Raw genomic sequence first — 69,556 nt, 5'->3', positions numbered from 1 at the left:
GCATGCCAATAATCTGTTGCAAAGGGCTGGAGCGCTCAGAGCCAATTAGCGCTCCTGTTAACCATTTAACTGCGGAAACAAAGCCAGTCCGCGGGATTCGAGACAGAAGACCGTGTGGACTCGTGTTCGTACAGATTTTTTCATAGATGCATTTTTCCTATACTTTAATAATAAATACTTTCGATAGACAAACTGGCCACTGAAACTCTGATCACAGCATGCAAAGGTGGGACAGCTATATCCTGCACACGTACACCACACAGTTTTAATAGAAGCTGGATGTGTTTCAGGATCAGTGCTGGCCTGTGGTGGAATGATAAAAGCCACCCACAGGAGGTGCATTTCCGATACGGATATCGGGTCCCTGTCACAGGAACAGCAAATCCATGCTGTCCATGGTGGGCTGGGAAGGGCCAGAGTGCTGCTCTGCCCAAGAACGGATGTGTCACTGCAACATCTCCCAGCCGTGCTGCTGTGGGTGGAAAAACACCCTAAGGTGGGTTAAGCTCTAGAAAAGCGACGGCAGAGTCTGTCTCCCTCTAAATGTGATGTCTCCACCATCCAGACAGCACTACCCTCCACCAGTCTTGTTTTTTCAACCCCTTAACCACATCAGAACAAGACAAAAAAAAAATTCATATGCTGCAGTATAACTTGTTATAAACCTTTAAAGCATGAGGCAGGCCAGTTCGTGGCTTGTTGTATGTCACTGAACAAGGCAGGGAAGAAGATGCACAGGGAATTCTCAGCCTCGATTTTTTTCTCTGGGGGCAAGTCTGAACATTGCCAGAGAGCACAGACAAATTAGTCCTAATGCACAGCCACAGTAACCTGCTCCCGCTTGACCCAACAGGTCAGTAAACCTATTTTTGTCTTCCTTTTTTATCCCATGACGTACTAGTGAATATTGGATCAGACTCCTAGGGATGCCAGGAGGACCAGCAGGGTTTTTACAGCTCATTGAAGTGCCCAGGGTGCCAAAAGCAGGCTCTGCACTGCAGCTCAGCAGCCGTGGCAAGAAGCAGACTTTACTTGCTTGGGAGGGGCCGCAGCAGCACTGCAGGTCTGCTCCCACCCCAGGCAAGCTCTGCAGTGCACGTGAAAGCCATATTCAAACATCACTACCTTCCCTCAGAGATGAAGTCAAATTTCCCTAGTCGCCATGGAGAAAGTCCAGTGCCCTTAAAAATTGCAGTTTGCCCCATCCAGTGCTGTACCAAGGCTGACACTGCAACACACCTCATTTTTAAGCTCTAGGAAGGATTCTGGCTAAAGTATAACTTTACATTCAAATTAAAAACATTGGGGACCAGGGGAGGAAACATATGGGTAAGAAACTAGCAGATTATTTAGGCACGAGCTGTGAGAGCACAGGCAATACAAAAGCTCTCTTGTTCCTGCTGCCTCCCACAGCTGCATTCACTAAATATATCCCGGGCTGAGAGCTGCATTTCTCCACCCCTTCCTCAGCCCAATGGCGTTTGCAGAAACACCACCCAGGTCCCTTCGGACAGGCAGTGAGGCAGCAGCGATGCCCTAGTTACAGACGGCGTGAAGAACACCAGTGACTAATCATGTCTGCAACAGGGTGAAATTGTTACGTCCACACCTTTTTTGGAGAGGGAGTCCATGCAGCTGATCTATATTTAACTTGAACCCTGGGTGGTTTGTTCTCTATAAGGATACACCCCATTTGTATGACAGAATCAGTTACTAGAAGTTATTCCCATCAGATAATTTCAGGAGTTTATGGAGAGGGGGGAAAAAAAAAAAAAAACCAGAAGAATAACCCCCTCTATTAAAAAAAAAAAAAAAAGAATTCACTGCATCCACCTCCTGGCAGACGTGGAGGAGAGCAATGGTCTTAAAAAAAAAAAAAAAAAAAAAAAAAACCAGAAGAATAACCACCTCTATTAAAAAAAAAAAAGAATTCACTGAATCCACCTCCTGGCAGATGTGGAGGAGAGCAATGGTCTTGGGGACTGGCTGTCCCCCAGAGAGTTTTAACCAGTTTTATCTTCCATCAAGTCTCTGTGGTCACTGATCATATATACATTTGGGGTGAGGGGAAGAGATATCATTGAATTTCCATAGGACTGAGGTGCTCCCCCCACAACCTCCATTCTGCTCCTCGCATTTCTGCCATCCACACTTTTCATCCTTTACCCTCAAGGACATATCCTTTGGCCTGGCACATCAGAACCTTGGTCCCAGCTGCAGCCTTGAGACACTGCTGCAGTCACAGCAACAGAGGGAAGAGCTGCCCCTTCTCATATACTGAATTCTACAGTAGATCAAACTGTGGCAATAAAAAAAAGTCATCATGGTGTCTTTCCTCACTTCCAAGCTGTGAACCAGCAGGGATTTTGACCCTCCTGGTCTCTGCTTCTTCTTTTCCTCACAGTTCTTCGTTTCTTCAACACCTCCAGTTCCACTAGCAGTGCAGCAAATTTGACAGAATCTGGTCAATTTTTCAAGCTTTCTCATTTTAAGAAGTCAGTGGGAGCACATTATCTTGCAATCAAACCTCACAGGAGGGAGAATTAAATATCTCATGCATGACCTTAATCCATAGGATTTTGCAGATAGTTTCTCTTGTAATCTCAATACCCGGAGTTTATTATGCATTCAAAACAGATCTGTAGCCCCAGAACATTTTGCAACAAAAGAAACTCAAATTCATTTTGATATAATTATGCAGTCACACCAGTCACATGCTTGCTGTGGAATAAATATAAATACTGGGCTTTTGGGAATAACTTGCAGACTTACAGTGTTAAAAAAAAAAAAAAAAACCAAAAAAACCCAAAAAACCAACACAAAAATGAAACTATCTATTACATATGGAAAAAAGATCAGGTTTAGATGTCAAATTTCGGCCAAGGAAAATGGCACGATTATGAAGTCTTTTATATATTTTTTTTCAATCTGCAAAACATAAAAGAAAGAACTGAAACTGATACTTAAGCCTCCCCATAAAGTAAGGACCTCATTTTCTAAAGTAGGCATATCATTCAAGGCATTTAAAAACCTTTGAAATCAGATAATTTATTCACAAAATGGCCACAGGTCCCTAAGCTTAAATTGCTGAAAGCTAGAAAAGTTAGAAAACTGTGCTCTGGGTTTTGTGTCTTTCTAGCACATTTTTTCTTTCTCTGCTTTTCTTGCCTTCCAGAAACGAAATGACCTCAAAGACTGTTCTAATTTTGTCGTTGGAAATTGCCGCTTTTAATTAGGGATGTTGCTGTTCAAGAGCCACACCCTGCTGCCCTGGTGGCGCTGGAAACACTGGGGACCCTGCTCTGATCTATGGTCTTCAGGATCCTATGGATTTTGGACCACACGTGGGAAGATACAGTCCCATCTCTGTGCTTTTAAAAAGGGAATACAAAATGTGAAAACAGATGTTAAACCTGAGCCCCAGAGAAGCCACAGGAGCGTGAGTTACCTTCAACAGCACTGCAATTCTAAAAGCAAACAAAGGCATAAGGGGTTGGGATGGAAGGTTTCATCCCTCAAAGAAAGCAGTGACTCACCCACATTCCTAACTGCACAAACAAGGGAGGCAAACCCTCCTCTGGCAGTGAGGATCCTCCACATTTTCCTGTGTGGAGCAAATCCCAAGCAAAGGCGGCTGTGGTGGTGTCTTAGAGCAGACACAGCACAGGACCCATGTATTTTGGAAAGGGACCCTCTTTTGCACACCTCTGTGTTTATATGCCTTCTTGAAAAAATAAAGAGTTCCCAAGTACTGCTTTTCACTTCTGAAAACACACTGAAAAGGAAAAGGGCTACTAGTAACAACTGGTTTTTAAGAGCCAAACCCATCTTTTCTTAGATACAGGGTTTTTTAATACTAAGAGGCAGTAGTTCACTTTAAAAAATCCAAACAAACAAACAAAAACCAATCCAAGGACAGAAAAAACAAGTCCAAAAGTTCACTGAGCAGAGAGCCAAGCAGTGTGTAACATGGATAAGGCGCTGATTCTTACCATCAAGTTATCCATATGGGAAATTTTGACCTAGGGATGTGGAAACTCACCCTCCCAAACGTCTGCTCAGTTGTTTCCATCAGACAAGGCACACTTCACTGGTGGAGGACCAGCATATTCCAGGTGATGGATGGCATGGAGCCAGGCTGCTAAACATGCTCTGCTCCACCCTTCCTGCATGGCTCTCCCAGAGGTGGGGAACACTGTGCAGGTCCCCAGATGGCCGGGGCATCAGTGGAGCTGCTGGGTGGTAGCAACAGAGCCCTCAGCAGCAGGGATGAGGAGGAGGTGGTGGAAAGGCTGGGTGTGAGGAAACAGGACCCAAAAGGGGCCCAGAAAGCACAGAACGTTGTTAATTTGTGAGAGAAACTGCAGGAAACCAACATCTCTTTACTGTGAACCTCAGACAGGCTGTGGTTAGGAGACAGGTGACGGGGCTGCAGGGCGGGCTATGCCTGTGCCCAGGAGAGATGCCTCAAAGCCACAATCCAAGTGGAGCTCCCCAAGGAGTGGGGCTGGCTAGGTGGTCCCCTGGGTAGCTGTGCCAGGGCTCTGTTGGGTGAGGTTTGTTCCTCTGTGCAATGCAGGATGCCAGAACGCCAGCACAAAATTCCCCTCCGGCTGCATACTCCATGAAGCAGAATTAAGGCTGATGCTCAGCGTGTTCCACTTTATACTTAATTTTTCAATTCTCAGGTTTCCAGTGGTAGACAGACACCCCAAAGTAATCTTCATTCATTCCTCCTGGGGAGTAACTCCTGAGGGTTCTTGGAGCTGCTGCAGAAGGAAAGTCGCAGCATTACTTAAGTGGGGAGCACATTTGTTTGTGTGACAACTACCACTGTAGCTTGTCTGCTGCTGCTGGGAGAGACCTTGGCAGCACGGGCAGCTAGCAGGAACACAGAACTCTTGTTAATGACAAGCATCAAGCCTCAAACAGATAAAACAAGCTATCCTAGAGCTGAAACCATGCTTGAGGCATGATGGAAACGCCTGTTGCACTGACGCTGCTGCCATACTTAAAGCTAAGCCCCAGCAAGCAGGGACAGCACACAGACCAGCTCCTCCTGCTGCTGCAGATTCTGCTGGCGGCATTTGAAATATTTTAGGCATTTCAGACTACTCTCCTGTCAGGACTCCAGAGCTTACATAAAAAAAAAATAACCTGTTTATCAAGTTGCAGAACAACAGCGATCCGTCTGGTTTATTAGATGGAAAGAACAAGAGCGGGGGAGGATTTTGCTAACAGTATTTCTACCTTGATTGACTGTTATCAGAGCAACAGAAAACAAACATCACGAGCTCATTACAAGATATTTCCTTGTGTAAAGGAAGAGAAACTGCCACAAGAGATGGACTCCATGTATATTATTATTATTATCATTATTATTATTATTACTACTACTACTGCTGCTACTGCTACTACTGAGCATTTTGGCTGGCTTGTGCTGTTTGGAAAGCCCAGTTCTGCTAGGCTGCTTGAGAAAAAGCAGCATTTGTCCCCAGCTTTCGGCATGAAAACACAACTCAAATCCCTTTTCGGGAACAAAGGTGCTTCCCAGGAGCCTGGCGCGCTGCCGGCATGCCGAGCGCGTAGCCAGGCAACGGCAGGCGGATTGGGGCTTGCGCCTCACCCGCGATGCTCCAGCCTCCACAAACAATTCTTGCCACGTAGACAGGACCGTGCAGGGTAATGGAAAATTACTGCAGGCTTTTTCTTAAAGGGCGAGCACCGCCGCTGGCGGAGAAGGCTGATCCGCATCGCGCTTGCCAGCGCGCCCCAGGGTCAGCCCGAGTTTCCTGCGGGGAGGCTGCCGCGCGTCCCCGCGCACCGGGGCATTGATACACTGAAATAGCATCGACATGCTATTCCAGCCGGCTGCGGGCATCGGGAGAGTAAAGCAGAGAGCTGAGCTGCGAGGGAAAGGAGGGAGCAGAGCAGCCGGAGCTGAACAACGCAGGGCTGCCGTTCTCGAACTGCTCTCTCCACGCGGCTCGAACACGGCAACCTTAGGGCGGTGCAGTTCGTACGGGCTGCGGGCTGATGCCAAAATAACCCTCCTGCTCTTGGCAGGAGCAGCGTTTTAACAACTGCCTTATACATTCCTGCAAGGCTGCAGGAAGAAAAAAAAAACAAAAAAAACCTTTAAAGAAAGAGCAAACTTTGGCAGTGGTTAAGCTCTCAGGACAACAGCAATAATGATTAAAAAGTATGGCCATGTTTACCTCTATTTCTGGTGTAAAAGAGAATTTAGTTAATAAGACAGCATTGTGCTTACCTAGCTTTTAATACCAAGCCAAAAAGCCACAAAAAATAGCTACGGAAGCACCCAACAGCCAGCTCGAGCCACTGCACCTCTGAAAACCAGAGATATGCAGACTTACTGGTTGGGCAGGGCAGGGTCTGCCCCCAGAGCACACAGGAGCTGCCCAGTAAGACGGCACAGCACCAAAAGATGCTCTTCCCAGAAGTCTTCAAAAGTAGCTCCTGCATCCCTTACAAGTTTCATTTTGTCTCCTGCAGGAGCAGACCACGCTGCCTGTTCTGGGGGTGCCTATAGGGAACTGTGTCCAGCCCACAGCAAAAATAGAAACGCAGACCTGCTGCTCTTGCGTTTCCTTTTTTGCCCACTGCATGCAGCTCCTAGTGGCCCTGGTGTGGCTCAGGATCACAGATGTTGCATGCCAGACTGGTTCTAGGTCAGCTCCTGCAGCAACAGTGCTTTTGTTCTTCCCTATCTTCATGTATTAATTTGCATGGTTTTTCTCAGATAAGCACTGGTTAAAGCCTCAACCCAAATCTTTTTTCACTCTGTTGTAGCCAGCAAATGAAAACAAAGCCCCTGCACCAAGTTAGGGGACTACTTTGTAATAGAAACTTCCTCTCCCTTAAATAGAAGCCTTTGTTGTGAAGCTGTTTTCATTGCAAGCTCCACAGGGAAAGTCATTATATTTAATAGAGGTTGACCTCATTTTGTAGTCCTCGATATTAAACCTTAGAAGAGGGACACATAATTAGAAGCAGCGAGTTCTCAATAAAGATACACAGTACTTGTTGCTGTTTCCTTCTTACCTAAGGATTAATTTAATATGGTTCGGAAAGAGTAACTTGAAACAGCTTTTGGCAGATAAGTGAACTCTAAGTAAAACGCAAAGATCTGGTTTCCAAGAAGCTTTTTACAAGCTGTACAGAGAAGTGAAATAAAACCCTCCAGCAGCACACGAGGCTTCCTGCAGAGCCTCCCTGGAACAGCTGCTGCAAACCTGCATTTCGGCGAAAGCTAATCTGGGTCGGAGGCTGGGGTTACATAAAGACATCTTGCATAGAGGCACAGAGGACCCGTGGTCAGGCATGGACCTGCCCCTGTGGCAGCCTCTGCTCGGCTGGAAGGAATCAAGGGAATTTTCTACTGCAGTTCCAAGGCTGTGCTCTGAGACAAAGAAAGCAAAAGGGGTTTCATCTCAGTCAACACAGACAAGGGAGGGAATGCAAAGATGCCCCAGCTTTGTTAGGTTTGCTAATGCAACCTGGGGTTTCCACACAGTGGACACTGTTGTCACTGCATAATGGGTAAACAAAACACTGGCCACCACTAAATAAACACATTTTCCACAGAAAGGGAGGGCAAGGCAGTGAATGATGTGCTGTGCTGCACCATGCCGGGGCCTCACTGAGCACAAGCCTGTGTTGGGGCTCTTCATCTTAACGTGGTTTGAGTTTAAAACAAAATCTCTTCACAGCCTGCTTTTCAAGTAACCCCATCACTTTTCCAAACTATAGAAGTTCACTTGAAATACACATTTTCAATTCATTTTCCCAGCTCTTGTGATAGTCCCACTGCTCTCCCACCTCCTGAGTGTCCCTTGCATTCCCAGTGTTCCGAGTCCTGCTGGTGAAGTGTCACCTCCCCGCTGAAACACTCATTATGTAAAAAGGACAATTTCTCGTAGAAAGGCCCAGGCTCCCCTTGCATTCCCAGTGTTCCGAGTCCTGCTGGTGAAGTGTCACCTCCCCGCATTATGTAAAAAGGACAATTTCTCGTTGAAAGGCCCAGGCTCTATTAAGTTTCCCTTTACATTCTGTGGTGTGAATGAGTGTGTCTGCTTCAGCAACCCTGAGAACTTCCTGATTTCTGCACAGTTCTCCCCTCTGCAAACAGCTGACTGCTTTAACTCAGTTTTGGACTTGCTTTCCTGAAAAATCAAATAAATGGTGGTGTCCCTAGCTGAAGGACTTTCACATGGTGTTAAACAGCAGATTCTTTTTCGTAGCCCAGCTCTCCTGGGTCGGTGCTGTGTGGAGCAGGGTGGTTGCTGCCCACACCTGCAGTGGGTTTGCTGTGCCCTGTGGTTTGTAGCACAACATGCATTCCAACAGGAGTAAAGAGAAAGGCAGCTCCTCCTAAAACATCACCAGAAACTCTCCAAAGCCCACAGCACGGTGGCTTAAAGCACCTAGCCTTTGTTCCTCCTCCCTGGGAACAGATTCCCACTCCACACAAGAAAAAGGGGTCATTGTCATGAAAAATATGTGAGGAAGCCAAGGGTGGGACCACAGCGGCCTGGGACAGTCCTCGATGGGAGGGTTCTGGGGCTGGGAGGACATTTGGTAGCTAACAGCTCTCCTTGGGGACAGAAGGACACAGCATAGATAAGACACCTTTACACCCTGCTTGGCCTCCACCCTCAGCAGGGCCAGGGCTGTTCCAGCTTGGCTGGTTTTTCCTCCCTCCTATTTTCGATGTGGAGTGTTATTAAATCACACCCAACAATTCCCACCACACCTCAAGCAATTAACCCTATCCCATGGCAGTGCAGGCTGGAGAAAGCCCTGGACAATGTCTTGGGACTCCCATAAAGCTGAGAGCAATTTTGCCACCCGTTCAGTGTGAAGAAGGTTGGGCTTTCTGCGTTTATTTTTGGAGCAGTAAGTTATTTTCAAAGAGCCTTTCTGTCAGGCTGAGCTGGGTGTGAGCTGCCAAGTGAGCTCCTCCAGCTCTGTGGGCACCATTAGCAGGGCTGCCCTGTGCTGAAGTGATGTCAGCACTTCCATTACAGCATCTTTCCCCTGCTCCAGCCCCCTTATAAGTGGACAAAAAAATCCCCTTTTGGCAGAAACACTCGAGCCAACAAGGAAAACAGTCACCACTTTAACCTGATCCTTGCTAAACTTATCTGGCTGGGCGGAGAAAGCAGGGGTTTAAAATACATTTTCTCCCTCCCACGCCTAAATCATGAATTTTAAAATCCAGCTGTATTGCACTCAAATTACTCAAGGGGAGTTTTTTTTAGGTTGGGTTTTTTTTTTTTCGTAACTTACCCGTGATAAATGGAGAAGTGATCCTTTCCCTCCTCCACCTCTTTGCAAGCCAAACACTTGATTAAAAGTTTCCATTGTCAGTGCTACTAATGAAGACCACAGTTAATAGTCATTTTAATTGGGCGCAAATCCATTGTAGTGTTAAGGGAAAAGACTGATGTCCTTCTCATCACCCTTGGTGACACACAGCCACCCAGGGTGCTGGGGCAGGAATTAATTTAGCTGAGGACTCACCAGGAGCTTCCAGCCAGCTCAGCCCAGGCTGAAACCACCAACAGCAGAGCAGGGGCATTCTGGGTTGGGACACAGCAGATGGGGCTGGAGGGAAGCAGGAGTGCTCATGGAACATGATTTTCAATAGCTGGCTTCCAGATCAGCTGCTGCTCAAGGACAAAGCAGCCCCTTCTCTTGTGGAAACACTTGCTATCAAGTGGCTGTACTGTCAGTTAGATTGATGGATTCATCCAGGCTCAAACTCCATCTTTTTCCTTTTTCCTTGACTTTTCAGCTGGATCAGTTCCATGAGCACTAGAGCCAGCACACAGCGTACAGATGGGGGACTGAGGCAGAGGAGTGCAAGATGCCTGTGGCCAGCAGTACCAAGGACTTGGGGAAGTTTGTCTCTCTGAACCCAGCACACAGCATGTGCACCATGAAGTCAGCAGGCAAAGAGGAAGAACCCATAGCCTGCTCTGCATTGCCAGCCCAGATCTTAGAGGAACTGCAGGAAGATGACCTGTAAGAAGAAGCCTACCAACTCTTTCACTCTTAGAAAGAAGTTACCCCACTTCTGGTTTCAGTATTTACACATTTTCTAAACTCAGCATGTATTCCTGGGTTACCCCAAAAAAAGGCAAAGCCTGGAAACAGCTCAGGCTCCAGCCAACAGAAGCTTGTTCTGGTGTGACGACATCTGCAGCTCCAGACCTGCTGAGGATGTTTGGGAGGTGCAGAAGTAGAGGTTCTGTGGAGTCAGGTGAGACAGCAGCCAGCCCAGCCCTGCCATCCTGCTTTCCTGGGAGGGGAATGCTGTGCTGCACGTTCTGCCAGTGCCTGCTAAAACACTCCAAGCTTCAATGCCACATCAACTGCCCCTGAAAGACATGTTTTAGAACTGAAGAGAAGTTTCTGTATGTCTCCTGAAAACTCTTTCTCCCACTTGACCTCCAGACAGTCAGGGTAGGAAGCCTGTGAGCGTGGCCATCTGCCATCCTGCTCAGAGGCAGCTGTCTTTCAGCCCGCTCATTAGCGTGCATGTCATCACATCACACACTCTGCTTGCTGTGGGGAGGGATTCTAGTAATACAGGACACAGACTTACAGGAAATGAGGCTTTACTTCCTGCTCTTGGAGAAGAATCATGTCCCATTTGTCTGATTAATTCTGGAGGAACACGCTAACGGGTGCACATTCCACACCAGGACACGCATAATGCCAAACCAGCACCCCTGAGAACACTTGAAAGGGGAAACTGGTATTTTGGCTGCTGTGCTCCATCTCAAGCCCCCAGCAGGCTGGGTCAAACATCGGTACCCCAGTCTTACCCTGCTGTCAGCATGGCTGTGCTGGTGAATGGCAGCACCAGGGCTTGTCCTTTTCCACCCAGGAACTGCGGGTTTTCCCTGTGCCACCCGCTGCAGTGCATGGGGCATTTGGCAGAGCTTTGCTATGACTTGCACCTGGCTAAAATTCCAGCTCCCCAGGGAAGAATGACACATTATCCCAAGTAAACAAAAACCCTTTAATGGAAAAATGAATGTCAATACCAAAGGTGGCTGAGAGATTAAAATAGTGCTCAGAGGATACTGGCTTTCCCTGGGGACTTTGATTTCACCTCTGATGCTGTGGTTTGGCTCAGCACTGGAATTTATTCCTGTTAAATATGTACCTAATGAGACCAGTGACCTCCTGGAAGAGTTGCATCAGTTTTCATCCCAGCTGTTCCAGTTAGAGTTTCCATTAAAGAACTGGTTAATATGTGGCCCACTGGTCCCATTTCCTTCTTCTAGCTGGGTCTGGGACTGCTCCAGCTCCTAAACCTTTACTTGCTGCTGGCTGGGAGATTTGCACAGGCAGGTCCACAACTCAGTCCTGTTGTCACTGTGAAATGCTGAGGTCCCCTGTGTGCCTCTTGGAAGTAACTTTGAAATACAGAGAGATTAAATCAGTCCTGAAATGCCATTTCTCTGCCATGAACTTTGTGCCCAAAGCTGAGAGGTGAATATTGCTCTGCTACGCTGAGAAACAAAACAAACCCAGTGGTTTTCCAAATCTGTTTATGAGATTGAAATGTAAGTCATGGCTTTAAGGTATGTATTGCAGGCTTTCTTCTTTAAACACATAAATATTTTATCAGTGAATATTCTGTTTCAGCAGTCAGGCATGAGCTCACTCCAAAGGCTGTTGCAATTGTGAGTTGTTGCAATTTTGAGTTAAGCAGTCATTTGAATTGTGCAATTTCCTAGTGTTTGAGAATATCCCAACATGGAAGAAACAGCAGAAAATGAAAAATGTTTTCTTAATCAAATCGATACCAGAAGACTTAAATCCCTCCTGTTCTGAGCCAAGGATAAGGATTTTTTTCAAGGCGTTTCTTCTTAAAAGGAGAAAAAAGAAGATCTGCTTGTCTGGCAATGTTTTCTGTCCAGCACCAACCACAACAGGGTACAAACATCTGGTATATAGGGAGAGGTCAGACCTGAAACCCAGCCAAACCCAACACAGAGTGTGAAAAGGAAACACATCTTTGTCGTGTACTGCTTTGTCCACAGCAGTAAATTGGAAACGAGACTTTCCTATTGAGAAGAAAAAAAATTTCAAAAACAGAAAAAAACCACAAGAAAAATAAAGTAACGAAAGGGCTGCTAAAATCTGTCTTATTCAGTGTGTTAACAGCCAGGAGGATTGAACTACATCAGATATTTAAATTAAATATTCAGGATGAAATAAAGCAAAAAATATGAGAAAATACAACTAAGCTCCCACAGATCCATGTGGGGATCCCAGAGGACAAAGGTAGGAGAGCCTTATTTTACCACCCAGCAGGGGCAGCATGAAGTCCTTAAATCTGGGGCCTGCTACATCAAACCGTAATCTATTTTAACACCCCTAAATCAAACCCTAATCCACTGTAATGACCCTAAATGAAACTCTAATCCACTTTAACACCCTGCCAGTTGCACGGCATTGCCCTTATCAGTGACTGGAGCTAAATCCCAGCCACACCCACACTCATTCCCAGCAAAGCACAGCCCGGGGGCCTCAGGGAGCGCATTGAGGGTGATGGAAGGTACCTCTGGAGTGGCTGGGGAGCAGCTCTGCCAGAAGGGCTGGGGGATGCTGCTGGGTGTGGGACTGGACGTGAGAGGCTGGCCATGGCCTGGCCATGTGCGTTGATAGCCCAGAGAGCCAAACACAGCCTGGTCTGCATCCAGAGGAGCGTGGGCAGCAGGGGAGGGAGGGGATCCTGCCCCTCTCTGCAAACCCCACCTGCAGAGCTGCCTCCAGCGCTGGGGGCCCAGCACAGGAGGGAATGGAGCTGCTGGGGCAAGGCCAGAGGAGGCAATTCAGATGCTGACAGGGCTGAAGTACCTCTGCTCTGGGGACAGGGAGAGAGAGTTGGGATGTTCAGCCTGGAGGAGCTTCAGGGAGATCTTAGAGCCCCTTCCAGCACCTAAAGGGGTTCACAGCAAAGATGGGAACCAACCTTTCACAGGGCCTGTCGGGATAGGACAAGGAAGAATGGTTTCCAACTGTAGGAAGGTCGATTTACATTAGATATAAGGAAGGGGAATTTTTATAACGAGGGTGGAGAAACAGGCATAGAGGTGGTCCTTGCCCCATCCCTGGAAACATTAAAGGCAGGCTGGATGGGGGTTTGAGCAACGTGATGTAGTGGAAGGTGTCCCAGCACATGAAAGGTTCCTTCCAACGCAAACCATCCGTGATTCTATGGTTCGGAGCAGGGCCAGCTCCACGGGAGCCGCGGCATTCCCGGGATGCGGCGCCTCGCTCTCCCGTCCCGCTGGAAACCGCCTGCTGCTGCCCCCGCGCGGCGGGACCGGCCCCGGTGGGCATTCCCTTCCCTTCCCTTCCCTTCCCTTCCCTTCCCATCCCATCCCATCAGAAGGACAGCAATACTTTCATCTGATCTAGTTTTTTATTTTTAATTGGAATTTCAGTACCACTGTGGCTCTGTCTTGCACAGCTTTTAGCATTCTGTAAACTTCTTGAAATAAGGGAAAATCTCCCCCGGGGAACCGGGCACCCCTGCTCCCCTCCGGGACCGGCGGGGCCAGGGCAGAGCCCAGTGCGGGGGGCTGAGCCTGCCTGAGAGCTGTGCCTCTAAGCTCAAGGGTGTAAGGAGCTATCTGTCCAGCTATATGTCCAGCTATCTATTTCCTGCCTCCCTGACCACCAGAGCAGGATGTCAGGCGTTGTCTTGCACAGCTTTTAGCATTCTGTAAACTTCTTGAAATAAGGGAAAATCTCCCACCTGCAGCTCCTTAAGGTGACAAGTGTGCTTTTCCAACACCAAGCTCCTCCAAAAGCTTGTGTGTGTGTGTTATTTCTTCTTGGACCAAATGAAAGCACACCCCACATGGAAGCTCTTTTAACTATTAGATTTATAGAGCATCACTAGATATATAACCCCAAATCACTGCAGTTAAACAGCCTGTGAAATTCCTGCAAGCATATGAGAGAACACATGAGGACAAAATGGTGAGCACAGCTTTTCCCTGGCATTTTTAATGCCTGAAGCAAGCGTTGGTTGCCCAGCAGTTGGTGCAGAGAGAGCTCCCTCTCCTGCTGAAAATTCTCTTTAGCCCCTATCCACCCGTGGGAGACGTACTATTAGCCAGCATTTACAGGGATCAGGCCCATAGCAATAGCAGAAGCCATAAAAAAACACATTTAAATGGACATAGACACACAGCACTGATAATTTTGTTCATCTCCTGTACTATTTGCAAGAGAAAAAGTCAGTTTTTGATTTCTTTTTCCTACTACAGAAAGGCTATCCTCCCTGTCAACAGAAATCATCCAGCTTGTAAACAATTCATCTGAGAGCCTAAAAAGCCAGAATACCCTGGAATAATTGTATTGTCTGCTGCAAGGGATCAGTGATTTGACAGTTCTAAGCAGGTGAGATGCTCCTGCAGGCAGGTGACCCCGAGCAGTGCTGAGGCACCAGGTTTGCACTGTGAGCTGCAGCTGACGCAGGGAGGATTTTCCAGGAGCATCCACGTCCAATCTCATCCAGTTTCACTGTCACAGTGTCTCCTATAAATAGGGTAAATGCTCCTAATAGGTAGCAAAGCGAGTGGGATTTCAGAGCAGCTGGAGAAATCATTGAGCCTGCATGGAACGGCTCTGTTATACCAGGCTGCACCAGCAATTTCAACTGGCTGTTTATACTCCTCTGAAGACTTTGCTATTTCCCACATTTTTCTTTCCATTTGACCTGATTTGTAACTAATAATCCTAGCTTTATAAAACAGGAGGTGTTGACATACAGTACATTTTAAAAAGCTCTTTTCCAAGTGTCAGAAACCCATCCATCTTACCAAAACAGAGCCATGGGTGTAAATCCTCCTCAATAAAGAGGAGGAGTTCAGAACAGCAACTTGGGTGTAACAACAGAGCTGATTGTAACACAAGGTTTTCACTTCCTAGGGACATTAATAAGGAAAAGAAGGAGCCAGTGACAGTAACTGAATCAGGCTGGAAGGAAAATTGGTTGATTTTTTGGTGTGAATCAGCAATCCAAGAAGAAGATGCTCCAGGGCAGAGCTGGCAGCAGCCCTCTGCCTCCAGGATGCAGCTCAAGCCTCCGGGCTGTCTCTGCTGCAATGTACAACAAAACACAGAGATTTGAGAGTCCTTGGGCAGGCCTGAATGCTCAGGGGCTGCAAACAGTGAGGGTCCCATTGCTGTAGAGCAGAGTGAGATGCAATCCCCCAGATCCTTCTACCCCCACTCATCTGAACCTTATCCAAAAAATCCAAAGCTCTCAGCTCCCTCAAGGCCTCTGCACCCTGCTCTGTGCCCATAGCCAGCTTGCCCTCGGGGTGAATCCGTGCTGCAGGAAGTGTTTTCCATGGATTTAACAGATGGGTGAGCTGAGATGGGGGGTGAAGTGTGTCATTTGGGGCAGAAGTGGAAAGGGGGGTTTGTTGTCCCACTCCTCCTCCATCGTGACCACCCTCTCCATCTGTTGACACTTCAGCACACGATGCCAATTCCAGTGTGACTCCGATTAGTCTGCAGAGTGCTGCATGTTGATGTTGTGGTTTGATACTTGGAGAGCTCTGTGAAGATATTTAATTAGACAAAATTAATTCCTTTGAGAACAACCTTCTGGCATCATTTTGGAAAGTGCTAGGAAGCTTCTTTTGTTCTGACACTTGTTAAAAATTGGCATTAGCCATTTCCTAATTTATTTTTGAAAGGACAATCAAGCTACATTGCTTCCCAGGTCAAATGGGAGCTGTGATCTGCCTGCCAGCAGCTCTGTCAGAACATGAGGTGCCAGACCTCCTCACCAAAAGTCACTTCCCACAGCTGTTGTTACCCTGAAAGGTTTCTGCCTGAGTGGTCAAGTCCTTTGGCCTCTTTCTTCCTGTCCCTTTTTTGACACCTTCACAGTGATTGTGGGGTCTGATGATGACAAGACAGACACAGTAGGAAGGGAAGCATCAGTGGTGACCTTGCTGGCCAGCTCTGCAAGGGGACATCCCTTACAGCCACCTGATGGGGAGTGGGAGGTCAATGGGTGCCCCTCTCCCTCTCTGCCTCCTCCTGCAGTCACACTGGGATACTGGAATTTCTTGTGGGACCATCTGCTGCTAATTCTGCAAACCTCCTACACATAAGGGCCCCGAAGGGCAAAGTCTTAATATGATTAAACTTCAGGAGCTGCAGAGGTCTGTGGCCACACCTGGTTGGGAGTGAGGAAGGAAGTGCAAAACATGCTTTAACCTGGAACAATCCCTGTAAACCTCTTCCCTTTCACACTGCACCCATGAGGCTCTGGCTGCTTGGGCCCAGTTACATCGTGGAAGAGCCCTTTGGGGTCAGTGCTTGGCAGAAGAGCTGTGTCAAACTACATATCTTCCCACCAGAGACTGTTTCTTGGATACCCATTTCCTGTCCCAGCTTCCAGTCCCTCCTCTTCTCCCTCCAGGTCTCCACATGGGTTTCTCAGCCTCTTGTCCATCAGTGTCTGTGCAAAATAAAGTTGTCATTTTGAGTGTTTGCTGTGGGTCTGTGTGCTTACACTAGGACAGGACATTCCATGGCTGCCTTGTAGGGCAGAAGGGATGGTGCTTAGCCCTAGTGTGCTTACACTAGGACAGGACATTCCATGGCTGCCTTGTAGGAAGTGAAGGGTTGCAGCAGCACCAGAAGGGATGGTGCTTAGCCCTCTCCTGACATAGCCTGAGCAATGCAGCAGTACAAATTATGTCCATTTTAGTCCTTCTCCTCACTTCCTTTAAATTTGCTCCTTAAAAAGTCCATTCATATTACACTATAAAGGAAGGAGGAACTTATAGTTAAACACTTCATTAGGGGATGTGTGCAGAGTGCTCTGCAGATGGGATGGCACCAGAGTGTGCCGTGCATTTGCCATTTAAATATAGCTGTATACACACCCCCGGCCTCCTGAATGGCTGAAACCCTCCTCCTAGCAGGTGATCACAAGCCTTTCTATAATTGAAATGAACTTAATCCTGACAAAAACGTAGCAGCAGCTGCTGTGAAAGCTGTGGCTGCTCTCCAAGTATTTCTTACATTCCCCATATCTGTATATTAAAGCGAGACTGATTGCTGTGCTGCACAATCCTGCCACAGAGTGTCTCTTACAAGGGAGCTGCTGTGGTTTAGATTTAAGGGCTTTGTTGTCTTTTTCATAAGAATGCTTTTTCTCTTGTGTGATGATTGCCACACGAGGATCTGAGCTGCTCAGGTATTAATTACTTAAGGCCTGCAACAACACACTAAGGTTAAAGGTAAATACAGATACTGCCTCTCCTTCTCCTGTACACACTATAGAGATACACATGGGTGTTGCCTGAGTGGTGGGATGAAGAAGCAGAGCTGATTTTGGAGGTAAAGTGAGCTGCCAGCCCAGAGGATGTGTGCAGGATGCTGAGGAGACAGCAGCCAGCTGGAACATATGAGAAATTACTGTAGATGCCCTCCTAATTTAACCTTCATGCCACAAATCTCTCCCTGAATCCCAATGTGCTGTGGAGGGGTGGGACAAGGAGCAGCCCTTTCTGTAATCCCCGATTTCTCGCCGTTGTTGATTTTACACTGACTGCCTTGGCTCCTTTGAGTCCTTCCTCCTCTCCTGTCCCTGGATCTCCCTGGGCTTTGCTGACTGGGACCTGGCATTCAAGCAGCACAAGCAAGGAGCAACCATCCAGCAACTTCGTGACCTCAAAGCCGAGCAAACCCAGCAGCAAAAACCCAGGGAAAGCGTGGCTCAGCGAGCATGAGACACACAGTGCTGAGCAGCACCGAGCCCCTGCTCCCTCCAAGCCACGGCAGCAGCGAGGGGGTCACAGCCCGTGATAAATCCTCTGAGCAGGAGGACAGCCACCAGAGCCAAGGTGCCTCACCCCAAAAGCCTTGCCTGGGAGCGATTTGTCCGTGGATTCCAGGGCTGGCCGGTCCCTGCAGAGCTGGATTCGGGCTTCCCATCTGCTGTGCTATCGCTGCTTTATGGCTTCGACTCGCAGCACGGAAAACATTAACTCAATCTTCTTCAAACTGTTCTTTAGCCCCGAGCTAGCCCAGGAACACGCTCCCGTTGGCAATGTGACATCCCAGGCTGTTTGAAGGGCAGGACAGAAGATGGTGCTGCCGAGCCAACATATTTTAACAAGAAAACTTCCTGGAGCTGCTGGGTTTTTTGACAGCTCCTGTTCCAAAATAATCTTTGTTTAAACTAAAGAGTTGTCAAGGAGATAAGTTTAAGCAGCACACGAGCTACAGAGAAACATCCCACAGCAAGATCAGGAGCAGATGTGGTGAAATATTGATGGACCAGGATCCCTAATTACATCTCCTACTGAGGAGCTGGCTTGAAATCTGGAGCCTTCCTGCTTTGTATGCGGCACTGTTGGGATAAAGCGATGGGATCCCTTGCAGAGCTACATGGGCAATTGGGCTGGGATGTCTGTGCCTAATGAACAGGCGTCAGCCTTGTGGGAGCTAATGAAATGTTCAGTACAAATGTGTCACCTCCAGGTACCGTCTGTGCCTCGCTCCTGGAGTTTAATCCTCTTCCCCACCGCTCTTCCCCGTGCTCCCTGTTTACTGAATCTTCTCCGTGTAAAACAACAGGGGCAGCCGAAACAGCAAAAAGCACCTTTGATCATCGAACTGGGAGAAATGGTGTGAAGCTCTTAGGCTTCGCTTTTATTTATTTATTTATTTATTTTATTAAGACTTATGTTACCCAAAAAAAGGCAAATAATTTCCATCCACAGTGCTGGCTGCTTATTTTTAATAGGGAAACTTTAGCTCAAACCGAGAACAGGTATAGGAAACTGGTTTATATTTCACATCCAGGGTACCCACATGCTTCACAGTTCACCTGCCTGGAATTTCAGTGGTTTGGTGAAAAGAAACATCCTAAATTCAGATGCCTTTTCTAAAACCAATTTACTTGGTGGCTGTAAATAAAATGTCTGTAAAAGAAGGGGCTGTCTCACAGTATTTAATTTCTAACTCACATGGCGCCTGTAAATGCAGCTGACACAGGGTGCTGAGCATCGAATGCACAGCGGGACCATGTTCTGCTTTGTCCCTTCTAGCAACCCCACCAATGCTTGGTGAAGTGTGTGTGGCTGACAGGGCTGAAATCAGAACTCATGCTGCCCCTCAGCACATCTCAATGCTGACAAATGAGGCCTGTGCTGTTAATTCCTCTAGGAAAGGTGCCATACCCAGGCACACCCACGGCAGCACAGATGGTGATGGCCATTATGGTCAGGAGCCTTCACTTCTGGCCTTAACCAATTTTCTGGGTGAGCTCAGTGGAGCCACTGTGTCTTCTTGTTTTCACTTCTCTGGCTCTAGAGCGAGAATAATATTTACCAATTTTACAGGTCACACTGGAAAGATTAATTAGCTAATGCTCATTGAGTAGTTTGAAGACACAAAGCAAGAAACGCATGCTATAAAATAAATAAGAACAGTGAAATCCTCATGCATCTTTCTTCAATAAATGCTTATATGCCATTCTCCTACATCTTCTATCAATCCAAACTCTGGCACTCTCAATATAGGATGATCTGGAATTGCCTCAGTTTCCCCATTGAGTCTCCAGAACAGCATTAATTGGGACAATCACAAGCTTTTCCTTATTATTTTGTCCCAGCATTCCTGAACAGGATGGGAATGAGTGTATGAAGATCAAACACAGAGACACCAGGCTCAGGGACTGGCCCTTGAGCCTATAACCCAAAATCACTTAACAGGAGCCTACATTTGTTAAACGAGACCATCAGTCTTCAGCTATTCCTAGAAAAGCTGAAAGGAGAGGAAAAGGCAGCGAATCTTTCAAAACATGACAGCTTTAGAGGCCATCTTTTCCTGAAGCTCCTGTATTTCTCTCAGCATTTTCTGTGCAGCCGGTCATTATGAATTACTAATTACCAGAGCAGGCCAGGTGGGTCTGTTGCTGACCTGCTGTGTAAGCTGGGCAAAAAAATGGGTCTGTCCCCTCTGCATTGACTCCGTGTAAAATATGTGCTCTGAAGAGGCTTGAAGCTTAATATAGGTCTTGTTAAGTGTTCATAAAAGATAGTGAAACCCTTAGTTAGATTAAGAGGTACACCAGAGGAGAATGATAAGGTTGTAAAACCTATTTCTACACATAACTCATATTTATATAGGGTCTTTCAGTCTAACAGATCCCAAAGTTTTTTTTCAGCATAACACCCTGATATACTGTGTTCACTTCACCTACCAGTTCAAGGCGACCTCCTCTGAAGTGAAATGTGGCAGCTGTTTAAAAGCCCTGAGCAGTAGTAAGTTTATTAATAGGAAGGCATTTATATGGTCTTACAAACTTCAAAGAGTTAATTCTCTTTCCCTTCAGGAGGCAGACAAGGTTTATTATTCCCATTTCACAAAGGCAATATAACAAGAGTGGACAAGAGTGGAGGAAATCTGCACTCCCACAGATTTATAAAGCAAAATTCTGTGCATGAGCCTGAAGTGCTTTTAATCCCACATAGAGAAAACATATCAACATGTCTTATTAAAAAAAGAAATCCTTTTCTAAAAATAATGATGTGGAGAGAGCTCTGATCTGGATTCTAACACCTGCCACTTCTGGTGAAAGAAAACCCTCCTCAAGCACGTGTTGACATAGAAACATCATGGTCCACAAATGCTTCTGTGCCATGAAACAAATTGGGCGCTCAAAATGCACTGCCAGGAATCAAACAATCAGTTTTAAGAGGTCCCAAGAGTTACTAAAACCCTCTTGACATACAGCAGGAGAGAAAGCTGCAGCAGCCCCAGTCCCAGAGGCAGCCTGGCATTGTTCTTCCACCACATGTGGCTCCTCAGTTCTCCCCAGCTGGCCCGTATCACACGGCAGTGGTGCTTCCAACAAGCAGGAAAATTTCCTTCTGTTATCCCCAGAGGTTCTGCAAGATGGTCCTGACCTTGGGAAAAGAAAGTCACAAAATTGTATAGGTTTAACCACTTACTCACGGGGAACTGGAGTCCCATCCCCGGGTGATATCACTGTTCTCAAATTGTTTCTTGAGTGCAGTCCTGATGCAGGATGAAGTAGGAGCTTAAAAGGAACACCTGATCCCTGGGCCCCACCTTTTCACTTGGTAGCACAGAAGTCCCCAGCTTTCATTCCTCCTGTTGTTTCCCAGCAAAGATTTGCCCTATTGCAACTTCCACTCTTATTTGCAGGCCAAAGTGAGAAACACCCTCTTTTAGACCACTTTGATCCCTCAAAATCTGCTTGTCTCTCCCAGACTGCATAGCCTTTGTCACACAGTCCCTGCAGCCTCCCTGCAGCCCTGGGCAGCTTTCAGGTTGGGCTGCAAAGCTGCTTTCAGCTGTGCTGCCCAAGCTCCTAACAAATGGATCTGGAAAATCTTCCATCCAAAAAGCCAATCCCCTTGGTGCCTTGAGTCAGTCCTACAGGGTGAGCGATGCTCGGGGCTGGTGCAGGGTGAGCTGTGGTCTCTGTGTCTGGCAGGATCTAGGACAGGGAACTGGGAGAGATGAACTGACCCATGCTGAGCATCATCAATCCTCCAGCAAAGTGATTTCCATCACGGGAGCACATTTGCTACACGAATCACATCCCATTCATCACTGCTACTGTCTGGATGTAGCTCTGCCAGCCAGGGCTTGGCCTCTCTCTCCAAAAAGCCCCTGATGTGCTGTACAGCAGCTTCACTGTGCAGGACCTGGGTCAGTGCTCCTGCCTGACTTACTGCCCCCTTCCTCACTTCTCAGGAGCTGTGGGAACTGCTCCCTTTCACCCCTCTGGCTTCACAGTCCCTGGATCAACCTCAGCTTCCACAGTCCCACTGCAGCCTCTGCTGTGGAAGGGTGGCCAGGGAAGGAAGGGAGGATAGTCAGGGGAAAAAGAATAACTTTAGCACTGTTGGCATGGTGCTGCAGGCAGGTACTGTGCCCTCCATCAACTCCCTGGAGCCGTGCAGCTGAGGAAGCTGGTCTGAGAGCAACATGTTCGAAAAGCTGCTGCAGGGCCCTGCCAAACCACCTGGCCTGAATTCACAGCCTGAGGCTGACACTCCTTTAGGCACACCAATGAAGATGTAGAGCTCTGGTGCTCAGACATAAAGTGTGGGCCTTTCTGACACTGTGAAACTCAAACCTAAGAGCAAAATCATTCCTTACTGCTGTGGCACTGAGCCCACAGCACGGACCTCTCACCTTCATTACCATGCAAGTCAAACGTGTCACCAATATAGATGATGGCCCAGGAGAGGAATCTCCTTGGCAGATTTGATGCCTTGTGAGACAATGTAGATGTCATGGAGGAGATCCTGTGACTTTGCTTCCTTGGCAACCTCAGTGCCAGGAGCCTGAACATGCCACTGGCTCTGTATGGCATCCAGCTTCGTTCATCCAGTGCTCCAGCCCTGGAGAGGAAGCTGCCCAGCTCTGCTGGTGGCCTTGGTGGTGACAGCAGCTCTGCAGGGGTCTGTGCTCTCCCTGTTCCATGTGCTCTGTGATGTCCCAGCTCCGCAGGCAGAGCTGGTTTTGCTCTCAGCCCTGAGGAATTAGGGTTATGAAATGTGTTCTGCCGGCTCTGGCTGACGACATCAGTTGATTTCTCAGGCTGACAGGGAGATTTGCAAGCTTAAGATGGCTTACAGGTCCTTATTTACAGCTCACAGGATGAAGCCCAGACCTAGACACCCGTATATTTGTGCTCAGAGGTAGAGCAAGTAAAGGAAATGTTCAAATATCTCTCCCTCCTCTTCATTCCCTGCCTGTGGGATAGACTGTCCATCACAGGTATGAGTGTGAGGATGGAGCTCCTGTCTCTCCTTCACCAATGGCTCTGAGGAATCCTTGAATCCACATCATAGTGGGCAAGTCCCTGTCCTTCCCATGGAGAAAGGCACGGCACTGCCCTAGCTGGCTGAAATGAAGGGACAGAGGGAAGCTTCTGTGATTGTGGTCACAATTCATGGGATAAGACAACGGAGCACAGGCACAGGATGCTCACAGTCTGCAACTGAGTTAAGTCAGCAGACTGCCCCCACCTGAGAAGTAGGATTTTTCCATTAAATAAAACCTACAGCTCTTTCTTTCTCTTTCTCCTCTTCCCTCTTTAAATCTGAAAGAATCCCATTTAATCTGTAGGGAGCTTTTCCTGAACAAAAATCCCCACTAGGCTTGACCTTCACCTTTGCAAATGGAAATATGATGTAGTGAGAATTGAGAGCTGAGAGTCAACTGGCATCTTTGCTTTTGCTGCTGAAATAGAGCAGGTCGTTTCACATTTCTATTATGAGCCTCAGATAATGGGGAAGAAAATTAGGTAATTCCATTTTTTGGATTAGTTGGTTTTCTTGTCAGCTGGGAGATGAGATCTGCTGTATGTGGAGAATGACTGGAGGCACAGGATGAACAGAACAGCTGGTCACAGATATTGTTTGGGATTCTATTTCTGCATGACCTGCTCCAAAGATATCAAAAGAGATTGTGGCTGTCTCCCCTGACAGCTACACCTGTATTCCAATGCTGACTTCAAAGCAGTTGCTCTGCTTTTGCCCACATTCGAACAAATTGAGAATCTGGACCATTGTTTAAAGATAGTCTTGAAACTTACCTCAGCTTTAAAATGCTTGAAAATGAGTTATGCATGGACACATGAAAATTACAGTACATCAGGGAACCCACAGGCAATATCAAGATGTGCAGGACAGGGAGCCTTGCCAGAGCTGACAGGTATTTGTTTATGGGGAGAATTAGAAGCTCTAGTTCAAAGTCTGCAAATTGCTCCATGAAAGCAGGGCCTCCTCATCACAGAGTCTGAATTCTCCACAGAGGCATATGTGAAAAGAAGAGTTTGTAGAATCAAGAGCAGTGTTAATAAAAAAAAAAAAAAAAAAAAAAACCCCAAAGATCACTGCATGAAACATCAACAAGCACAGCAAGAAACAACACGATACAGGCAATCTTTAATCTGAGAAAAAAAAGACACAAACCCAATATCTAGAAAGCAGAGACTGATTAAATTTAACAACAAGTATTTTAAAGCAAAACAAACAAACAAACAAAAGCAATATGTGTGATTAATGAAGCAAAGTGTTTGATTTTTCATCTCATGGGGTCTTCAACTCTGGACATTCTGGAAGAGATGCTTTAGTGGTACCTCAGCAAGCTCACTCGAGGATTGAAAGGAACAGATTTGATGTTCTCATGCTTCTTTCTGATCTTAAAAATCAGTGAGCCTTTTTGGATTTGGTAAAGCACTTGATAACACATCACAAAACATAGCTCTTTGGATGATCTGAATACAATAATCCATGGGCCAAATCACAGCTGAGTGGCTGCAAAGAACAATACTAAACAGAGAGTGATTCTGTTACAGAATTATGTTTATTAGAGCTTCATAGAGATCAGGTCCTTGGTCTTTACTGACATTTTTATTGATGACTCTAAGGAAGGATTAAACAAAAGGATGACAGGCATTCACGCAGTGACATGAAGTTGGAAGGGAGCAAAACCACCAGGGTAAGCTGAAAGATAATGCAAAGGAAGCTGGATAGACTAGACACTTGGGGCAAAAATATCCCAGTGCAGTGAATCTGAGACCTGGGCAGATTGAAAGTTTCATCTCTGCAGATGCCTATAAGCTTTAAAGGTGATGCTAATTAGGATCATGCCATGCAGTGTGTGGGGAGATGCTCCATGTGAAGCCCTAGAGATGTGATACAGCGAGCCAGAAGGAAAAGGGAGAGTCCTTTAGCATTTCTGGCAGGCAGGTCGTTTAATAAACATGTCTACCAAGAATCTTCTCTAATAAAACTCGAAGTATCATTTCCTTTCACCTAGCTGGTGTCATGTCTGCAAACTGCACACAGCTTTGTCTCCTCCATGCATTAATTTCCATCCAAATGCCCAGGCAGAGCCTCTATTAGCCACCTCTGTTGACAAGAGTGGATTATTCAGGGAAGCGTAACTAACTCTCTCTTATTTCCTTGAAATCTACACTCTGCTCCTCTGATGGCAGATGAAAATTACAAATGAAAAAGTCTACTGTGTTTCCTTTGGTTTAGGTGTTTGGAGCTGGATTTAAGGAGGGATTCTAGAGATTCCAAACAAGGTTTAGGCCTTGGAACCTGCCATGGTTTGCAGGCAGTCTTGAGTTCCCTTAAAGCATCTCCGAACACCTCTTGCTTGGAAGAGCAGGGAGCTAGGACAGGGAGAGGGCTCCTGGGACACTCTCAACTGCAAATGAATCATTGATCTGTAAGCCCTAGGGAAACTGGGCAAATTTAGCCAGATGGAGCAGCTCTTCTGTGCAAGTGTCCCTGCCATACTGTGGCATCCTTCCCTTCAGGACACTGCCAGCAGCCAGGGAAGGACATTCTGGAGGAGAGGCAGGACGGAGCAGTGCAGCCAGGGTGCTGAGACAAGAGAATCCAATGCCAGATTGTTTTAGATGGCTCCAGAGCACCCAGTGCTAAAGCATTTGGAGTAGATGGGAGCAGAGGAATGATGATTGCCTGTAGGTTCACACCACCCTGTCTAGCATTAACTAAAGCCATCTTGCCTGTGGAAAGGCTGACTGCATGATTTCACTGTTCTGTGACCTACAGGCCTATCCCTCCTTGCCTCTGACCAAAGCTGGTATGAATCCATGTGCAGAGCATCCTGTGCCATCACTCCATTCTCCCCTGGCTGGCACTGCTGCCCAGTGTGCCTTTATCTCTCTGTGAAATAAAGGTCATTTTGGTGTTCTGCAGGTAGTGAAGGCTTTGAAGAGAGGCTTTGAAGTGTACTATAGAAGTAGACATTATTACTCACTGCCCAGGGATTTGGAGAATGTTTAGTCTGATTAAAAAGGCTTTGCATTCTGCTGGCAGGAAGCATGACATAAAGTGGAAAATTTTTCTGAGCTGAATTCAAATGAGTTGATTTTTCTATCAGCTCTTTTCCTAGAGAATGGGTATGCTGTTCCCTGCACTGGATGAGGCTTCATGCTCTAGCAAGGTTCACTCTACCAGTAAGGATTGGAATTTTGGACTGAAGTTTTCAGGGGTTTGATTTGAAATGAAGTTTATGGTACACTGGAAGACAGTAAGTACATCTGGCTCAGGAGAAGGGCTCAGAGGGTTTGTGGTGCTCAGGATTTAGAGGCATGGCAGATTTGGCAGGGCAGGAGTTGGAGTAGGGACTAAATTAGCAAATCTTCCTAGCTAGAACCCCAGTGCATCCTTAGGGAGGACTGTATGTTATGTTTGGCTCCAAATAGTGCTATCAGACTCCAACTTCATAAACACCACATTCTTTCACAGGTGTTTGGGTTGGGGAAAGAAAATTGGGAGAAACAGGATAGGCTTATGGACTAGACATCTTTCATCTGAACTGCAGTTAAACCTATTAGCATCCCACAGGTGAGGAAGTGTTTGTGGCACTCAGCTGGTAACAGCACTGACAGCAGATGTTTAGTGCCAGGCAAATTCTTCACAGCCAACATCATTTGAAGTGCTGCTTCCAAAAATCATCAGCTGTATTTGGGGTGATGCTGAAAATATTTTAAATGGTTTTTCAGGAAGCAAAAACAAGGGATGGGTAGAAATTGCAGCTCACAAAGGCTGCTTTAAGTGACAATTTGTGTGGTAGGAAGCAACATTTATTTAGTTGGTTTGAAGGGAAACAAATATATTTTACACCCACTCCTCTTGTGTCAAAATTTAGTTGAAATAAACAGGTTTGCTGCTGAAGAACTATCAAGACATTTTCCCTTTCTGCTTTGTTTTTTATAGGGAGTAGAAAGTAGGTGTGAGGTTTTTTCACAGTGATGAGATACCTGAATATTCTGAGCAGCTCTATTCCTATCCCAAGTGTCTTTCTGATATTTTAATTAAATAGATTATAACAAACAACAGTGAATTTTTGGCAATTTAAGAAATAATCCTTCCTTTCCTGATTGCTTATCTTTTATTTTTGGCTCTAGTAAGGTCATAATCCTACTATTTCTTCACTCATACATAGAGACCCTCCAGCCACACAAAGATAAGGCTTCATGATGCTAAAGTAAAACCAGAAAAATCCTTCTCTGGAAATCACAACAGAAACAGCTAAACAAAAACCCCACTAACAAACCACAGGGTTCAGCCCTTTTAGAAAGCAACAAACTGCAGTGAGAGCTCACAGATTTCCTGCTGTCAGCACACCTTTTGATCAGCACATCTTTCTCCTGATATCCATCTTGCCACAGGACAGTCTCAGGTCTGGTTCCCACCGGGGATTTGGAAGCCTGGTTGCAGATGTTAACAGATGTTTTCCTACTTTCCCCAGAGAGCGGGTGCCACTTGCACATCCATAATCCTCTAGGAGCTGATCCTTGTAACAAGATGACACAAGGATTTAATCTCACAGCTTCCAGGGGAGCTGCTTCACACAGAGAATTATTCCAGACAACTCAAGATCACTGTCATTCCAGGGAGAAGGCTGGTGCTGGGATGACAGTTACAGGCAGTGCTCAGTTAAACCAGGATTACAGTCTGCTGCTGCTGAAAGGGGATGTATTGGAGGGCCAGCGTGCCTCACCCCTGCTCCCTGCTCCGCTGGGTGTTGGCATTCCTAGGACCTGCAAAGAGATGTCTGGCCAGGTGTGGCTCCCAACAACTCCCTCTTCTGTAGCCCTTTGGGGCGGTTCATGATTTACAGAAGAGCACCCAGGAGCAGCAGCTCCAAATCACAGCACGGTGTGGGACAGGGAGAGTGATCACTGCAGAGGCACTGCCAGGGTGAGGTGCTCCTCGTGGGATGGACACAGGAGTGACAGGGCACCTCTGTGCCCTCCAGCCCTTCTGGAGCCCGGCAGCTCGCTCCAGAGGGAGGGATGTGGGCTGGTGAGGGCTGCACAGACATCCCGAGCTGCTCTCACAGAGCAAAGAGCACCATGTGTTAGAGCAGCGTCCTGCAGGGGCTCAGGAGGATTCCCTGCTTCTTCTGCCAGTGCAGCCTTCTGAGGTGTGGGTAAGTAGGTTCTGATGGATGAGAAGCACTATCACAGCACAGATATTTCCCCTTTGAGCCGGTCTGACTGATTTTCCTGCAATGACAAAATAAGTGCCATGGCTGACGATGGTTCAGCTGCACTGGGAGGTAGTGTAGAGGTTAAATCCAATTCTGTTTATTCCATATCCTGGTCACTTGCAATTCTGGATGGAGTCCTGCTACTTGGCAATCACTTTAACATCATCAATGAACCTCTAAAACCATCTGAGGCTACAAGATTAGACACTACCACCCTGACAAGTTTATTTAATGCAGCTGAAATGAAGAAAACCAGTCTAAGGACATAATTTGCAAGTTATTTAAAAAAAAAAAAAAAAAAAAAAAAAAAGAAAGAAAAAAAGAAGGCTTGAATTATTTGTCAGTTTCCTTCAGGTTGCACTTCAGCAGGTCAGCCAGGACAGACAACATGAATAGGCACTGAAGCAGTGGGAGGCAAAGTCATAATCGGCTTTTGTGTTCTTTGATTATTGTTATCCAAACTAAACAAAGATTTGTGGTTTACTGCTGTCCTTCCTTTCCCTGTTTTCTTTAGATTAACTGCTGCACTGCAACATTGTGTGTATTAGCAATATTGTAGAACCTGCTCAAGAGATAATCTCTGCACCCCAGCTTAATGACTGCAGCAACCTCATTTAAAAGGAATCTGCTGCTTATCACAGACTTAAATTACAAGCCTTTTGCAGCAGTAACACTGGCTTTTAATGCTTGCAAAAAGCCATAAATGTTTTAGAGGGTTATAGAAATAACAGGCTAATGTAATGTGCTAACTAGGAATGTGCAAAGACTTGTCCAAGTATATCTGAAGCTCCTGCTTGCTCTACACCACTGGTCTTCACTTAGCAATAGGACACATTTGCAGCCTTTGGACCACTCGTGATAGATGAGGCATTGCAGCTTTACTGCACTGCTGGTTGAGGTTATCTAGAAATAGTCACTGGAAGAATAATTAAATCTTGCAATTACCCTGTGCTCTCTTGTCTGACATCCAAGCTCAAACATCCTCTGATGGAGAGGTGATTGCTTCTTGAATTTATATCTCTGCTAGTAGCCTGTTTTTTTGGTTTTGAGATGTCAGAGGTGGGCTCATGGAGCACAGATATCTTACCAGCTCCATTTTATTTCCTTCCTTACTGGACCCTGGTCTTTTCCAGAAGGTGCATTACTTCTGTAGCAAATCCTTGGGAATGTAGTTTGCCTCATTTTGTACACATTTCATTTATCTCACAGCAACACTTATTTCTTCCTGCAAATCCAGCCTGCCTAAATCTGACGACTGAGCCAGCTTCCACTCCTTTGCTTATTTCTCCTCTGCACAATTTCTTGCAAATTTCCCCCTATTCTGAGAGCTAAAAATACATCTGGGTGCTGCCTGGAGGTCATCTGAGAGCACAAAGAAAGGGGCAGCCCGAGCTTCGTATGCATTGCTAAGCAGTGCATGAAGAGCCTTCCCCACAAACAGGGCTGCTCCTCTATCAGGCATCCATGAATACAGAAATCTGCCATTCACAGAAGCAATTGCATACAGAAACACTTCTATTTAGCCAGCACAGACTCTTCTACAGAAAGTGCAATTGCTACTGAGAGCTCCAACTTGTAATGACACCGAACAGGTGTAAATGGGAAGAAAACTCAGCAGGGAGAAAAGCCACACCAACTCCCACCCCTGCAACCTGCAGAGCCTTCTCCTCCAGGAGTGTGTTTGTGTCAGGAATGAAACACAAGCTTCATCGGAGGGGAAACCAAATACTTTCTGCATTTTTTACTGTCTGAACTTCCTCTCGATTTCTCAAAGCCGTGTTCTTTTACCAAAGCTCTCGGGAGCGCTGGCTTTCGCAGCCACCACTGCCAAGGGGGAGATGAAACCAAGATCCTTCCTTGTTATCCATGTGGGACTCTTTGTCCTACATACATGGAAAACATTACTTACTAGGTAAAATCTAAGCCCCACAAACTAGTTCAGATCCCCAAAAGATGACTGTTCAGATAAAATGTTTGTTACAGAAGGGCTGGTAAAGTCCCCTTGCTCTCATTTATTACTGCTGTGTTCAGAACAAACCACATGATGTCATTGAAGAACAGAGTTGCGAAATCCCACATTCCAGACCAGGACCCAGGAATGATTCCCAAATTAGGCAAATGACATGGGAAATATCAGTAAAGATCTGAGGGGAAAAAAAAAAAAAAACTACAAAAAAAAAGCCAAACCAAAACAAGAAATCCTGAAGCCACTTGAAACAAATTATGCTCTCCAAACTGTTGTGTTAATGGCTCTTCACCTCCGATATATTCACTCAAACTGTGGGAGGTGGTTCTTGTTTTGGAAGTCCTTTACACATCTTCCCTCCTCCTATGGGGAAGCACTGCTCTGCCAGGATGAATGCCAGAGGGATCTGCCAGAGGGCGGGCAGCAGCTGGCAAACATCTCAGAACAGGCAGGGCCAGCAACAGGGTCAGTGTTTACAAATGATAACCCATGTGAGCAGCGCTCACACCAGTGTTTGGGAAATAGCCTGCACCACCAATCTGACCTCCAGCCCAGATGGAATTTTTACTGATTTATTTATTTTATTTTTTTCTGAACAGAAATAAACCAAGGCCCCATGTTGGAAACTGGGAAACTGCACAAAAGTCAGCAATGAAATAAACTCGGAACAATGCCCAATTCAGACGGTCTAGGGGGCCTTCTGCACAGTGTCCATGTCAAAATTTCCTCATCCCAAAGAATTTCCTGCAAAACACACAGGATGCTTTTATTACCGAGTGGGTGGCATTTGATAGAGCATCCCAATTGTCCAGGGAGGCCAATGAACCAGGCATTATTCCACTGCCACCTCTCTGGTGGGACACTGCCCGCAGGAATACACCTCTGTCATCTCCTGCAAGGCTTAGTCACACATATAATATCGATCATACCCTGCCCTGCCAGCTGTGAAGTGCAGAGATTAATACGACAGAAATCATCTCTTTCATCTTTCCCCTTTGTTTCACATAATTTCAGTGCCAACGTGCCCTTCTCCCCACATACAACTATTTAGCAGCGATGAAGCTCTTGCTAATACTGAACACCGAAAGCAAAAGTTGTTTTTTGGCAGTATTGTGGCACAGGCACTTTGCTCCCTCATTTACTCCTCGCCTCAAACGCTGTGTGCAGTTTTGGGTGCTACAACATAAGAAGGATATAAAGCCATTAGAGAGTGTTCAAAGGAGGGTTATGAAGATGGTGGAGGATCTAGAGGAGGGTGGTTGGTCACTGGAACAGGGCAGTGGTCACAGCACCGAGTCTGACAGAATACCAGCAGCATTTGGACAATGCTCTCAGGCACCAAGTGGGATTTTGGGGGCTGTCCTCTGCAGGGCCAGGAGTTGGGTGATCCTTGTGATTCCCTTCCAGCCCAGGTAGTTCTATGATTCCTATAATTCTTATGCTCCCTGTTCACAGCACCGAGCCTGACAGAATACCAGCAGCATTTGGACAATGCTCTCAGGCACCAGGTGGGATTTTGGGGGCTGTCCTCTGCAGGGCCAGGAGTTGGGTGATCCTTGTGATTCCCTTCCAGCCCAGGTAGTTCTATGATTCCTATAATTCTATGATTTATGCTCCCTGACTGGCTTGGCTGATGGCACCACTCACACTCTCAGTGCCCCAGGATGGTTTGCAGAACCATGGCTGAGATTTTCTCACATCTTACATTTTTAAAGATGTGAAAGATCTGTAAATACATTACCCTGGAAGCAGAGCCCTGGTGATCAGCAAAAAGGCAAAAAGACATAAATCTGATGTAGGAATTGTTGATGTAGCAGCTGAGCCATGCTGACCCAGCAGCTCGGGAGGTCTGTGCCCTGTTTGATGGCAGCATGAACCCTGTGATTGTTTTGCAGCTGGGCTGATGTTGTGTGTTGTAATTAAAAGTGGCCACAGAATCACAGAAAGAGAATTTTGAGAAGGCAACCCACTATGATCATCGAAGTCCAACTCCTGGTTCTGCACAGGAGATGCCAAATGTTCCACCCTGTGCCTGAGACTGTTGTCCCAGTGCTGCTTGAGCATTGTGATCACTGCCCGGAGAAGCCTGTTCCCCCACCCTCTGGGTGAAGAACCTTTTCCCAATATCCATCCCAAGCCTCCCCGACCCAGGTCCAGGTTCCCTCGTGTGAGCAGAGATCGGAGCTGTCCCTCCCGAGAAGCTGCAGCTCTGCCCTCACTCTCCTCTGCTCCAGGCTTGTGAAAAACGCCAAGAACAACCAAGTGCCCTCGTATGGCCCCTCCACACCCTTCCCCACCATCGCATTCCCCTTGGATCCTCTCTAATAAGAACCGTTCGTGCTGAGCGAGGGAGCAGCGCCGGCCCCGGCAGCAGCGGGGCCCGAGGCAGCGGCGAGGCCGCGGGAGGCTCCGGGAGCGGAGGCTGCGGAGCTCCGGCTGTGCCCGGCTGGCTGTGCCCAGGCCGCGCCGGGCCCCGGCAACCACAGCGGGGCCCGGCTGAGCCCCGTGCCCGCGATGCTCCGCGACCTCTCCGCGCTCAAAGCCGCCGTCATCGGGGCCTGCGCGCTCACGGCCGCGCTCATCGCCTGCCTCCTGCTCCGCGTCTTCAGGTGGGCACCGCCCGCGACCCGCGATCGGGGGCACCCACCGAGGGGTCGGAGGGGGGAAGGCCCTCCTGTTTTATTTTTAAATTATTTATAAATATTATACGTATTTTACAGATAATGATATATTATATAACCTGCTAGTGATGTGTTCAAAGCCCGGGTAAACCACGGCGTGCGTGGCTGACCCCTGGGGAGCGTGCGGGGCTGCCGGCCTGGCAAGCTCTCGCCTTCCTCCGCTCCTGCAGGAAATCAGGGCAGGAGCTGGGCTCCAAGTGAGGTTTTCCAGCGGGGGTACACCCGCTGCGTGGGGCCACGGCGGGCCCTGGGGTGGGCACGGAGCGAAACGAGTGAGACTCCGCTGGAACATGTGGGAATACGCGGGGCTGTTGGCGGAGGTGGTGGTGGGCCTCTGGCGTGGCTGCCCGAGGAGCCGTGGGGTGCCTCGCCATGGGAACGCACAAAGCCGGAGCTCTCCCAGCCGGAGATGAGGCCCAGATGGCGAAGTGTCACGGCTCGGTGTCCGGCTGCCGGGCAGGGGCCGCCGGAAAGAGACGGGAACAGCTGGCGCTCGGCGGCGGCAGGAGGCGAAGCCATGGCTCAGGTGACAGGAGCAGTTAAACAGGTGGAGTTGGCAAATTCTTCCTTGTTCTGTCTTCAGGCAGCTCCTTTGTGCATGGCTGAAAGCCTGCTTCTCCTACTTTGAACTAATTCCGTGGAGGAAGGGCAGCGTTCATGATGGTAGTATTCCAAAGTGTGGTCTATAAACCGAAATGATCAGGGCTGATACTTTCTGAAGAAATTGACATTTAACTGTATTCTACTTAAGTGTGTGCAGCAGCTGGCAAAGGCAATGCAAATAAACGTGCTCATAAAGTGATGTGGTTTGGGAGAGCCCAATAAAATGTTGAAGAGGTGTTTGGTTTTTTAAAAAATCAGTATGTCTGCAGATGTACAGAGTTGTCACATACGAACAGCAGAATTGGTAGAGGTTATATGAGATAGAATTGGGAACTTTATAACTAAGGCTTTTCATCCTACACTAAGTTTCTACTCCTAGTTCTGTGTGATCTTGGAGAGTTTATTTTCTTTGCCACAGTTTCGTCTGGGTATAAAGCAGTATCTTGTGTCAAGGAGACCTGGCTGAATATTGGTAACCAAAGAAAGCAAACTGATAACTTTTAAAGGCCTTCCCTATACCATTATCAGCAAAAGCAGGTCCAAGTTAAAGTCACCTTGGGAAAGATGGATTTACTCTCCCATGCCAAAGTCGTCATTATACAGCTGATCAGAGTTAATGCAGCATTAAAAATATGTTAAACACCCTCTGAGATGTCGTGTGTATCTTTGGTAGAACCTGCTGGGGAAGTGGAAAATGCAGCTATTGGCTTCTTAGTATGTTTCTTTATCTGACAGAGCACTTGTTTGTAAACAGTTATCCCAGTTGCAAACAAGACAAGAATACCAACAGGTATGTTTGTACAGCGTCACACTTGTAGCTGACAACACAGATCAGTGGAGATTCTGTTGCAGGAGAGATAAGGGATTTACCCTCAATAAATGTAAAGCTTTTCTCGATCAGAATACAAGCTTTGTTCACACTTAGTCAAAAACATTGTGTTTTTTGTTTTTTTTTTTTTCTGAAGAGTCATGGATTCCTATTAAAGAGATTTTCCTGAAATCCAATCTTTGATTAAACTTTCACTGTGAAATTATTCTGTGTTGCTGGAAGTAAATTATCCTTTTATATGAGTTGTAGAGATGAAATAAACCAGTGATTGGCCAGATGCTTGTCACAGGCATTGGATTAATATTTTATGCATTTTATTTTTATATACATCTCATTTTTACATATTTTTCTATTCATATTCCTTTTTTTTTTTTAGTAGGAATGGATACATTTCTCCTGCTTTCAGCTCAGTTCTTAAGGCTACACTCAGATTCCTCTTTATTCCTTTTGGAAATGTTATGCTCTGAATTCATCTGATGGTTGTGTGGTTCAGAATGTGGTATCACCCAAAGTGGTCTGAATTTCCTTTCTCTCTGTGGCTGCTGGGGTCTGTGAAGGCCAGCCAAGACTTTGCTATTTGTCTGCATGTGGCAAGGTCTAATTTGCTATAGTATTTATTTATTTATTCTTTTTTGCAAGCTCAGTCCTGGGTTTGCTTTCTTTCCTACACCCGTGGGCTCTGCATGCTCCCAACCCAAAACCATTTCCACAACAAACCAAATTCCATGTTATTCTCAAGCAAATAGTTGGGTAGTTTGCATTACCGAGAAACACAGTGTCTTGCAACAGACTGTGTGGCTAAACTCACTCTTTGATCTGTGTTTTGGATTTTTTGTTTTTACCTCCATGTTCTGCCCTGTTTCTCTCCCCTGGTGCAGCTCGGTTCTTTCCATTGCAGTGCAATTTTTGGGATCAGCTCACAGGAAACACAGTTTTTCACAGTGGCCAACTGTGCTGGTGGATGGTGTGCCTTCTAGGGAAATCTGATAAATTATTTTGCTCCAGCTGAGAGCAACCCAAAGCTTTAGTTGCAGAGAACTCTGCTCTGTAAGTGTTTGCATCATGTCTTGACCTGCCCTTGAACAAACAGAACCCAGGCTGGAAAGGCTGCTGTATATCTGTATTTTTACAGAAAAGCTACCTGCTTCTTTTTCATCTTTTTGCTTTGTTAATTTTCTTCTTGTTCAGTTTTGATTTATTCCTTAAAAGCCACTTTAAGCTTAGTTTTCCAGTATTAGCAAAACTGGTATAAATGAGTTTGAGGAGAGAGGTTCAAGCATATGATCATAAGATACAAGACCCTTTGTTCTATGAGCTGGACAGTTGCTCCAGGCCATCCAAGGCTTAACCCCAGAGAGTTTTACTGATTTAAAATTAATTGTATTATAACCAGTTACAGTACTCCAGCAAAGACAGGGCTGCATGTTCCGGCCAGCAACAGAAAAGAAAAACTGATTAAATTCTGTTAAGTGGAGAAGAAAAAAACCCCAAAATCAGCCAAATATCCAACCTCAAAACATATATCTGTGACCCATGTTGAAAGCCATGGGCAGGCATCAGCGTTGATCATGGAATCACGGAATCACAGTTGGGGTTGGAAGGGACCTCACAGATCACCTCATTTCAACTCCCCTGCATGGGCAGGGACACTTTCCCCTGTCCCAGGTTGTGCCAGGGCCTCACCACCACCCTCACTGTAAAGAATTTATTCCCAATACCTGATTTAAACCTGCTGTCTTTTAATTGGAAACCATTCCTCCTTGGCCTGTCGCTACATGTCCCGTCTCCAGAAAACATGTGAGGACTTGGCTTAGTGCTTCAGCTTTGTTGTATACAGCACCATCCAGAGAGCAGAGATACCCAGAGAGATCAAGAGGAACGGAATATTGCTGATCTAATTAATCAGCTAGTAGGAAGCCTGGAGTTTCCTGAGGTTTTTAGTTCCATTTTTTTTTTAAACTGCTAAGGGAGTCCATTAACAGGAAGTAAACTGGTCCTAATTCCATTCTGCTTATAACATTGCTGCAGTTCTAGGAGAGACTGGCTTAATCAGACTTCCAGTAAGCACTCTACTTAGAAGGGATAAGACTTTTTTTTAGTTGTTTGGTTTTTTGTGGGGTTTTTTTTTTTTTTTTTTTTGTTTTTTTTTTTTTGTTTTTTTTTTTTTTTTTTTTTTTTTGGGGTTTTTTTTTTGTTTTTTTTTTTTTTTTTTTTTTTTTGGGGTTTTTTTTTTGTTTTTTTTTTTTTTTTTTTTTTTTTGGGGTTTTTTTTTTGTTTTTTTTTTTTTTTTTTTTTTTTTGGGGTTTTTTTTTTGTTTTTTTTTTTTTTTTTTTTTTTTTGGGGTTTTTTTTTTGTTTTTTTTTTTTTTTTACTTTCCAGGGGATGTTCCCCTCCCTCTACATCTCTTAGCAGGAGGTAAAAAACGCAGAGACCTCTCTCTCTGGGTCAGGAAAAGAATCATCTTTGAATGTCAGGGTTGTGGACTAAAATAGATTAGAGGCGTAAATAATACAATGAAGCAGTGAGTCGATTTGAGCACTTACCCCACCACATGATGCCTCAGAAAGGAGGATGAAGTGCTGCATATGACTGGTGCTTGATCAAAATAGCCTCTGGTCAAAGTACAGCCACAAAGGCAGCGTTCTGCTCTCTGTGTGTCCTTCCCTGCTGCCTGGAGAGGGATGTGGGGTGGAGCAGGCAGACCCTGGTGTGGTGTGTGGTGCCTCAGCACTGGGTCTGCAGTGAAAGGTTCATATCTCTGCCCCCAGTTAGCCTGGGTTTTCTTTCCTCCTCATAATTCTAGGCAAGACCTGTAGCATTCCTTCCTAATTACAGGGGGTGGCTGAATCAGCAGAAGCAACAGGATTTTTTAAGGTGGAAGATGGTTTTCTGTGCTAAACTACTCAGAACCATTTCTACCCTGGGGAGTGCATTGTCATTGTGCACACTCTGACCGCAGCTTCCAGCATGCTGCTTGTTTGCTTTTAAAAAACCCCCACAAAATGAATGTGGCTGGAAAGGAGATGCTCTGTTTGCCCATGAGGTCTAATGTGTCCTGATCCTGTCCAGGAGGTCTCAAAGTTCATGAAACATTTGTATTCTGTAGTTCCTGCCCTGTGCTGCTCTGCTGACTCCGCTGCCTGGTCCCACCTGCTGAATAAAGTGCTTTTCCTTTTTGTGCTGTCATTGCTGATGGTTGCAGGGATCCCACTGAGGTTCTGGAGTTTTAATGTGAAACAGTTTCCTGTCAGGCATGTAGGGAAACTCCCAAGGCTTTCCTGCAAAGTTAGCTCAGGTAATTCTTCTGTTATTTATGGAGCCTGGGGGAGTTGTGTAAATGAGCAAACGAGAAAACGGACTGCTGGAAAGCAGATTAATGGCAAATTGGCTAGATAATCTGGGGTGGAATGGATTGAGAAAGGGGTGGGAGGGAAAGACCTTTTTGTCTTATCAATGGCAAACAACTGGTTGTAGCAGCTTAGCCAAAAACCAGCAGCAAAATGAGCTTCCTCCCTATCCTAGATGAGTACCATCATTAAGTGAGGTTGTGGGGATTAATAGATCACTGTACAGTGAGTTCTGCTCCAGGTCCTCTTAAAAATGCAGCCCAAATAGACTAATTAATGGCTGGAGGCAAAAGGATTCTAGTTTCCCATTTCTAAAAATATCTGTTCTGCAGTAATTTCTTCAACCACTCCATTATTAACAGTTTTAAGATGAGCTCTGTGGAACAAGTTACATTTTCTAATGGAGGGAATGAGGGAGGAGGGATCTTAGTAAAGTGGGCCTGATACTCGGGTAGGATCTTAAATGAAACCCATGGAAACCCCCTGTAGCCTGTATGTGAGTGCAAAGTGGTAAGTAAGGCTGTGACAGGTTAGTCTTGGTCTATGTTTAGGCTTCCCAGCGTGAGTCAATATTTCATGTAAAAACAATGTCGTACTTGCAAGAGGAGACCTCCCTCCATCACTTTGCTGCTAGTTCTTAGCAGGCAAGCAGAGTAACTGAGAAGTGGTTTCAAAAGGATTTTCAAGTGTTTGGGTTAAGAGTCCTACTGTACTGGATATAAAATTGCTTGTTTCAACAACAGCAGTAAAAGAACAAACCACCCCGTGCTCTGCGTGACACAGCAGCACACATAGCTCTAAAGATTAGACCAGGAGGTGACTTTCTCCTCACTCCTGATGCAACCTCAGCCTTTAGAACAGGGAAGAGATGCAAACTGCTTCATCCCAAGGGCTGGGACCTGTTTGTTCAGCCTTGGACTACTGCCCAAAAGCAGTGCTTGGCAGAGGTGCTGAGATTTCCACATCAGAGCTGGTCACTGATTTAAGTTTCCTTAACTTTAAGCTTAGAAGGGATCCCTGTGGCGGAGATGCACACTCGGGGCTGGAGTCCAGTGTCTCTGCAGTGCTCATATCCCAGTTCCTGTTGCTTTGTAACTGTTTTGAAGACTTCTTGAGGCAAAAGCTGTGCTTTTGGATCCGGCACACCTCGCATGATGTGCCAGGGCAAGGCGTCTTGGTGGTAAAAGTGCACTTGGGATGTGCTCAGAGCTCAGAGCACTAGCTGTGATTACAAAAAATCTGCTGGGCTGCTTGCTTGTGCCTGCACCAGCTCCCGTGTCATGCTTGGCAGGTAGCAGTTTTGTTTGCTAAAAGGTGTAGGGGAAAGTTCTGCATTTTGTTAACCAAAACCATCCACTTTTCTGCCCGAAGGCTGGCCGAGTACACATCAACACGTTCTTGAATGTATAATGACAAAAATGCATTCATGCATGAGCAGTGTGACCTTCCTAGTATGTATGAAAACAGTAGGTGAAGTAAAAAAAAAAAGAACCCACACAATTCAAGCTAGAGGCAGAGAATAAGTTGAAAAGCCACACAGAAAGTGTTTATTAATTGAAAGTGTTAGAAAATAGATCTGTCAAAACCGTGGGGTGTGCAGGTGTGTGAGCATCTCCATTTACAAAGGAAGGTAAGGCTGGCATCTGTGGGAGGAGAGGTGGTAGGTACAGTTAGCTTTGAACAATGGTTGATTATTTTTCATAGCACCTGCACAGATGGAGCCTGAAACTGCTTCAGGTGAGAGTCAAGGTTGTTGCTGTGTGAGTCCTGAGCTTGGCCTGACTGCAAGGAAAGCGACCAGGCAATTTTGTACCCAGACAGCATCACCTCCTTTCTCCTAATCCTGCCTAGAACATTCCTATGGCTCAGCAGGGCTTAACCTGTGCTTTCTCATCTGAACATGTTCACTAAACCAGTGGCTGCTTCAGCTGATTAAGCCCTCGTCTCACTTATTGAGTGTGGCAGCAGGAGCACGTGGTGGCTGCAGTGTTCGTGTGCCATCCCTGGGTGCTAGAGCATCTCTGGTTTGTCAGCAGTGGAAAGACTGTCATTGGTCTGGATTGCAGCTGACGAGGAACTGCTCCACACACAGGCACCAAGAGTGGCCTTGGGAAGGCAGCAGGAGGGAACAGAGGCTGGTTCTGCAGTGTTCCTGTTAGGGAGTCTGAATCCAACAGAGTCAGAGCTGATGGGAGCCGCTTCAGCCTCTCCAAGGAATGCATGTAACCTCTCCAAGGAATGTATAAAGGTAGTCTTTCCCATGTCTGTTTCAGGTCTGGCAAGAGGATTAAGAAGACCAGGAAGTATGACATCATCACCACCCCGGCCGAGCGGGTAGAAATGGCTCCTCTGAACGAAGAAGACGACGAGGACGAAGACTCAACAGTGTTTGATGTGAAATACAGGTACTGCTGCCATCCATCCAGTTAGACTTGCTCACTGAGCTCTTGTTAGTGAAAATGGCTCTTTTATTTCTCCGCTGGGCTAACTTGGCAGGGATGAGGCAGTCACAGTCTCCCTCTTTACCCAAGCATTATCCCTTTCCTTTACACTCCTTGGCCTATTCCCAGCACACACGGCTCTGTCCTCCCCTGCTCCTGCAATAGCCCTGTCACTACCCCAGGCTGTCTGCACTCCTGTTTCCCCTGCAGAGCAGCACAACGGGATACACGTGTCCCAAAGAGCTGACAGCGTTTGACAGACTGAACTTCCCCTCTCAGGCAGCTGCTGGCAGTTCCTGTGTGCTCACACTGGATGGAGGGCTGTGGATCAAGGGTTGTGGATCCAGGGCTTCTTTCCCAGGCTGTGAGCCTGGGAGGAAAATCAGAATGAATCTCCACAGGATTTGTACCAGAGTGCTCCTGAGTTGGTCTGTGACAGAGAGGACTGTGGGCCCTCACTGATGCTGTTAGCAGTTACCCCTTAGCAACAAACTTTCCTTAAATATGTTTGTCTTTTTGAGATGGAAGTGGTGTGACAACCCCAAACTTCTGCTGCCTATTCTGGGCCTGAAGATTTATGGCAACAGCTCAGCATATAAAGATGCTGCTTGTTGATTTATGGCATCAGGGTATCTGCATCTTTTATTTTTGTTTGCATCAAGCCATCCACACTATTCAAGTTGTGTTCTCATCCAAATAAGGCCTACTCTAAAATCTGTCCTACTTTGGCTGAAATAAGCTCTCCTAATTATAAAAATGCAGATCTTGACAACTTCTAACTGGAGATTTTACGGACTTTACTCACATTGCCCATCTACTAACTTTGGGAAAGGGGGAACACCACATCTGCTCTGAGCACATGTGTGCCAACATCTGAACCACGCACCACCATATGCTCCACTGGTTGTTTCCCAAATCACTGCATTAGTTCTCCATAAAAATCAGGAAATAGCTGAGAGCCATGAAACAATGAAGGGTGTGAGTCAAGCCTTTGTGTGTAAACAATTAGTTCTTGATTTAGAAGACTCCCATCAGTACTTACCTGACTTTTGCTGTTCCCTGTAACTGCCCTGTGTTTGCTCTGATAATTTCAGCTTGTGCAGTTTGTACTGTAGGATCGAGCTTTGTTAAACCCAGAGTGCAGAGATCTGAGTTGCCATGACTATTTAAACAGCCACCATGTCCCACCCTTTTCCTTTTAACTCCATACTTTCTCTGTGAACTTTTGGAAAAGGGATCTGAGGGTTTTATCCCCAAATAGTGAGAACAGAATAATCTAATCATGGCAGTGCTTCAGGACAAGATGTTTAAAAGTGAAATAGTGGATGAACAAAGAGAGCTTGCTGGGGACCATTTGTCTCTTGAGAGCTGTGTTTGTGTTATCTGACGTTGCTTCCCTGGAGCAGGAACTCTGCCACTGTCACTGAAGGTATCAGCTCATCCTGGGTCCCTGTTCTTGGCCAACCAGTTCTCTTTTCAGCTGTGGGAATTCCTCCTTTCTGTCACAGTGCAACAGCTGTTAAACTGGATGTTTTCTGCAGTCCTTGCTGTTTCAGGTATTGTTTTGTTTAGCTTAAACAGAGCTACTCATTTTGGAGGGGAAGATCATATTACAGACAGCCCCTTAACAGTGCTGATTTTGGGAAAGCTTTGAGGATACATTTGCTGTGGAAGGTGTCAAGCTCTCTGGTTCCTTTGTGCAGCTTGGAGAGTATATCCCAAACAGTTTACAAATCCTGTCACCAGTAAAGAGACTTCTTTGCAAATTGGAGTTGCTGAGTTTGACCATTGACAATCCCATTGAACTAGTCAGGACTTTTTTCATAGGTGCTTGTGTTCAGATGGGAAGAGAAGGATAGAGCTGCAAAAAGGGCAGCTCAGACTTGCCCACAGGGAGTCAGGGAACAAACTTCCAACAGGTCTTCTCTTGGTGTATCTGCCTCAGTCCTCCCCTGCCCCCCAAGCTGGTATTCATGGTGTGGGAGGCTCTGAGCTGGTTTATCTGAGATCCCCTCCCATTGCTGAAACATCTGTGCTGGCGCTTGCATCTGTATTTGGGGGAGTAATTGAGATTCTGTGTTCTCTCCCCATGTAATGCAAACAGCTCTCTAATTAAAAGGCAGTTGGTGTGGAGCAGCAACAGGGGAGAAGTGACATTTACCTCTCCAATTGGTTCTCGTGCAGTTAATTTTCTTTCCTTTAATGCTCTGTCCTTGTGCAGATTTGTTTCCAGTCTTACATGAAGCATCAAAGAACAGCAGACAGTGTAAATTGGGCTGTTGGATGAAGGTCGTTGCTATTTTTTTCTATTTTTTTTCAGGAGGCTTTAAAGTTTTAGGCTCCCAGTAGTTCCCCCCCACCCGGCTTCCCTTGGGCAGTGGAGCAACAAGAAATAACCACCTTTCTCCAGTAAGGCAGACTAATGAGACCACTTCAAAATGTTACCCAAACACAGTCCTTTCTTTGGATGCAAAAACCACCCACTGCAGCCTCTGTCAAATGTGTGCTGGATCAGATCCCCTCTTTGCAACCTCATCCCAGCAGCAGGGAAGCAGCTCTGTCAATGGCCTCTAATCCTGCCGGCACAATTTCTGTGTGAAAAGAGGTGGAAAGTATGAAACAAAGATTGTCACAGAGTAAAAGTGCCAGATCACTTGGACATTGATACCTCCTTAAAAAGTTTCATGGAAACCACTCTTTTAATATTTGTGTTTCTGTATGTATTTGCTCTGCTGTTGAGAGAGGCATTTAGATAGAGTTCAGGAATTGTTCTGAAATTACTGTAAAGCTACACAAAGAAAGCAAATGGAAAGAGTGTTTGTTTCTTGATCACCAATTCAGTCTGTGCTGAAGGACGAAAAGCATTCTTGTCCCATTGATTCCTGGACTACATGAACTATATTGGTCATAATTTCCCAGATGTCAGATGGTTTTTCAGGTTTCATGATGGGATTTGCTGCACATCTTCAAAAATGAGTTAGTGGAAAGCTAGATCCCACTCTCCATATGTGCTTTTTCTCATCCTAGAAATAGATTTTGATTTGAAGATTTCCCTCTCCTATTTGCTCCTTTAGCTCTTACTTTCAGGAGGGCAGGGGGAATTTGCTCGGGTTCTGTGATCTCTGTGATGGAGCTAAGCCATCGATTCATCAGGCATTTGGCACTCAGGGATACTTGAGTAGAGAGCAGTGAAGTAAAGTAGGTTACAGGCAAACATCGCCAACAAACTGGTGTCCATCCCCCACCACAGAGCACTCTGCTTATTTTGTGTTATAAGAGAAAAGAGATTAAAACAGCTGCAAAAAGAACTAGTTCCTGAAAAGGTAAATAAAATTGTTAGCTTGTTAAGCTTATTAACTCTAGCGAGGCTCATTGGGGGATTTCTTGTCAGCTTCAATAGGAAACTGAAAACAGGTTCTGAATAAATTCCGCGGCGCCTTGCACATGAAAGGCTTTGAAAGCACTTCAGTAATCTGGGATATCAGCAGTGACTCCTCTCCCTGCTGACTTGCAGCTGTTGGAGGCAGCGAGTTCTGCTCTTGCTTCGCTTGCTGGGCGCAGCTGGGGGAATTTCACAACTGTCCAGGGCCATATGTGCCATGTGACAGCCCAGAGCTGGGGAAAGAACTTGGAATTTAAATGCCAGTCCTGGTGTCAGGCTCCTAAATAAATACAGATAGAAAGTTTTTCTTGGGGCAGATTGAAGCCTCTGTCCTTTCTGTCAGCTGAGTAGAATTCCTCAGTTTGTTTTCCCTGTGGATTGTCATTTTTCCTCTAACAGCAGCAGCAGCACCGGCAGAACGCAGAAGTGGTTTAGGAATGCATCTTCCAAAGTGCTCTTGAAAGGAGAAAGATTTATGTGTAAGGAGCAGTGGCAGGCTGAGGGAAGAGGACAGGAATATTTATTCAACCACTGTGGGTCTAAAGGGCTTTTGAGAGCTTGCAGGATGTTTTAGAGGAAAGATACACCAGATGTAAGGGCTGGATTCTGGATTCATCCCTTTTCCAGGCACTGATAGCATTGAACTGTAGAGAAACATCTTCAGCACAGTTGCAGGGCTCAGCCTTTGATGTACCCAAGTCTTGGGAGTGTCTGTAAAATATGGGTTACACTACTGGTGCCTTCTCTAGGACTACATCCTTTCCAGATCCTGGCTGCGTGTGCAGCTCTGAACGGAGCATGGAATTGTTCAGTTTGTTACTGTGAGGTGTTCACTCTCAAGGGAGCAGCTCTAATGGATTTTTTTCCATTGAAAGCTGCAGGCAATTTTGGATGATGCCAAGTGAATTGTACTGGCGTTTATAGCAGCTTATTTTTTTTCCCCCAGCAGGCAGCAGTGACAAGTTGTGTGTAAATGGAGGGGTATCATTTATCCTCATCTGAAGGGGGTGCAAATCACCAACACGGGCAGCAGCTCACTATAAATACAACAAATTGCCAAAGCTTTGGTGCTGCTGTTAAGGATTTCCCATAGGCCCACAGCAGGGGAGAAAAAGAGATAGTCAAAAAGCAATTTTTGCTGGGTTTTGAAGGCCAGTTCTTTCCTGATGCTAGTGTGATAGTTGTTGCAGAGCACATGTTCTGCTGCTCTTGCAGACCTGTGGGAGGGCTCTTGCCTCCTTCCTGCAGTGTAACAGGCTCCTGTTAAGATTTTTCTGAACCCTGAAGCAGTTAGGGTGTCAGGAGGCACATCCACAGCAAGGAGGATGGTCCATGTGTGTTGATGGGTAAGGGGTGCACTGGTGTGTAAAAGCTGTGAGGTGCAGAATGCAGTTTCCTGAGCCTCCCTGTGCACATTCCCTTCTCTGCTCTGCACAGTGACTGGCCACAGGATCTTCCAGCATCTGACCTTTCTCTTATCTGACTCTGCTTTTGTCTTCCCTTGGTATCTCTTTTCTGGCATGGCACTAACACCCCATCACTGCCACCAGATATACAAACTGCTGGAATCAGTGGCAATCCCAGTGCCTTTTCCTTTCTGGCTGTTGTGATTTTTTTTTCTCCACTTCACACATGGGTTTTCATCTCTGCCTGTGAGTAATTTAAATTGCAAATCTCCAGCTGTGCTAATTCTTCTGCTTTCCAGGTAAAGCAGCTCCGTGGAGCACCAGTGCCCTGCAAGACATCATTCTGCTGTCGAGGGACCTGCTGAACCCATAACTGTGAAAGGGGAGGCTTTCATCTCTGCAGCACTACAACCTCACCTCCTCGAGGTGCTGTTTGTACAGCAGACTGTGGATCTTCTGACTAAAACAGCACCATTTGGCTCCCTGGTGTCCCAACTCCTGCGTTGGAATGACCAGAGTTCCTCTTTGCAAACTGGGCTCTCCTGCTTTAGGAGGGCTGCAGTGTCACCAAAGCATTACAAGGTGCAGCTCCTCACGGTCTAAATAAGTTTTGCAGAAGGAGGAAGACAAGGAAGATTAAACTGAGCTGCCCCAAGGACTTATTTTCTAAAATCCTAATTCAACACTTCAGTCACTGTTAAACTTCAGTCATTGTTAAACAGATCATGTGTTTAAAAAAAAAATCAAGAAGTATTTTTGGGCCTTACAGAGGTGACTTAGGACTTAAGATGGTAAAAATGTAAGCCATGCTGAAATGCCACACTATGTTTGGTGTAGGGTTTGGGTGGGAAGGGGTTGGGAGGTCGACTCATGTAGGAAATTTTCTTGACTTGCTACTGATTTTCTTTTTTAAACAACTATTGCACTAAGTTTTCATGATGACACTCTCATTGTCCCAAGGAGCTCTGATCAGATCAACTTCAGTAAGTGAGACCACAGGGAAATAGGAAGAATCAGGCATGCTCTAAACTACAACAATCTTGGATTAAAGAAGATATATTTTTGTAATTTTCTGCCCTTCCACTGGGAGTAAAACCAGTGTTTTGTACTGTCCTGTGCTGACTGTAACTTGTCTACAATTCATTACCTTTTTCTAAGCAAAGTAAGTCCTCATGTGGAATGATTGGATTGCAGAGACAACATGTCTTATTTTTCATGGAAGCTTCATGTAAGTGATCTTATTCTCTGTCAAACTGGAAGTTTTCCCTTACTACCTGCTTGACAAAGCTCATTTAACTCAAGGACGATTTTTAGCTGTTGTTTCCTGCTGTGCTTTGTGCTGCAGAGGTCGGAGCTGTGGGATGACACTGTGGGAATTAGATTGCTGCATCTGGAAAGGTTGGGTTTGGAAGACCGCAGGCATCCAGGCATTCCAGGCCAGCGGTGGAAAGGGCAAACCTAACTGGGTTACTTTCTTTACTTTGTGGTTTTCCTTTAGAGTAACCACAGATGAATTTCAGACTTTGCTGTTTACTGCACTCCTTAACACCTTCTATTTTGGGTTTTTAAGCTGGCTGAAACCTTGCTTTTCTTGGGGAATGCATATTTTCCAATTGTTTTAGGATTGTCCCACTGTTTGCTTGACCCTCTCCCAGCCTTGCAGTTGCAATCCCTCAAGGAGACTGCAGTTTCTGGCAAAGCACCAGCCTTGTAGCAAGCTGCCACTTTTGGGATTTTTATCTGTTTTTTTAAAGCCCTATTGAGATTTGAGGCTTGTTGAGAAACCAAACTGCTTTGTCTTGATACCACGACCTGTGCCAGTTCTATGTGGTTCCCCTTGGCCCTTCAGTCAGTAAAAGGAGGTGAAGGGGAATTTTTTTTCCTTTCCAGCAGCCTTGTGCATTCATCCCAGCAGCTGCCATCCCACAGCTTGCTTTCCCCTAGCTGTGACTCAGCAAAGGCTTTGCAGACAGCCAACTCAGCCTGGATGGAAAAATCCCAAAGCAGACTGTTGTGTTAATATTAGTCATCAAGGCAATATAAAATGCTCTGTTATTTTCATTCATGGAATAGTTTGAGTCATTCTGTGCCTCTGTTACCAAGCAATATTTGACTTGTCAGCTGTGAGGTGAGGATGGGCTGGGCAGGTTGTTCTGGCTGGCAGGAGCCACAGGGAGCAGAGTGGAACTGCAGGTTCAGGTGAGGTCTGGAGCTCTCAGGTGAGGTCTGGAGCTCTTTCTTCACCTTAGTAAAACAGGTTTCAGGCTCTAGGCTGGATGCCTCAGAAGGAAATACTGGGTTTCTTCAGGGCTGCAAAACTGAAGGCTGGGAATTGAACCTCGTGGGCAGACCAAGCCCTTTTGAAGTCAGAGAAGTGGCAATGCTGAGAGGAGAGAGGGAGGTTAAAAGCTTCTGTTGGCATTTGCAGAAGGAGGGGACAGGATGAGGTGGCTGCCCTGTCTGTTGCAGGCACCATGGCAACGTGTTCATGCCCACTCTCCTGCCACACTCATTAAGCTGAGCATCAGGCACTCTCAGAGTGGAGAGAGGGAAGGAAACCATCTCTTTGCACAAAAGAAAGGCAAGACCAAGTTGTGTAGGAGAGAGATGAGAAGAAAATATTCATGATGCCTTCTGAGCAAGTCGGTTCTTGAAATCAGTTTTTCCAGCAGCTTCAGGTCACTTGCTGAGTTAGTCTGGCAAAGGCCTTCTGCTCTCCTTGCTTAAAAAAACCCCAAAAAATCCCACTATTTTCACAACATGGCCAAATCTCAATGGTGGACAGGGACCAGGTATTTAAGATGTTGAAGATGGAGGTGCTCAACAGCAGCTGGGATTTCCTGGCTCCTTGAGGAAGTCCCAAACTGTGTGCCATAAGCTAAAAAGTGTTTATAGGGAAGCAGCAGCTGCTTGTTGGAAAATAAAATAAAGGTCAACCTGACCAGTTGCTCACAGTCATGAAAATAATCCAAATGCTTTGTCTGATACTCAGTTGCTGTTGCAAATGTGAGGCAATGTTTACCTCTACAAAACTTGCTGTATGTGATTTAAAGTGTCTGGTTAAATATTCTATAGCTATATTTAGTTAAGATTTTAAGAGCACTTGACGTGACTCATCTAATAGTATATATATGAATATTTTTTTAATTGTAGAAATCAGTTTAAAACATAGTTTTAATAATTTGAACTGTTTGGTTCAGGTAGTTCTAGGAGTTCATCAGAGAAGAAATAGCCATTAACCACTACATGAGTTTTTTTTTTTTACCTTAATGTTCTGTGTATCTTACACTGCGGATTTAATCTGTGACTGTAACGTGTCTTAGTATCTGCTGCTATTTTGTGTTGCGTAGTCAAACTTGCTTTGTTCAAGAGCATTTTAAAAGGCATATTTTTTTGTTACAGAAAATGAAAACAGAAATGTTATTACAGCTGTCTGTCTGTAGCTCACTTACTGCTTACAGAATCCTCCAGCTCCTGGCTGAGGCAGAGTGTGTGAGTCAGAGGCTTTTCCCTTTGTGCATGTGGAGGGAAAACCCTGCACAGAATTGCAGCTGCTTTGCTCCAGCCACAGCCCTGTCACCAGAGATTACACCTGAGAAGCCAGAAATCAGTGTGCCGTGCTTACCTGCAAATCTAAGTACACAGATAGCTTTGTATTTGCATTTTTCCCCCTTTTGTTCCCTGGAAATTGCAGAGATGACTGCGAACACTTGTTTAGCACACTGACTCTGTGATCCCCTAGTGTTTATCTTAAGACCAAACTTAGTTGTAACAGTCTACAGGCACTAATGAAGCTTGAACACATAGACACTAATTAACTCAAACACTTTGTTCATAACTGTTCCCTCTAATTCCATGTACATGGTATAATCTCTGCAGGGTGATGGGCTGTGGTTTTTGTTAAAGATTTTTCCTTGCTAGATGAGTTTCTGCTGCTGCAGTTTGTGTGTGAGGAGGTATCAGGACCATGTGTTCAGTTTAGTGCAATTGCTTTGAAGTTCTTTTTAAAAAGAATTTGTCATTGTGACCAAAGCTTCTTTTTAAGGAAAAATTGGTTGCGTTTGAATGGACTTCATGTGTTTCAGTAGAAACTGCCATCATTAAACGTGTTCTTGAAATCCCTGTGCTGTGTGTTATGTTTAAGGCAGGAGAGAGAAAGGGCTGATGCTTTTTGGAACGAGGTGGATGTCAGAGCTCCTGTGTGCTCCATTATTAGAGGGTTGCAAGTCCTTTTGTCCTGTGACTCTGAATCAGGGTCTGACAACGGGGAAAACTGGTTTTAGCAGCATGGTAGAGGAATATGTTTAAACACATGAGGTCCCCATCAACCATCAGAAAGCTGGGCTTACTGCTGGGATCCAAAGGCAAAATCCTCTGCAATAGGGGAGGGATCTCAGTGCCTTTGGCTTTATGAGGTGTTTGGTACCTCAGAGCCCCCAAGCAGGAGCCACATGAGCAGCCTGGGCCAAGCCCTGTCCCCTCCCTGGGGTGGCCAGGTCACACCACAGCTGCCTTCCTTCCCCTCCAGACTTGCTTGATGAAGTTGCCCATCTCTGAAGCAATTTTGCCTTGTGGCTTTCGGGGCATGGCAGGACGCTGAAGTGCTGGTGATAAGGATCAGGGCAGTCTGAGGCTGCTTGTTCCACACTTTTGGCAGTTCTCAGGGGACTGTTTTGCTCCTGGATATGGAGAGCAGATACTTCTGGGCTCTGGAGCAGCTACAGGACAGACTGGTGCAGCACCCTGTGCATGGATTAGCTCTACCTCTCTCCTCTGCCGTGATTTCTCTGCCTTGATGTCTTCATCTCTTCAGGACCAGTCTAAGAGTAATTCAGTGCTGCAGACAAGAGGCAGCTGCTGTCCCGCCTCTGCTTTTTGAATTATGTCCTGCCAGCAAAGTGAAGCTCAATCTAATTCAAAATACCCCAAAAAAACGCTGTCAGCCTTGAGCCAGCTGAGCAGCTAAGCTGGTCTGTGTAGGAAGCTCTAAGACCCCTCAAGGTGAGCCCTAGCCTAACGCTGGCTAAGCAGGACAGGCTGCTCTTAGCAGAGGCTGCAGCAGTGAGGATGTGACAGAACAAAAGGCAGAGGCTGCAGTCGCTGGTGTACTTACCTTTCTGAAGGGGTCTCAAGTGGAAAACGAGCAAATGACCTGTGGAAATTATTACCTAAGTAAGAGCTGAAGAGCTGAGTTTGATGAAGGTGATTGCAGCTGAGACTGTGTGAGGAAGGGCAAGGCTCAGCTTAGCCCTTCCTGAATTTTGACATGGGAAAGCCCAAAGCTGCAACAAAGATTTTCTCAGGCAAGTCTTAATATATTTTTTTTTCCTAAATGTATCCTGTTAAGGGGATGTTTCTGCAGTATCTGGAAGAGTTCTGCATGGGCCAGAGTACAACACAGCTTCCCCTCTGCTGTGGGTGGCTGCTACCACCCTCGTACAAGCTGCTGCTCTTCTTGGTGAGTCTGTGTGCAGGAGTGAGGTTAAGTGAACAGAGCTAATTCACATTTACAACCCTGGAAAAAGCGAGGGGGGTGTCTTCCTTGTGTCTCAGTGCCAGTGATCTTTGGATGCCGTGATACTGATAACTGCAAAATTGTCAGTGATGTGTGGTAGATGCTATCAGAGACAGGAGCTGAGCACTGAGATGATTGGAATCGTGCCTGACAACGAGCTCTATTAAGAGTGTGAAACAAGAGCAGCTCTAATTGCTTAAGACTGAGTAGTCTGTAACTAGGCTGCACAGAAACACTGAGGATAGTTAATCTCCCTATCAGCTGGCAATTGCCAATTTTGAAGAGGCCAGAAACTCTTCTAGCTCTGGTTTCAGACAGACACCCACTCCAGGCTGGCTCACTTCTTCCATGGCCTTTTGCTCACAGCATGTTAGATGAGCCAAATATATTTCAAAACAGTACTTCTAATTCATGGAAAACAACTCTTCAGCTGAAGAAAGCAGCATGGAAGGCGTGGCCATTGCTTTTAAAGCTAAGAAGCAAAGGGTGTTAAAAATCCAGATGTTGTTTTTGATGGCTTAGGAAGCATAAAGCTGGTTTCTAGGCTTCTCTCTCCCCTCCCCTGGTGTCTCCAGCCACCTTGTTCCCGCATAAAGCTGGTTTCTAGGCTTCTCTCTCCCCTCATGCTGGTGTCTCCAGCCACCTTGTTCCATCACTTGTCTCCACGCTGGGGGACCAGCAGCACAGGGGGGCCCAGCTCCCTCCAGCTCCATGGGGAGGACCCACTTAGGCTGCATATGGACAAGGAAGGAGAAGGCAGGTCCTGAGGAGCTTGAGGAGCTGCTTCAGAGCTTCAACCAGCATCTTTAATCTCTAGCTTGGAAGATGCTACAATCCTAATTGCCAGCCTTCAAAGGCTGCCAGCCCTGGCTCAAGAACACACTCCTGGATGTTGTCTGCCCAATCCATCCTGCCCAGTGGTGGAGGGAACCCACTGATCTGAGTGTGAAGCAAGGACAAGGACTCAGATTCCCTGGCCAGGGTTTCAGCTCTGTCGTGTGCAGATGGGGAACTGTTGTTTGAAGGATGAGGAGGGATAAGGATTAGATGACCTAGTGTACCTCCTCAGCCAGGACAATTCATTTGAAGGCTTTTCTGTGAAGGGTAACACATCATCTGCTTAAAGCTCATTCTAACTCCTCTGAGCTTCTTGCAGTGGCTCTTTGGAGATAATTTAATTCAATGTACCTGTCATTATGCTGTCCTATCAACAATCTAGCACTAGATACCTGTCCAGGACCTTTACCAATTTCAAAAGCCAAATAAGCCAGTTTAATCATCTTCTCTGACCTGTGTTGAACAGCACAGAACATCCCTACAGGCTCCTCTGCCAAGTCTAAATGCCAGTGAAATAACTGTGGCACAATTCCCTCTTGCATCCAGATTGGAAAGAGATCCCATCTTTGGGCTATGGGATCACAGAAGCCAACCTCCCCTCCAGACTTGCTGGCCCTGCTCACAGTGAATCCTCAGCTGTGGATTTCTTGCCAGGGAACAAGTCTGTTAAAGGGACCTGTGTTGATCTAGCTGGTCCTGCTCAGCTCTCATGCCAGCCCAAAATAACCACTGCACTGCTGCTGAGCAAAAATAAACTCTTTGTCATCAATTCCTTGAAGCATCACTTCCAAATCCTTTGCCTCCCCCAGCTGTTTCCCCCCTCCACGGATTTCCAGACTGTCTGTGCCTTGATACAAACATATTTATCTGAAGAGAAGCTCTTCTTTACAGACGCATTTCTCTCCCTCTGCCCTCAATTCAAAAAGGTTTAAGCTCAGGTCAAGAATATTTGACGTTTCCCCACTTCATTTTTGCCTGGCTGTCAGCGGAGTTGTCTCAGTGCTGCCTTTTGGACAGTGTCTGAAATTACCTGGTTCTCTCCATCTCCTTGCATAAGGACACAGATCCCAGTGGCACTGAGATGATTCTCAGGTAAACAGAAAAAAGTCTGTTTTTATCATTGCCAGTCACTGCCAGTCTGTTTAGGCAATGTCTCCTGTTTCTTTTTCTGTGTATAACCTTTCTTGGGTCAGACCAGTTCCTCTTGCTGATGGCGCAGCAATGCTTTCAGAGCTCAGCAGTGAATGCAGTGGTCCCTGCACTTTTTCCCCTCCTGCCCCTTTTGCCATCCAGCCTCCTATGGTATTTCTGTCACCAAATTCCCAATTTCCTGACTCCCACCTCCAACCGCTCTGTGTTACAGATTAACAACACCCTTGTGGATAAAGCTGTGGCAAAGGAGAAATAAATCTCTTTATTTTGGACTAACGAGGCAAAACATTGCAGCAGAAACCTCCTGATGAGGATGGGTCTTGCTAGAAGGGCAGGGGTTACCCAGAGCAATGCTGGGATCCTCAGGAGCTGCCCTTTCCCATGGGCAAACACAGGGAAATGGATGATCTTCAAGGTCCTCTTCGATCCAAACCACTCTGTGATTCTGTGCTCCAAGGCTCCAATCTGAGCTCCTCTAGTTAAGAGGCAGGAATATTTAGGTGCTCTTAGCACTCCTGAAGCTTGCTAGGCTTAAATAAAAGAATGGTCCTGCTCAGGGTGAAGAGCTTCTATTTAATGAGCTGTTCAAATGGAGGACATACTCTGTCCCTCTGCTCGTACATAATATATTTAAAATCACATATTTGCAGTGCATTGTTCATTGCTGTTCAAGGAAACAAATGATTTGCTTTTAACATAATCATTATCAAAAATAAGTTATTCAGCGTTTACTGCTTGGAAGTTAAAAAGGGAATCTGAATTTCTTTTAGTTCCTTCCTCTTTTTTTTATAATAGATATACAAGCTGCAGGGCACACTTTTATGCTCCTGTAGCCAAGATTTTATAGAATTGACTAATAATCTATTTTGCATATTTATAAACACTTTATTATTTATTAATGGTGCATTTCAGGAGTAAATTTATAATCCTGCCATGTGATCTCAGCCTTTTAGAGAAAAATGGTTGCTCGTGTCAAAGAGCTGGAAATTAGAGCTGGCATAACAAAGAAATGAGTGAGAATATCTCATTAGTGTGAGAGCAAGCAGGCAGGAGCCTGTTTGGAGGATGAGTACACGCACACGAGGTGCACGCACGGTGTCAAATGCAGAACACAGCACTCAAGATGTATCAGTTCCTGCTCTGTTTGCTCTAAACCCACAAGAACACAGCACAACCCTTCAGCCTTGTAAAAGCACAGGCTCAATACACCCAGTGCTCACTCTCCAAGCTGACATTACTGCCCTTGGTCACTGTTGCAGCGCGCAGATTATTCTCTGGTCACACCACATCCAGGCATTTTAAGCTTCAGGATTTTGAAGAGTCCAGATGTCCACTTTGGTGGGTTCAAGCCTGAAGATCAGGTACAGGTGACCAATCACCTCACTACTGCTGGAAGTCACAGATCCCTCACCCATTTCCAGTCTCAAATCTGGATGTCTCAGGCATCCCCTCTCCACCCTGAGCATTATCAAACCACTCGGAGAGGGGTGCCAGGAGCAAACAAGCAGATGTACAAATGTAGTTTCTGATACCAGCATTTCTTCACTCTAAACCAAAACACCTCTGTGTACTCAGAACAAATCCTCTGAGCTACTTTTTCTACCTTACCTGTCTCGAGGAAGCCCCTGGAGATCTCTCTGGTCAGGTGTGGAGCTCTGCTGGTCTCCACGAGCTTGTAGCTAACAAAACACTTCCAGCCACCTTGTACCACTTGCAGTAATTGCTCCACGTGTGCCCTTTAGCATTTGCTGGTCCTGACCCTTCCTCCCTCCAGTCTCATCAAGTGACCAAACTCCTGCCAAGTTCTGTCCTCTCTAAAGCTGCTGCTCACACCCCAGTCACTGTCCATGAGGCCTGGGGGGAGGAGGAAGCCCAGGGAAGATCCAGAGCTGGCAGCTTGTGTAAAGACATAGCATTGGGCTGAAAGTTTCTTGGTTATTCAGATTCACCAAATCCCCTCCCTTTAAGTGCAAGGATGCTGAGGCTGCCCCAGTGCTTGGCCCGTGGCACCACGGCTGTTCTTCTGGGGAAATGTGCCATTTTTGGGACCCCTGTCTTCAGAACTTCACAATACAAAGTCCTCCAACAGCTTCAGTAGTGCTGTGTTCTTTCCTTACCCCTCGAAGATGCTTCCCCCTGGCTCCTTCCAGCCATAAAATGAATGACACTTCCTTCCCCAGTGCCAGGGCAGGGTTATTCGGCTCTTTAACTGTGTGGCTGGGCTTGGAATCGCTGCACGGCCGGCTGGCTGGCTTTCCATCAGGCTGGGCTTGCAGCTCCTGCCAACCTGGGCAGCCTGAGCCCCAGGAAAGACCTCTCGGAGCTCCATCCCTTAACCAGGGCTTCACAAGTCAGCTGGGCCATCGCCACCGTGCACAGAGGGCTGCAGAACCTAAAGCTCCCACAAGCTCAGGTTAAAAGCCTGGGAGCCCCATCTGTCTCTTTTCACTCCAAAGTTGGCAAGCAGGGAGTGTGTAGTGAGGTCTCTCTTGGTAAGGGAGAGGTGATTAATGAGTCTGGCTCACAAAAGCTGGGAAGGAGAACTGAGGAGACCTGCCAGGCTCTTCATCAGCAGAACAGGCAGCTGGGCACGAGGTGGGTCTGCTCCTGTCACGGGGAGCTGCTGTGCAATTTGCCCTGTGCCAGAGGCATCAAGGTGCTGCTGCTGCTCTGGGGCAAAAGCCTCTGAAAGGCAATGTTTCCTCTGCTCAGTTCATTTTATTTTTCTGAAAGGAGCTCGGAGCGTTTGGAGTTTTCTTTGATGGGATTTTCAGAGGAAGCAGAGCAAACTGGCTGTGCCTCGCCCTCCGACGGGGAGCAGGTGGGGAAGAGCAGAAGTGGAGGGGAGGAGGTGAATGGAGCTGCAGTTTGGCAGATCTGAGTGTAGCAATACGTCATTAATGCCATCTAATTGTTCCCTGCACCTCGAACAATGTGAAAAGCATTAGCAGTAATAGCAGCTCCATTATGTTCCTGTTTTGATGTGCTGTCTAAAAAGGTGAAATCTGAGGAAGGACATGAAGAATGTGGACTTTTAGGCTTCCTTTGGCATTTTGTTTTTGTGCAGGACATGAAAATACTTTATTTCAGCCTATTAAGGGCTAATAAGAATGTGTGCAAACACAGAAAACGTTTATGGAGCTCACAAATATGGAGTGTTCAGCAGGCATGGGGTTAGTCAGTGGTGTAGCTGCTGCACAGAGCTGAGTACACCATGTCTGTGACCCTCCCAAAAAACCATGAACTGCTAGGTCAGAGGCCAGGAGCCCCTGTTTGGAGCTGCCTTTATTTAGCAGGACTAATTCTGCTGGCTTAACAGCCTTGTTGGGATGGAGGCAGAAGGTGCAGGGGAAACAGCCTGGCTTGCAGCACTGGGGGAAGAGTCTGGAATTGCTGCTGTTGGGGAGGTCAGCTCAGCCCCTGGTGATGCGTGTGTAACACGGCCAATACATTAAATCATCTGGCTCCATGGCTCCAGCTCTCTCCCCATCACACTCCACTGGCTGGCTCTCGTCACTGGGGTCTTTGGAAATGTGGTGTGGCACCTCCAGGCACACAGAGGATGTCACAGCTTGGTGTCATTCAGCCTGCATTAGGCTTCGGTGCAGCACATACTGACCACGAGTGAGGGAAGGAGGAAGGGTTCTTGCCAAAAATGCAGCTGGTTCAGCTGTGGCTCTGCTGAGATGACACAAAGGTGGATTTCCTGTGCTGCCAGCTCCCAGCCAACAAGCCCTTATTTTGTTCTCAGTACCTGGACATGTTGTTTTGGTTTTTTGACTTTGCCCACCCAGCTGTAAAAAGCCAGAAGGACGGACCCTGCTCCTGCTGCCACCAACATGAATGTGGAGCTTCCCCCCCTGCTTGCAAGAATTCAGTGCCTTGTGTGTACAAAACAAACAGATTTTCCTTTCACTCCAGCACACAGAGGGGAGGCACACTGGAGAGGCCTCAGTGGCAGTGGGGTGGTGGATGGGTGGTTGCACCGAAGATATTCAGGTGAGAGGCTGGAGTTTGTCACACCTCACCCTCTTGCCCTGCCCGAGGCAGCCCACAATGTTCACCCTGTCACAGGGCATTTGCCATTGCTGCTGCCAGGAGATCTCCTGGCAATGGCTGGGGAGCAGGGACTTGCTGAGAAGGAAGAACTCAGTGTGGCAGCAGCCCGGAGCGATGGGAGGTGAGAAAATCCTGCTGCACATTAAGGCAGGAGGCCAAGCTGAGATTTCACAGATTGCTCAGACATGGTCTTAGCAATGACCTACATTTATTTGTGCATGAGATAGAGGATGCAAACATGCACAGGACATGATGGATGAAGAGCTGGGGAAGGGCAGGGGTGGTGTGGGAAGGCTCTGGGAGGCTGTGCTGGTCCGAGCCAGCCCCTCAGGTTTGGGATCGGTGCTGCACCAAGTGTGCTGGGCTTGGACCAAGCCTGCCCTGTTTTCCATTAGCCAACAACAGCATGAAACCAGGGCCAGATATGGCTCTGCCTGGACAGCTTCAGGAAGCTGTGGGAGGCAGGAAGAGAAGAGGAGCATCAATAGTGATTTGTCCAAAGCACCTCAGTCTTGAAATATACAGTTCAGGAGAGAATTTGGGCTATTTCTGTTCCCCCAGCTGTTCAAGCTGTGCCATGTCCTTGATGCCAGGCTATCCAGGATTTGGAGACATTCCCAGGGTGAGCATCATTGCCCTTTCAGATGTTTTTGTGTCACTGAAAGGCCACCAAGCACAGCTAGGTGACCTGGGTGGCTGCTGTGAGCTATCACAAGCCTTCCCCAGGGCATGTAGGCACCAGGAATGATGTTTTTTTTTCATGCCTTGTCTCCACAGCATAGAAGGATGCTGCTTCTCTTTCTTTCCCTCTTTTTTCATGCTATTCCTCCTCCCTTAGATTTTTTGTCTTTCATCTTTAGCTTGTGGAAGGAATTGCTAATAATAATCTAGGACCATTTTAAATATCCCCCCAAACTTAGAGAAAGTAACAGGCATTTTCCTTGCTCTCTGTGCGCAAGATCCAGTCAGTATGACTCATATTTTCTGAGTATCCTAGGTGCAGAGGTGATGTGATGGATGGTGACAAGGTCTGAGAGGATCAGTGAAAGTGGCACTTTTGTAAAAGACAGATGAAGCATGCAAAGAATTCCCTTATGCACAAAAAGCACCTGACAGGTTTTTTTCCCCCTCACCTATGTGAAGAAAGAAGAAACCTGGATGAAAAACTAGTGAAGACAGCAGCAGGGGTGCTGCCAGTGGCAACCAAGGCAGGACATTTTTGGGTGCACAAAGATGATCTGAGGGTTGGAGCAACTCTCCTACAAATACAGGCTGAGAGAGCTAGGGCTGTTCATCTTGGAGAAGAGAAGGCTCTGTGGAGACCTCTTTGTGACTTTCCATATCAAACAGGGGTTTCCAAAAAAGAGCACGACTTTTACAGAAGCAGATAGTGATAGAACAAGGGGGAACACTTTTAAACTTTAAGAGGAGAGCTACAGATTAGATATTAGGAACAAATTCTTTATGTGAGGCTGCTGAGGCCTTGGCACAGGGTTGTCCCATCCCTGGAAGTGTTCAAGGCAGGTTGGATGGGGCTCTGAGCAACCTGGTGTAGTGGAAGGTGTCCCTGCCCTTGGGAGGGGGGTTGGTTGAGATGATCTTTAAGGTCCTTCCCAACCCAACCCATCCTGTGATTCTGGGATTCCACAATCAGTGCTGGAGCTGCTGCCTGCCCACAGCTCTGCCAGGGGTGCCACGTGTGGGTGCATTTTCCTCTGCTCCTGCCAGCCCCATCCAACACAATACAAAGACAACAGGAACGCTAAAAATCCTTTTGTTGTCCATCCTTCTCCTGCAGGGCATAAGCACAGCTAGTGCTGAGTGAGGGGATGCTTTCAGAGAGGCCTGAGCGTGCTGCTGGCTCAGCAGGCCTTGCTGCAGCCATTGTGCAGGACACCCGTGGTGAGGGCAGCAGCTGCTTGTGCACAGTCACACCTGCCCTCCTCGGACACCAGGCCCAAGCAGGGCACTCGTGTGTGTACTCCAGGTTCAACTTGAGGCCTGAAAGCATCAGCACTGGCAAAAGTGCAGAACAAAGAAAGTCACGGAGGGACAGGAGCCCCACAGTGTCCTGCTGCTGCCCCTGCCATGGGGGAAACCAGCCTCCAAGGTGCAGAACACGAGGGAGATGGCCTGCTCCAGGGAAAACTGAGGTGCTCTGGGCTGGTTTGAAAGAATTACAGTTTGTAAGGCAGCAGTGTGTTTGTGCTGCAGGGCTGTGAGCACCCTGGGCAGCCATGGGGTGAGGAGCCCAGGCTGTTGGTGGGAGCTGTCCACCTCATCCTTCCAGCAGCAATCAAGGCTCACTACTATGGGGAAAGTTAAAAGTCTTGCCCTAGGCCGAGCTGGTTGTCTTTATCACAACAAAGAAGTGAACCAGGGTCTCTTCCCAGGGAGCATGAAGTGCTGAGTCCTGCTCCTCTCTGAACCACAGCTCTGTTTCCTTCCCACCTATTTCTTCCAGGCCCATGTTCTGCCCTGCTGCTGCTTCTGCCTCTCCTCAGGCTCTCAAGCATCCAAAAGTCAAAACACTGGCTTAAAAGTGTTTTAAAAGATCCCAATTGAGGCTTGTTTGTTTATTCATTAGTCCTTTATTTTGTTTTATATAATGTTGCCTCCTAATTAACTTGAGCATCTCAGTGGGCAGCTATTTACACACCTCTCTGCACACCCTGTCACCTGCAAGGTCTTCTTGTTTGAGGTTTGGAAGTGAAAAATGAGCATGGACTCAGGAGCTGGAGCTGCAGAGCACTCTTTGAAGGCATATGAGGCTCAGAGGAGGATCACAGCCTTCTGAAGAGGTGTGTTCAGATTGTAAGGGCATCACATGAGAGCCAGAGCTATCCTGCCTGCTCCCAATGCATCCTCCTGGGGTGTGTTTGATGCTGGAGAGCAGGAGCATGCTGGATTTCAGGCTGTGTGGAGGTCAGGAGCCAGGGCACAAACAGTGTGCTGGCAGATTTGGGCAATTAGCAGCGCTTTTTGAGTCCCCAGCAGCTTGAGCTGCTACCTCTGTGCATCCTGTGTAGTCTCATAGGGCTTTTCAGCATTTGCAATGGCCAAAGCCTTTGCAGAGGATCAAGTGTTAGATCCCCTGCTCACCTGCCTTGATGTTAACTGAAGAATCATTAGCATAATAAACATTTAACTTGTTTTTTTAAGCCTTTGGTGCGGAACATTTTGTAGAATTTGACTGCAAATCCAGACCCTGTGGCTTCTGTCAAAATACTAAACACTGAATTCTCTGCTTGCCTCCCTTCTGACATCATTAATGATAATAATCATCCCCCACAGCTGCTAATCCTCTTTGCAGAACGCTCTGCTGAGAGCCGAGCTGAGTCTCTTCTGCCCTGCATATTCTGCAGTCATTTGTATCAATTTGATATGACCATGGAAACGACCTGATGGGACTTCAGGCTGATGGAAAGGGCCATGGGAGATGGAGGGCAGCAGGGACGAGCACTCACCGGTCAGGGATGGCTAAACCAGCTCGTGGAGCTCAGTGTGCTCAGTGTGGGATGGCACAGCCACGTCCTGCTCCTCTTGTGAGGAGAACCGTGGCAGAAAGCCATGAGAAAGGGTTTCCCTGAACCCCAGAAGTTCCAGGCGTCCTAACTTGCTTTTATTTTTAACATGGGCAAAAATCGAGTCCAGTTGCTGTCAGAAACACACCCAGGCAAACAGAACCTGCGGGTGATTAGCCTGACCCCCTGCCTGAGAAACCCATTTGTTTTTTACATCTATCTCCTCTTGATGTGCAGGTGTGAAGTGTCAGCTCCTTTCAAGCTCCCCTTGAAAATCACCTCTGAAGAGATGGGTCCCCTCAGACTGACACTTGGAGATTGCAGATCTCTGGGACAGCATTTGTCACGGGCTCACATTCATCAAGCACCAGTTTTGGTGCAAATCAGCCTCACAGGAGAACAGCAAGACCTCAAATATTCCCTTGCACAATGGCAACAGGGAGCTTTTATTTAATGTTCAACAATCTGTCTCCAAGAGCCTTAACAAGGTGGGCTACTGTTTCTCTCTCCCTTTGGAAAATCAAGAGCTGCAGCAGATACTTATGTCCTCAAGTTCACACATTTTAAGGGCTGGCCAGCACCACCAGGGAAATAATTCCCATTAAATATACTTCTGATGAAATTTTCAGTTCTGCATGCCTGGAGTTTTCCATGGAAATTATATGATTTTTGCAGATATTCTTGACTGGGGAAAAAAATGAAGATGACCCAACCTACACATTTCAGTCATGTTTATCCAATCTGTGAGATGTCTTGTGGACCCCACAGAGAAAGAGAGGAGAACTGTGATGCCAGTGGGGCTTTTTTTCAACATGTGGGTGGGTGTTGGACAGGCTGGAACCTTTTCAGCCATTCCAAATTCCCCCTCCCTTATCTGGATTTGTGTCACTTTCTCGTCTTGGAAATGTGTGGCTTTTGTCTCCAGTCCCCAAAAAGGCAAATGCTGAGATGCTGCAGTGGAAATGCTCTTCTGCCTGGTGGGTGGGATGGGATTAAATTGCCAGAGGGATGGAACACACAGATTTTCCTGCTCACAGGTCTCCTGCCTCCTGCAACAAGTCTGTGCTCTAAAAAATCACAAATTTGTGCCTTGTCTCAAAGTTTTGAACTGCCCACTCACTCAGCTTTATGGTAATTACTGAGGCATCCAAGGAGAAATAGCTTTTCCTTGTGGTCTGTAGAAGATTCCCAGTCTTAGTCCTCTGGCACAGCCTTTGCCCATTTCTCCCTCCTGGTTTATCACAGCCCTGAGACAAAGTCTATAAGGTTTTTTTTCTTTTTTTCTTTTTTTCTTTTTTTCTTTTTTTTTTTTTTTTTTTTTTTTTTTTTTTTTGTTTTCTTTATGAAATGCCTCGTGGTCCTTTTACCAGCACACTGTAAAACCTAAACATGAATAATTAAAACTACAGCTGTCAAAATAAACGGCTGAAGTCCATTTTGGCAATGCTATGAAATTTTATCCTACCAGGCTTTGCAGGGCAGTTGGATTTTTGTGTGCTGGCAGCCAGAGCCTGGCAGTGCCCTGTAATCAGCAATGAGTTCCCCAGTCATTAGTTCAAATTAGAGCAGCTCTGATGACAAGTCCATGGCAACTCCAAAGGCTGAGCAAGGTGCAGACTGACCCTCCTTGCGAGCAGAGCAGAATGGTTTATTTTGTCCCAGTTTCTGGGCAGAGGAAGGGCACAAAGCCCTTGTGTTCAGATGGGTTGGCAGCCAGGAGGGCTGGGGCCAGCACTGAGCACGTGGCTTTGGTCAAAGAAGCAGAAACTTCAGCAGGAGCCAGCAAACTCCTGGCATCTGGACAGGGCTGGAGCTTCCACGTATTCTGCAGACCATGGTGCCACAGTGCCCTTTCTTTGGGCTTCACTTTAGACCCGCCTTTTCCTCACCTTCTCCTTCCAAAACAAAGCTAGAGAGACATTTTTCCTGCAAGTTGATTTGGGCAGATCCAGCAGTGTGATGTGTGCAGCAGAGTTTGCAATGTGAGCATCCAGCTTAGAGACCACAGGGCAGGGTGGGGCAGAAGTTCCCATTTGGGTCTTGCTTGGGAGGCTCTGGCTGTCAGGGTCTCTGCCCCCACCAGCACAGCAGCAAGAACAAGCTCTCAAGATCTCCTGAACCTCTGGTTTCTCTCCCACCCATCAGGCTTAGCCCCTGGCTTCTAACAGTGAAAGTCCTGACCCAGGAGCTGCAGCACGCAGGAGATGAAAATAAATTATGGGTGAGAGTGGGATGTGAGCTCCAGGTAAAAGCTGAGCTTTGCAAGAATAGGGGAAAGGGGTGCTGTGAGCTTGAACTACTTTTTTTTTTTTTTTTTTTTTTCCACAAGGCATGCTATTTGTGGGGTTTTTGAAGTCACAGCTTTTGAACCTGAGATTATTTGGGATGCTCAGCTTTCATTAATGCAACAAAAGCTGTGAGTTTATAGCCCTCAGGGTTACAGGGGGAAAACTTGAAAAGATACCCTGAGAACCAGAAAAAAACCATAGTAAAATTAAAAATAGATGGCATACAGGAAGATTCCCAAAGGTATTCTGAAAGCATTCCCTTGGTGCCTGATCTCTCTTGGGTCACTCAAACCAAGCCACCCCAACCCCGTAATGCCCAAAATGTCATGTGCCAGCACTTGGCCAAACTACAGAGCAGCTGCTATCACTGGACTCCAAGCTGCATTTTTAAGTGCCTGGTTTTGGCTGTGGAGATGACAGCACCCCCCTCCATTCCTTTGTTTTCCTTCTCTGTGGAGTGAGGATAACAGCATTGGCTCATTGTCACAAATCACACTGAGCCCTTCGTCTGAGGTGGGAGGGGATGTTTCTCAAAGAACCTCAGGCATTTTGGAAGCATAAGTCCTGGTGACAATCAGTTTGCAATTAGTCTTAGATGATTTTTGAAATTGTTATTTCTCTGCTGGAGGGTGAGGTCTCATCCCTTACACGGAGTTGCTGCTTTCACTCCAGAACAGGAGCTTTTCTTGCAAATCTTTTCCCCAGCTCCTACCCAGCTGCTAAACAAGCCCTTCTCCAGGAGACCTGAGGCTGGACACACATTTCCTGGGTCCAGGGCCCTCCTGGGAGTGCCCTCTGAGCGCTGTTGATGCAGCTGCCTCCTCAGCCAGGAGCTTTCCAATCACTGCTGCTCTTGGATTTCTCTCCCTTCACGGATCTGGCTGAGCCCTTCGAGTGGCTTTTAAATGCCACCTCCCCTGGGACTTGTTAAAGTGCTTTATCAGTGCCCATCTTCCTCTGCAGGGATGACCTTTAACTCATCCCTGCTGTTGCTACCTGACTCAGATCACCTTGGAAGAAAGGTTGCCATGGCAATTTCATATTCAGCTCAGCCAAAAAACCCCAGCTTCTGTATCTTATTAAATGCTGCCTTTTGAGGACGCTGCACATGGAGAGCCAATGCCAGGGGTTCTCTGAATTCACTACAGCCAGCAGGAGTTTGGTCACCAGGAATTTCCCTGCCAGCCAGCCTGGTGTTTCCTTACCCCTTTGCCAAGACTAATGGGTTGTTTTGGTTTTTTTGGTTGTTTTTTTTTTTTTTTTCCCCTCATGTTAGGTTATAAGCTGGGGGTTTGAAGCCATTAGTATTTTGAAGCCACTCCTCTGCAAAATGTCAATCTGCCTTTTCAAGGGGATTTTTCACTGCTCTAATCTAAACCACTCTGTCAAATGTCAGGAATGGATGTTTAATGAGGATCAGTTGGAAGACTTAATTGGATGGGTATTCAATGGGCTTCCTTTTTTTTTGGTTGTTGTTTTATCCTTGGGACACTGTTTTCACGGAGATTCTCGTTAAATTTTAGAAGCTAATCTCCATTTAAACTATAAGCTCAGGGAACTGTGGTCCTTGGGGGCTGCTGGGAGCCCTGGCTGTTGTGGACTTTCATTGAATTCTAGAAGGCAGAGAGAAAACCCATCCAGAATGCTTCTGTGGGAGCAGCAGGGACCAGCTGGGGGCATAGGTAGTTCTCTTCTCGCAAAAAAACTAAGTAACACACATGGAGAAAACAGTCTAAAGGCATCAAGGTCATGGAAGAGGTGGAGAAGGAGCCCAGGAGGGGCCAGGGCTCCCTTCTCCACTGAGAATGTGAACACAGAGACAGGAGGAAGGGGACCAGCTCACAGACATTTCCAGATGTGTTCATCTCCAGAGGGATTGAGCACCCCAGCAGCAGGCAGCAAACCCCTGATCCTATCCAAGGCCACGGACAAACCCAAACCCTCATAATGCTCAAAAACAGCCAGAGATGATGCCTGCACGGCCTGCAGCCGCCTCTCTGGGCCTCATTAACTCCCTTCCATCCCATTCCAGTGTTTCCCTGCTGTCACCTCGGTCAGAGGCAACAGGTGCTGCACAAAATGATTTTAGTGTGCCCGTCACTAAGCACAAAATGCATCGTGCTCTGCAATTTCAGAAATTACAGCTGAAAATCCTCTGAGCCATCCAAAGATCATCCCAGCCCAAATCCAACACCCTCCTCATCCCACCTCCTGGCTGTGATCCTGCTCCCAGTCCTGTGGCATGTGCCGTGTTTCTGGCAGGCAGATGTACCTGATGGGGAAAGAGCCAACTGCAGATCCCCACAGCAGCATGGAAGCCCCCCTGCACTTTATTGCCTGTGCAGCACGTGCTTCCTGACAGGAAAACCTTTCCCAGAGGATTTATTTCTCCATGTGAACTCAGTGTCCCGAACTCCTTTACACGAACAATTGTTCTTTGATTTTCCTTCCCCTCCTACAAAACAATTTATAACAGCTGATTGTTAAACATCCTGGTTTCCGCTCGTCGTGCTTTTACTGCGTTTTTAATTAAAACCTTGGGAAGACCATAAAAGACACATCACAGATGCGAGTGTTTCCATGTCCTGTTTCACATTAAACACCCAAAAATACCCACAGACCCCTCCAGCACCCCCTGCCCCCTTAGGCCTGTGGCACATTGAGGGGTCCATGTTTTTAACAGGCCCTTTGACTTGGAACTGGCTGCTGTTCCAACACACAAGAAACACCTTCCCTCCATCCCTAATTGCCTTTCATTTAACGCATGCAATTACCAAAATTGCTTCTTCCAAAAATAAACCACAGAATGTTCAGAGCTGCCTGGCTTCTCAGATGGTTTTCGGCCAAGAAATTTGTGCCCCTCCTGGTCCCTCCTGGGAAGCCCAGGAGGAGGCTGGCATGCTTGTAAATCTGCCCCTTCCATAAAATCCCCAGAAAAGGTGCCGTGCAGCCCGTGCTGGAGGCAGGTGGGACGCACAGGTTACAAATCACAACGCCTGCCCTGTCATTTCCAGCCATTTGTTATGGTGTCTTAAGTCAGCCACCTCAACAACTCCCCTGGTCTCCAGCCAGGAATAAAAGTGCTGAAGGAAATCAGGCCACGGTAATTTCCCCAAACCCCAGAGCTAACATGCATGGCAATTAATTAATTTAGTGGAGAGAGGTTTTTTTTCCCTGCTATGAGCTCTCCCAGGGGCTGCCACAATAGCCCATCTCCTTGGCGGTCATCCCATGGCTTTAATCATGTGTCCCACACAGCTCTGCAGGAAAATTCAGCAGGAATGTTTCCAGCATGGTGCCTGAAATTCAGCCTCTGAGGCCCATCTTTCAAAGCAGAAATGTGACCTGCAGAAGCGGATGAAGTCGTGGTGCTGCTGGGCTGCAGTGTCTCTGGATTTCATGAGGTCAGGACGAGTCCCACCACACACTGGCTTCTCAGTGCAAGAAACAGCACAGCATGCTAAGGCTTGGAGCCTTTTGGGGCTAATTATTTGTTTTAAAAGAAAAGAAAACATCCAAGTCTGGGGCTTGTGGTTAATAAAGAGTTTGTAGGAGCAAAGTTCATTTTCCCTAGAGTTGTTTTAGTCGTGGAAGAACTTCAAGAGTTCTTTTTCCAGCTTCCTTGAATTTGTCATTGAAAGTTGCCTGAATTATGCCCACAAACATCTTTAAATCTGATTACAGATGGAGCATAAATGCCATGTTATTGAAGTTGAAGGACACAGCTTACTTTCTGGGGAATAATACACAGGAGGAAGCTGATACAGAACTACTAGGATCATTCTTGTTTTGTTTTCTTTTAGCCACGTTTCCTTCAAAGCTTCCATCCGCAGCACAATACTCACCCACCCCCGTAACTAATTCATTATTTTACAGCAAGTAAAATCAAACAGGAGACAAATGATTGTTGTTTGGTGCCATCAGTTTCAATGGCTTTGCACAATATTTGAGTCATTGGCTCTCGCCTTGCTTTGGAGGAATCCCAAATCTGGATGAATCTACGCGCATTATAAACCATCCATGGGGCCAGACCAGGCCTGCCTAACAGATGGAGGTCCATATGCTTTGGCTCTGCACCCATATGGAACACTAATATGCAGTCCAGGAATAGAGCATGCCTCTTCTCCTCTTCCTAGCAATCTCCAATCCAAAGTTATTTCCAGGCACAAGCCGAGTTAAGCAAGTTCATCTGGAAGCGGTGCAGCAAGACACCGCGAGACTGATGCTCCAAGCACAACATTTTCCTTGCTCTGTGGCTCCTGCTGAAGCCTAAATTGCAACATTTTCTAGAGAGTGGTGTGTGAGGCTTTCCGGAGCACTGGTTAAAGCCCTCATTAGGCTGCTCAAATGTGCTTTAACCTCTGCTGCCTGGGCTGTGCGAGAACACCGAGTGCTCCACCAGCCCTCCAGGAGCAGCTTCTCCAGGTAACCAAGCCAGCAAATAGCTGAGGATATTTCACAGTGCCTGGGAGGCTTTGTTTGCTGGAGGCACAGGATTAGTGTCAGATGGCCTGCCACCATCTCAGCACAGGGGGACTTAACTTTTATTGTTGGCGGTGTTCCTCCAACAGAGCCATGGGTTTGTTCTGGCTGGGCACTTTGGGAGGGGACAACAGTCCTAGCTGCTTTTTGCCTTTCAAGGACAATGTTTTTTCCTAATCCATGCTCAAACTCTGTGCTTTTCTCCTGGATACAATCAACAGATGCTGCTCACTTATATTTTGAGCATGAGAGCAATAAATTCAGTGCCTGCACTGTGCAGCCTTCAGCCTGGACAGTTTGGTATCTCCTTTAGGATGACATCTCCCTGACCATCCCTGGGGTCTGTCCTCCTCCTGCCTGTGCCTTCTTTAGGGGTTGGAGATGGCTGAAGGTTCCTTCGTTAACCAAGCAGGAGATAGTTCCATCCATGTTGTTACTTCACATCTGTTCTCAGCTCATGCACAAGGTCTTGAGGGCATCACAGCAGGAAGGGTCAGTGAGTGCTGATCCTGGTTTTTGCAGGGGCATGGGTAGATTTGGTGGGAGATGATGTTAAGCAGCCAAATTCATGTACCTCCAGCTGGGCTGTGAAGGGAACAGGCCTGTGACAGCTTTGCTCTTGCACTGGGCAGGTTTGATGAACAGGAGTTCATCCAAGAGGAGTTATTCCAGCTGGAGAAGGAGCTTACTGCTGAACGCCTTGATGTTGCTAATTCTGGGAGGGAAGTCCATCCTCTTGGGTGGATGATGATTCTTTTGGCTATCATTCAGGCCCCTGTCCAAGGCCATTCTCAGTAATTTCCTTGCCTACAGGGGTGATGTGCACCCATCTGGGGGGCACAAGTAGGACATGGAGTCCGTTCCCTGCTGCTGGTGGTGTCCACAGTGAGAAGATGACCCAATGTAGAACTTGGGCTTGAGCACCACTTGAGTTGCAGACAAGATTTGCCAGCTCAGAGGTGCTCAGTTGTTTTCACAGAGAAAAATAAGATTATGTTGCAGCGAAGAAGAGGAAGGCTAGAAAGCATCTGATGTGGTTAAAAGGCAGACCCCAAAATGAAATTCTGCTGTCTGGTGCTGAGGTTGATAGAGTAACACACAGAGATTAAAACACATGCTAATAAACCATTCATAAATGTGAGAAACCTAAAAATTAAAGCAACCTAAAGAGCTGAAAAAGGTATGGTTTGACAAAGCCTTACATTGGTGACCATGGTTATGTGCCTGCTTTTACCTCCTGACATTGTGGGGCACTCTGGAGGAAACCAAACCACTTTCCTGCTGTCCCCTGTGGGTCTCTCAAAGCTTTAAGCTTTAATCTCCATAGTTTCAAGCCTCTCTAGCATGAAATTGGATTGTTTAAATTTTGAAAAGGGGTGGTGGATAGAAAAAAACCCAACCCAATATCTATGTTGTGATTTGTAGATGGTGCAACCTTTCTGAGACTATTTTGCACAAAATTAAAAATGAATTTGTTTTTGGATCAACTGAAATAATTTGTGTCATTTGAGACTGTCTGAAGTGTTCAGCGTTATTCCCAAGAAGCATCCAAAATGTAGTGTAAAAATGCAAACAACTTTCATTACACCTTGAATACAAAATACTGTGTCTTTCTGGTTTGCAAGATTGGTGTCTCAGAAAAAAAAAATCAGTTTCTTTCGTAGGGCTAAAGAAACCCCTCAGGCACCTTGAAAAGAAATTAAAAGGTAATTTGAATCACAGTGACTATTTGCACTTTGCTCACTAATTATCTGGGCTGGGACTGAAGCAGTGGGTTGGTTATTGACCTGCAGCAAGTCCTGGCTGGTGGAGAGTTTGGGGGAAGGGGAAAAACTCCATTCCTGTCCTGTGGGGCTGGGAGGGAGGGCAGCCCTGCCTGGAGAGGGGCTGGGCAGCCTGGGAAGCAGCCAGGGGCTGCTGTGCTACAGTTCAGAGGAGCTGCTGAAGCCAAAATCACCCCAGCCAGCTTTGAACAAGGCAGTGCAGGTACTAATGATAAAGGATGTTGGCAGTGGAGCCTGCAGACTCTGCAGTTTGACCAGAGGAGATGTGCTTGGTGTCAGGGCCAGATATGTCATGATGTCCCCCAGGAGAGCAAGAGCCATATATATATATTTATATATATATGCATCTCCCAAAGCTGTGGCAGACTCCAAGGCTGGGATGTAACCCAGCAAACCATGGATAAAATTAAAAGACAGCTGAGCTTCTCACTGTGGTTTGGGGAGCAGGGAACACACAGCCCTTATCCCCAGGCTGTTGGACCTGGAAGATGCCCCAGGGGCACAGGGTGAGGGGAACACTGTTTGCCCAGCAGCACCTTTCAGAGCATTGTCACAAAAAGCCCCAAACTCTGGGCTTAGCCAGTTGAAGACTCAAGTTTTCCTCTATTTTTCAAGTTTAGGTGCCTTCTTACCACCCAGGGGCCTTTTGGCACAAATGTGCCTAACCCATGGGAGGGAGCTCCCCGTCCCAGAGCCACCAGTTTGGAGCAGCCTCAGTGCTGGAGGGAGTGCTGGGATGGAGGAGGAAGAGCAAGGGGAGCTGCTGCTGCCATTTAGGGCAGTCAACACATTCTTGGTGCAACACCTGCACCTCTCCCTAAGCAGCACCAATGCTCTCTTCTGTTTCACTCCTGATGACAGAAGAGCCTTAATTGGGCATGAAGAAACCCATCAAGCAGCAGCTTGGTGCAGCTGCTGGGTCCCCACAGCATCTGGCAGCTGCTGTGCTGCTCCAGGGCTGGTGGCTGCCCCAAAATAGCCCAAAAATCATCCAGCCACCCCAATCTGGATCTCTGCTCCTGCTGCTCGTGAACAGCACAAGGGCTTTATGGCTCACTGGGGCTTGGTGGAGCCAGGTCCCACCTATTTGCTGGAAACTGAGATGATAAATTATATTTCCAACCTGAGGAGCTGCTCAGAGAAC

At 46.7% G+C, this 69,556-nt stretch overlaps 1 protein-coding gene across 1 annotated transcript; it reads left to right on the top strand.

Moving 5' to 3' along the window:
- Positions 1-31,315: 31,315 nt before the first annotated feature.
- FAM174B (family with sequence similarity 174 member B) lies at positions 31,316-48,889 on the top strand. The gene is made up of 4 exons (XM_041418447.1): positions 31,316-31,340; positions 32,412-32,691; positions 39,816-39,947; positions 45,071-48,889. Exons 1-4 carry the CDS (start codon positions 31,316-31,318, stop codon positions 45,072-45,074), a joined length of 441 nt encoding a protein of 146 aa, XP_041274381.1. The 3' UTR covers positions 45,075-48,889.
- Positions 48,890-69,556: the final 20,667 nt, after the last annotated feature.

Source organism: Onychostruthus taczanowskii, unplaced genomic scaffold, assembly GCF_017590055.1.
Source record: "Onychostruthus taczanowskii isolate IOZ18803 unplaced genomic scaffold, ASM1759005v1 scaffold6, whole genome shotgun sequence".
Lineage (NCBI taxonomy): Eukaryota > Metazoa > Chordata > Aves > Passeriformes > Passeridae > Onychostruthus > Onychostruthus taczanowskii.
The sequence above is the reverse complement of the archived record's forward strand: the minus strand, read 5'-3'. Positions and strand labels throughout refer to the sequence as shown.

Excerpts from the sequence above, each read along its gene's own strand:
- FAM174B (XM_041418447.1), top strand. The coding sequence starts at position 31,316 with ATGGTGGAGGATCTAGAGGAGGGTG. Across the intron at positions 31,341-32,411 it reads GGAGGATCTAGAGGAGGGTG|AACCGTTCGTGCTGAGCGAG; the intron begins GTTGGTCACTGG and ends CTCTCTAATAAG. Across the intron at positions 32,692-39,815 it reads CTCCTGCTCCGCGTCTTCAG|GTCTGGCAAGAGGATTAAGA; the intron begins GTGGGCACCGCC and ends TGTCTGTTTCAG.